This window comes from Amphiura filiformis, chromosome 11 (assembly GCF_039555335.1).
Source record: "Amphiura filiformis chromosome 11, Afil_fr2py, whole genome shotgun sequence".
Lineage (NCBI taxonomy): Eukaryota > Metazoa > Echinodermata > Ophiuroidea > Amphilepidida > Amphiuridae > Amphiura > Amphiura filiformis.
The window spans coordinates 33,838,795-33,905,096 of NC_092638.1; the positions used below are offsets into that span (position 1 = coordinate 33,838,795).

The following is a 66,302-nucleotide window of genomic DNA, read 5'->3' on the forward strand; positions in this document are numbered from 1 at the left end:
TCAAAGGTAATCTTTCCTCCCGTTTTTTTTTTTTTTTTTTTTTGCAAAATAAAGCTTGAATGTGACCAATTAAGAGGGTACTACACCTCTCGATAAATTTGTGTCTATTTTTGCATTTTTCTCAAAAACTAATAACATAGCGGTAAAAAAAGTTACGCATATTATAGGGGCAAGGAATCCAATTACTACACTGGTATTTCAGTGACCCATGATAAGCGGTTCGTTATTTATGATAAGAAAAGAGGTACCGCTAGGATGTACCTCATTTCAAATCATACTGAACCGCTTGCCTTGAGTCACTGAAATTTCAGTACAGTAATTGGATTCCTTGCCCCAATAATATACATAACTTTTGTTACCAGTGTGTTATTATTTTTTGAGAAAAATACAAAAATAGTCACAAATTTACCACAGGGGTGTAGTACCCCCTTAACTGACTGACAAAAATTACGAACTTTGCCACGAATTCCCTCACTCAAACCACTATATCAGCCCCATCTTTAGATATTTTCAAGAAAAACCTCTAGCTTGCCGGTCACCAATTAGTTAGCGATTTGCGGTTTTCGCCCTGCTGAAGGAACAATTCCTTTATGATCAGGTGCCATTTCGAAGAGTGTGTGGCCCGGTTTGTGGGTAGCCTAACCAGTTTGTCAAGGCTCCGGAGGCCGGGCGCGACATTAATAAAGCCGATGAAAAAAGTCCCATGGAATCAGCGGGCAAACTGGGTTAAAGTCCCCAGTGACGTAATCGGTGTAAACAAACCATGAAACAAATAAAACCGAGTCGAGCATGTTGCTGAATATTTAGGCCGGGATATTAGGAAGGCAAAAAAGTTTCACAAAAGTGAAATCCGGGAGTAAATTGAGCGAGAAATGGTAAGATTTCTTGGGATTTCGACATTTTCATGATTCACAAAAATATACCCTATTTTTTAATTTCGAGTACACCGTCGTCAAAAACAACCCTATTTTTTAAACATAAAATGTTCGCGAACATAGTTTAAAAATAACCCCTTTTTTCGCGAAATTGGGAACGATCATGCGTACACATAGTCAATGTTAAGTGACGACACCGGGTACTTCCCCCATTTTGACCTCCATTTCATTGTAATACTAGACTACTCCGTAGTCCACTTGACCATTGTCATGATTGTGCATACTCTGGATATTGCATTTAAGCTTTAAAACTCCGATTTAATTAATATGTGCACAAATGATAGATTTCCACAACTGATCATCTTTTCAGTCACCGTACTCACTCTGTTTGTTAGCTTCCCAAGTCCATAGTCCATTTTTAACTCGTAATAAACGGGCAGATTCTAAAATTAGAATTGCTCAGTATTGATGTACCATTTACAGTTATGCCATTATGATATGTTGCATTCAATAATATAAGCAGCTATGTATACTTTACTTTTTCTGTCACAAATATAATTATATAAACTTTTTCATAACCATTTTATACTAGTATTTTGATGTAATAAATATCAGTATAATTTCGAGTTCAACTGAATGCGTTCATCATGATTAATAACGTATTTTTATTTATCAAAAATGGACTATGGTATAGTCTATTGTAATACATGAATAAGCATCCCCTGAAAGTACCCGACTTAAATCACCCGGGGAACTAATCAGGTTGAATATTATATGCCTCAAGAGTTAAAGTTCAAAACTTACAGTTACACTTGTGTTCAAGAGTTGATTTTTAAAATATATTTTAAATATTTGTATTAAAAGATCAATTATCATATTTTACACATCACATCTTGTACACAATACGTACTGAAACGGAATGGGTGTCAGAATGAATATGCTACGCGCTCACCTACTGTTTAAAGCCATAATGTGTGATTTGCATAAAGAATAGATTCCTATTTAAATGTTAGTTTTCACTGATCACATTGTCCCCTTTTACTTTTGAGCTAAACAAATGAGGTATATTAAAACGAAGAAAATTGCTATTTCATTCCAGCGCTTTACAATGCGTGTAGGCCTATTAGCTCCTATTAGATCGCCGATCGCATTATTATCATAAATATTGGCGTAACTTGACACATCTAGGACGAACAAACAAGACGTAAGACGTACTGCAAAAAAACTGCGATATGCACACAGTTTATACGCCAAGACGTAAGACGAATATCGATTAGCGATCATACACACAGTTAATAGGTCTGTCACACTACGACGGACTGGATCAACGTACATCACCGAATACAAAAATATTTTATTCGGTGGAAAAATCACCAGTCCGGCAGAAGATTCGGTGGGATTTTGGGTCCGATTCCCGTTCGTCTCTCTATGCGTTGTGGCCGCTAATAATCCTGCAGGCGTCTTATATCCGATCGTTCAACGTCCGACAAATGACCGGATTTGGGGGTCCGATTCCCGTTCGTTTCTCTATGCGTTGTGGCCGCTAATAATCCTGCAGGCGTCTTATATTCGATCGTTCAATGTCCGACAAATGACCGGATTTGGGGGTCAACGTCTGACAAACGACCGGATTTAGGGGTCCGATTCCCGTTCGTCTCTCTATGCGTTGTGGCCGCTAATAATCCTGCAGGCGTCTTATATTCAATCGTTCAACGTCCGACAAATGACCGGCGAATCCGTCGCATGTGCACCAACAGGGACGTCCACCCTATCAGAAAGTGGGGGAGGAGAGGGTGTTTGAGAGGGTTTTTGACCCCTTAGAGGCAGTGACGTAGCAAGCACTTTTTCAGAGGGTGAACAAAGTGGGGAAAGACAACTTTTAAGGGGGAAAACTTTGACGAAAATGGTCAAATATTGGTACAAAAGTACAAAAGGGCTACAGATCTTATATATCAGGGCAACCAGCGTCCGGGGGCAATAGAGGCTAGAAACCTTTGGACAATGAAGGCCCAATTGAAGCCATTTGTCATTTTTTTGGATAAATTTTAGCACTATTATTGTGTACTATTTTAGTTTGAAACAGCCGCAAATTGGTGAAACGAAAGCCTGATTGAAGCCATTGAAATGTTTTCACCATTATTGTATAATATAAACAATTGCTTTAAAAATAACACGTGGATGTCCATAGCAGAAGCAAAAATGAAGGTCCAATTGAAGCCATTTGCACGGGGACTGTAGGGCCTATTTACATTATTAGGCCTAGGCCTATTGTGTAAAAATTTAGTTTTAAAAATGGAAAATTTGGAAAATTGTTTTTGGTGCATCATTTTTACACTATTATTGCCTTAAACAAAACAAAAAAGAAGGCCCGAACTGAATTTGCAAAATTTAAAATGTTACACTGGTCCACTGATGACACTTAGATATAAGACTTCAGACTCGTAATTTCAGGTAAAGCATGCATGGATTGATATGTTAAAGTCAGTAATAGACCTAAGTCCGTCTTAAATACTGACTTTGGTGACAAAATGTCACGGGCCCTACATATCGACGGGCCGGCAGTAATTTTCACAGGCTTTTGGGCCAAAGACCCAGGCACTGCCTATAATAATCACAGGCCTATACTTAGGCTTACTATATACTATCCTGGGCCTACTCAATAACGTACAATTTAACCTTTTCCATGTTTTCTCTTCTTTTCTCTTCTTGTCAATCACTAAAACTGGTAGGAATTTGATATTGCGTCCTCTACCCTTCCGAAAGTGCCCTCCTCAATACTACTTACATGCATAGGCCTACTAAATTACGTGCAATTTAACTTTTTCTCTTCTCTTCTCTCTTCAATTTTTCTCACTTTCTTTTCTTTTTTCTCTCTTTCCCACTTTGTTCTACTTGTCAGTCACTAAAGCACTGGGGGAAATATGATATTGCGTCACACACCCTTCAGAAAGTCCCCCCCATGATCGATACACACGTTCGCCATAGGCCTACATCCGGCACAAGCGCCTGCGAAACCTTGCAAACACCTGCGGTATATAAACGAAAGAATAACGAACAAACCCAGGGTATATATACAGAACAGTACGAACACACATCGGACAACTTCCGAACATGTGTATTCGGCACACTCCGTTTCAAGTTTTGTGCATGCACAAAACTTGAAACGTATTGTCGACAGACTAAACAAACATCCCCTAACACGGAACGCATTTGGCGGATAATAGCAGGACATATGAAGAACATAAAACGAACATTGACGAACACTAACGGATTTGCTAAAATACCATCCGTTTCTTATACGGAAGACCGATCCGGTGTAGTGTGACACTAACACGGTCTGGGTCAACGTACGTCACCGAATGCAAAAATATGCTATCCGGTGGTGAAGGCCTCACAGGAACGTATTTGCAACGAACACGGGCCGAGTGCAACGAACAAAGAACGAACATGAATGAAAGGAGAGCGAACAAACTCCGGCAATATGCAGCACCATACGAACACACATCGGATTAATACCGAACATGTGTATTCGGTACACTCCGTTTCAAGTTTTGTGCATGCCGACGGACTTCACAAACATCACCTAACACGAAACGCATTTGGCGGATGATAGCAGGACATAAAAAGAACATAACACGATCATTGACGAACAACAACGGATTTACTAAAATACCATCCGTTTCTTGTACGGAAGACCTATTCGGTGTAGTGTGACAGGCGCATAATAATATACGTTACTGATTGAATGATCTGATGATTCAATACACATACACATACACGCGATGTGTTTAGCAGCTTTTAGCCACCACTCGATCGTTGAACTCTTAATAAAACCGGTTTTAATATAAATACTTAATTCAAGCATTTCAGGTTTAGGCTTTCACATGGTATTTTAATTCAAGATTGGGCCGGCATTACAATCATGCAAAACGTACAAATTCAACAAAAATTGAGGGTGTCGCTGTGGAGCAAATCATTCCATTTTATAGGTGCATGTTGGGACATGTGTATAGGGGCCTACATTACAAATATGCCAAAAAATCAGGTTTGAAAAAAATTAACCAATTTCATATTATAAAATCGTACATTATGGCTTTAACGCGAATCGCCTATTATGCTCATCTCCCGGGGCTCATCTCCATCTTAGAACATATCTACATACCAAAAATATGCCCGTGTGTTTTTTTTTTTTTTTTTTTTTTTTTTTTTTTTTTAAATTTGTACAATTAGAATATGTGTGGGAGTAGGAGACGAACTCACTCTGATTGGCCCAAAGTTATAGTATGTGAGTTATAGTATGTGAGTTGTGCAAATGAAAAGCGTCCTCTTTGACGATTAGACATGATGCTTACACCAACGTCAAGGGCACAGTCTTAGCTCTCAAATACCGTTTGTTCTGTTCAATTTGCTCTTTTTAATCTTGAGATATGTTTAGTTAAGAACGAAAAGGTAAAATCACAATTGTGCCACTTTTACTAGGGAATAGGGCTGTACATGTAAATCAATGATAACTGATGTTGATGCGCATAATGCACTCCCCCCTTTGTTGCTCGTGCATTAGACGCATCAACACCAGCGCGCGTACATTAGTTTGTTTAATTTCATTAATTTGTCCAATTTCATGAATTTGTCAAATTTCATTAACCCATAAGTGTGTAATATTTGTTTGTCTTTTAACATGTCTTGAATGACAAAAAGAACAGTATTTACCATGGTAAAATCATTGACATGCACATGTATTTAATTTTACAGGAGAATGTGAAATATTTATTTATCGTTTAATTTGTCGTAAGAGGAAAAAGAGAATCATTATACCTTTATCATGATAAAACATTAAAAACAATTTTGTATTGTTGTGTAATTGATGCATTCTTTTGATTTCACGAAGGAACTCTTGATAAACTTGATGCTATCATTGATTTACATGTACAGCCCTCTTCCTAGTAAAAGTGGCACAATTGTGATTTTAGCCTTTCGTTGTTAAGTAAGCATATCTCGAGATTAAAACAAGCAAGTTGAACAGATTAAACGGCATTTGAGAGCTAAGACTATGCCATTGACGTCGATGTAAGTATTATGTCACAACGGTATTTTCTAATTGCCACAGAGGGCACTTTTCACTTGCACAATTTTTTTTGAGACAGGCTGTATGTATGACAATGGACACCAAACATGGCCTAAGAATGTGTGATGTTAATGATACAAGAATATGCATTATTTTGATGTTTCAGGGAAAACACTCATGTGCTGGAATCCTAATAAGGATGTGGAGGACAACATTAATAAAAGCTTTAACAATATTATAATAAATCATTGTCGTCATCAGAGTAAGTCATACACCTATTAATTTAGTAAAATGACCCTCGCACAGTAAGGTCAAGGGGTCATCAATAATGCAGTTTTTGGTATCAGAATAATTCTAAAAGATCAATCTATGTGAATATGTTCTCGATTTTGGTATGAAGTAGGAAATATTTGAGATATGGCAAATTCACAATGTTAAGTTACTTTTGGGACACGCTGTACAAATGTGTCTCAAGAGCCTTCTTAAAAATAGCAAGTGATGTAGATTCAATGATATTGACTGGTAAACGATTCCACATTCTGGGAGCATTATAGTAGAAGGCCCTGCGCTCAGCAGACTTCAGCAGTTTAGATGTATTGTGCTCTGTCAGTCGTGTGGTGTCAGATGCTGAGCGCAGTCCAGCTCTACCAGGTTGATTGAGAGTGATACAAGAGGAGATGTAATTAGGAGCCATATGATTCAGGCATTTGTAAACAAATAAAAGTACTTTAAACAAAATTCTTTTTTCCACAGGCAACCAATGCAGTTCTTCCAAACATTGATAAGTGTTTGTCTTTGACATGACACGTCATGCCCTTAATTGTGCAAATTAAAAGATTATATATATTTTCATTATTTCCACAGTGGAAGTTCCCGTGGTTCATTTGGGTAATCTACCACCTACTATTTGTCCTCTACTACCTGGGCTACTTGGGATACTTCTTCTCCACGTGGGCAGACAATTCCTTTTTCTTTACGCATCTGAGCACTTGGATGTTCCTAATCGTCGTTTCATACTTGGTAGTCGCGTTTATTAAAAACTTCGGTCGAAGTTTTGCCACAAGTTTAAAAAAATAACGGTTAGTTCATGAAAAGAAGAAGTGAAATTTAGCAAAACGCGACGAGGTTTATTTGCCCGTAAGAGAGCTCTATTGTTCCGCTATTGTATCCGCTATTGTATCCACTATTGTATTCTATTCATAAAAGCTACTGCAAGAATCGCGGCAATCCCTGATATTGCTGATGTCTACCGCCGGCGTTTCGCATTTATTAACAATCAAAATTATCCCATACTCTTACATTTATAGTCTTATTCTCACCTTTTATATAATATTCAGAAATTGCAATTCGGAAAACTACTAACTTTTCAAGTGAAAATATATATTCCATCGAAAATATATATATCAGACTTAATTGTATACATAGAAATCTATTATACCCAACCCATAAGTGCCCAATGCACCCAAATATCCCCGCAAATATCTCATACACGATTTTATTCATTCATTTTGGGCTTTAAACACTCAGAAGTCGTCCAAAATGGCAACATCATCAGCATGATCAAACCCTCTATGACTTGTTAACAAGTTGATGCTTTACAAATTACCCTCACTTGACCAAACACGCACAATACATGATCGAAACACCCAGCAGAGTTTTGCATAAGATTATGTGGCTTGTCTTAACGATTCAAAAGATGCCACTTTCTTACCCACTGACACTAGCTAATTTGCATGGCAAAAATCTATAGTGCGGACACTCTTCAGTCGCAAACCAACAAAATTCGTGCTATTTTGGCGTTCTTGCAAAGAAATCTCGTGAATCGAGTGCCCTCTCAACAATATCCCTAGATGTTTGCCAATAATGACACACTCTAGAAACGCCAACATAAATCACCCAACAGCTTCATTTTAAGAATTATTTCAGTATCCAAATCAATAGGAACAGAAAGAGTATGGTCTACACATTCCAGGAAAATGTTTTATTTGTTTCTTCCGCCATTCTATATTTCCCTAAAATTATCACATTTTTTCTCCAAAATCCTATGTAAATGATTCCCACGCTACGCAGAAATTATGTGCGATAAATCATACAAATTTGCCACAACTTTACATCACTTTAGACAGTATTGCAATATCTTGATGATTTTAGGCATTTTGAACGGCAACTTGAGTATTTTCATAAATCAAATATCGCGCCAAGGGGATGACACTCTTATTCACGCATTCATTTACAACGCAAACTTGTATCGAATCCCGGTGGTTTGCGACCAATGAAATGTCCGCACCCCTGGATTTATTAATCCCTGGTATGAATTATGTATTAGATTTGTCAAGGCAATAACCACGATCCGTTTTGTAATAATACAGGGTGTCCCAGAATGATCTGTACCGGGAAAGATGGAATTTTTTAGGTATGAAGGGCATGTTAAATGTTCATATTGTTTTACATTTTAAGTTTTACATATATTTAGCTTTCTCAGATTTTTTAGATTTTAAAATTGGACGTTTCTAGTAGAAGTTATAGAAGATTGCGTAAAATGGTGAATTCTAAGTTTTGACAACGCAACCTATTTTGAAAATCTGTAACATTACTAACCGTTCAGCACAAAGTTATTTGGAAAAAGTTATGCAGGTATTTTAGTTGTGCCCTGTTCATATTTCCACTAAATAGGCGATATCTATCTATTATTTATGACGTTACGAAGCAATCATTACATGGAATTAAGGATTTGCGGCCTAATCCCATTCTCTCTTTGGCGGTAGTTTTAGTTATTGTGGTGTGAGGTCCATGTAATTTGAAATGCTTGCAGAGGTCGAACTGGTTGTGGTACAGAAAAGATGGCTCCTCAATTTATTGTGCAGCAGCGTAGATTCCTTTCAAAAACTTACTGGCAAACCGGCAGCTATGTTGAGACGCAAAGAAGATTCATTAGACGATTTCCGCGAGCACGCGTTCCAGTCAAAGGAGCGATAGTGTATAACGTAAAGAAGTTTGACGAGCACAGAACTGTCAGGAATCGGCAGAGTGAAGCTTCAGGTGCTCGTAAGACTGTAAGAACTAGAGCGAAGATTGCAGCTGTCTGGCAAGCTTTAAGGCCCAACCCCAACAGTAGTTGTCGTCGAAATGCTGTGCCAAACATCCCACGTTCTTTATTTAATCGTATCGTGCCATTTTCAAGGGTATGCGAGTCGTTTGCGCTGAAAATGAAAAGCAGTTTTTCATTGATTTTACATTATTGCATGCCACGCCAAAACAAATAAAGGTAGCGTGCTGAAATTCACAGAATAAGTAGGAGACATGTCCAGCATTATAATGCATGTATCAAAAATAGATACACTGCCCGTCTTCTATTTTTAGTTATTTTTGCAAACACGGTACAAATCATTCTGGGACACCCTGTATAAAAGCACTTGCAATAGAATCCCGCTGAGTTCAATGAACTGCGCCCTGAAACCGATGGAGAAGTGCCCCATAAAGAAGCTATCCCATTCACCTCTATTAACAGGTCAGTGAGCTCTCCATACACAAATGAACAAGTACAATAGGACAAGGCCAGCACCTATTACCTGCTTAGTAACATGTTATTTTGAAGTCTTGAAGATTAGTAATCGTCTGTGCATATGAACTGCGCATTTATGATGCAAAATATTAGTTCTATATAATATAAAATTACAAATACTGGTATTATGATATACAAAACGACTAATAAAATCATGTCATCATGGCGTCATGTCAAAGGTTCATTATATCCCGTATGTTTGTCTAAATTCATATATATATTTGAAAACAATTTCTACACCAATTTAATATGTACTCAGGTGGAACCTTGCTTTTTTAATTTTCATTTCTTTTTATGTAACAAATTCAGGTTTTTCCATTACGCGGGGCCGCCGGGCAATACAAATTTAATGCTAACATTGAATGAACGCAGAATCAAGAATGGGCGTTTCTAGTACATACAGCGTCTGACTCTACCTGAGGACCTAGCCTAAGTCCCATGGGCTCCAAGAGTGGCTCTCCATACACACATGAACAAATACAATGACGGGTCGCCATTGCTCTCCATACACAAATGATCAAATACAATGGCGAGTCCGACTGCCATGCAAATGAGCCAAATGAGCAGACCCTCTCAAGGGTCTGCTCTGTGATACCACACTGATCATACTGATCTTTATCAGGAATAATAGACAAAGGGATAGGCATCCTAGTCTGCTGCCCTCTTTCGAAATATGTATCCTAGGTCTCACAATAGGCGGATTAGCGGCCATTTTGTCTTCGACATCACGTGTCCTTATATTTTAGTACACAAATATATAAGTTAACAGGTTTACTATTTTTAAATTATATTTTGAGTATACAATATATTCTGTGAGTAAATAGATCAAATGACGATGATTGTTTAGGTATTATATGCTTGATAGAATTAAACTGTTTGACCAGCTAGTATTCTCCTCCGCCGTCAGTGTGATTCCAGTCACTCCACGTACCGTGTTGCGAAGGTGGAGGAGTCTAAAGCTGTATTGACGAACACGCATGCGTTAAAAATATGTAGCCTAGGTCGAACAATAGCGTGACGTAGTTTCCGGCATTGTTCCTATGCACTTTCACCCTCCTGTCTTTATGTTATTACAGCGAGGCCCACATACAATGTTCAACACAAAGTGAACGATGTTATAACTTGGAGGGCTAACAAACCAACACCGCCAAATTCGACTGACGTGTGTACAACGTGGGATGCTATGAGGAAATTGAATACTCGTTGTCTGATCATGCATGTGTGTTTATGGTTCGGATAGCGGTTACTTAGCAACTCTCGTTCCGCCTTGGGTTTATTGAATACACTCTATATAAAGTCATCAATATGTCGTTTCCAGTCCTTGGCTGAACTATTGGGTTCAGCTATTAATTTTTTTGATAATTCTGTTACCCCAAAGCATTAAAAAACTACTATTTTGATAATTAAAATAGCTGGATGCGGTATGCAGCTGACTGGGGTGGTTACGGGTCGTTAAAACCACTAGAACCACAAACCGCGAAATATGGATATCCAACTAGTTTGCCCTGCAGGGTTACAAAGAACCGCTAACCGCGAAATATGGATATCCAACTAGTTTGCCCTCGGAGCTTCAAAAACCACTCACCCCGAAATATGGATATCCAACTAGTTTGCCCCGCAGGGCTACAAAGCACACCATTAACCTCGAAATATGGATATCCAACTAGTTCACCTCGCATGGCTACAAAGAACAACTTAGCGCGCAATATTTTTTTACCTCAAAAAAAGAATTAATATCTACCAAAAAACGTTTCAAAACGTAAAAAGCGGCCAAAGTTTAAAAATCTTTCCTGTGTGGCTTTTCACCCTTTTTAAACTTGGTCCCATTTATGAAAGTTTTAAAGACCCATACGAAGTCATCTATAGGCTACTTGTTGGTTTTCTTAGTTGTCAATGTTTATTTTGTAGAGCAAATGAATTAATGTTCGTGCGTAATTGAAGTTTTTTTCCGTATAGACGTTATAATGTATTTTGTAGCAAATACTCACTTAGTTAAATTCTTCATCGTCATGTGCGATTCTGCGCCTTATGTACAGATGTGGGGCCTATATGTAGCAGGTTGACAGACAGTCAATTTGCTAAGTATATATAATACTCTACTACTCTTTATGATCACGCAATATAATAAAACATAAACCTTGAAATGTTTTTGATAATACATACGGTAGCCTACGTCATATTGCACCGCTTTCGAACAGTCTTAAACCTATAAGAGTACATTGTTGCATGTAAAAATTAGGACTCATTCTTCATGTTAATACTACTTTACTAAATGGGACCAAGTTTAAAAAAGGGTGAAAAGCCACACAGGAAAGATTTTTTAAACTTTGGCCGCTTTTTACGTTTTGAAACGTTTTTGGTAGATAAACTTGTTGTTAGATAGAAAGCATGCCATGTACTTCCACAGGAACGACAACAGTATTAATATTCAAATAGGTATGTATTAAGGTGGTAAATTTGTGAGTATTTTTGCATTTTTCTCCAAAAAATAACACACTGGTAATAAAATTTATATATATTGTTAGGCAAGGAATCCAGCTACTACACTGGAATTTCAGTGACTCAAGATTAGCGGTACGTTATTTATGATAAGAAAAGAGGTACCGCTAGAATGTACCTCATTTCTTAACATACATACTGAATCACTTGTCTTGAATCACTGCAATTCAGTGAAGTAATTGGATTCATTGCCCCTATAATATACATAACTTTTGTCACCAATGTGTAGTTATTTTTTGAGAAAATGCAAAATTAGTCACAAAATTGATCAGGGGTGTAGTACCACCTTAAAAGTGAAACGATATCTGGTAAAAACTACAATGCAATGAAGCTTTTGGAGTTGTTCATTGCTGTAATTAATTAGGGGGGCTATGCAATTGTCAATAAAACCCCTCAAAAAGGCTTAATCGTCTGGTGCTGAAATAGGAATATTTGGCTCGACTCAAAAGTAGCGTCCGTACAATGTTTTGGGGGTTTGTCTATATCTCTGAGACCTACTGGCTCAGAATCTGGTGGGTGCCACTCTGGTACATGGTACCCTTCAGCATTTTGAAATAAATGACCCCATAGGGTTATAGAGGGGTCAAAAATTGAAAGTGTTCAAATATCACTAATCAAAGCATGATGCAGTCATGTCTACAGTAGAATTCATCTCGACCTTTGCAGGACTTAACCCCATTAAAAGCTATTAAACCAAGATAACACTCATTGAAACAGCTCAACTGATTAAATCGGATCTTCTCTGGTTGTGCACAAGTGACTGTTTTCATGTGCGATATCGCAATAAATCTGGTATTCATAGCTTCAGTTGGGTAACCGATTATAAAGGAAACGAAAGGAAACAATGTTATGTGTGGCTTTGTTCACGAAATCAGACAATGCCGTGCTTTTTGTAAACCAGCATTCTTGAAAATGAGCAACATAATGATTTTTGACTTAACACGGTTTGGAAATAATTTCTTCATATTTTTGGTGTTATCTGTCGTTTACATGTCCTTCCTAAAACACAAAAGTACGACCCTCTCCAAACACCTAAATTAGCTAAAAATTTAGGACATGTTACAAAACTATATTGTCTAGAATTTTAGAAGAGTACTTTTAATATTGGCCGGTTATTTTTCACACAGCGACGTTAACTAGGCAATGTACTATTACCTATAACATTAACTAAAACACCAAAGTACGAATATTTCCAAACATCTAAATTAGCTAAAAATTTAGGACATGTTAAAAACTATATTTTCTAGAACTTTAGAAGAGTACTTTTAATATTGGCCGGTTATTTTTCACACAGCGACGTTAACTAGTCATATCCCCATACTGTTAACATAGGGCTATTTGTAAAGGTCACGCGTCAATGGGAAAGAGCACTGTGTATTGTGTATAGGAAAACGGACAGTAACTGCAGTATGGTATACCGTCTAGGCCCAAGGATCACAAATATGTATTTCATTTTCTCTATGCGACCTATTAAAGCGACCTATATAAGCAGTCAAGTTAGCTCAATCGATAAGGCGTTCGACTATGGTGCGATAGGTTGCGGGTTCGAACCCTGGCGGTGCCTAGTACGATCTCGTGGAAAAAATGAGTTTGCTTGAAATTCCCCTGGACAAGGGAGTTATTTAATATATGGTTAACATACTAAAATAGACACAAAAAAGCATCCATAGTACCGAAATAGCCAGAATATAAGCCGCATCACATCACGTCGTCGTCTTTATTTTTGCTTAATTCGCGTGCTCTGTAATCGTTTTGTGAATTTCTAAAATCAATTTTATCTTTTCTTCAGATTTATACTTCAGACACAAACTGCAATGGATGCTCCTTAACATCTGTACGAATGCTTCTATTATGGTAATGATAATCTACTGGTCTTTCCTTGGACGTGGGGGGGTCAATTGAGTACTGAATTTAACGTTGCATGTGTTCCCCAGCATCATCGGTATAATTGATGTGATTATTACACCGGTTGCAACACGTAATCTATCCCGCTAGTTTTAGTATCATCTATGTGTTATTTACAGCGATCTACTATGCTGCTGGCGGCACGGGAAATAATGGAAACACAGCAATTTACCCGGGAGTCTTGGGTTGGGCAGCTCCCGGTTCGTCGTTCATAACAATCGCGGGTTGTGTGGTAGCAGTTCTTATAATTCAAGTTCTTCTTTGGGGAATTTATAAAATCAAGATGGCGATAACACGACGATTTTGCTCTACGCCAATACATGTATAGATTCTCAAAATAAAATTGATCTTGATTGCAATGAGAAAGATGGACATAATGTAAGCTTCAGTGGTGGTGAAAATATGGAGACGGAATTAGTCGACCCCAGAGTATAAACAAAGATAAAAGACAATAGTTCGCGTCTGACGATCCTGTCAATTAAACTCCCCACAGCCCGTGATTGGTTAGTAGCGCATAAAGGGGAGGTTGATTCATCTGGTGCTTTCATCGGAGAAAAGGAAAACTGTGAAAAATAACAGGTATTTTTACAGGCAAAAACTTTTCTAGTCATTGTTGACATGGTCCTTTCATGAAAAAAGTTCCCTCCTAGCTTTTGAGACAATTTGCATGTTTAAGGGGGTACTACACCCTTGGCCAATTTTGTGCTTATTTTTACATTTTTCTCAAAAATTATAGCACATTGGTGGCAAGTAAGATATGTATATTATAGGGGCAAGGACTACAACTACTGCACTGAGAATCCAGCAACTCAAAGCAAGTAGTTATTGATTTATTGATCAAATATTGGTTTTCCCTCATTTTTGACTGTAACTCCACAACTGTTGTCTGTGCTGAAATATGCTATAATTTTTAAGAAAAATGCAAAAATAGGCACAAAATTGGGCAGGGGTGTTATACCCCCTTAAAGGTGCAAAACAAATCAAAGGGCACACTGTGTTATCGCTGCTTTCAAAATTTTCAATTACCACAAGTTATATAAACATGAGTTTGAATGACAGGTGACATCAGACGCAAATTAGTTTCTCATATTTGAAGAGCTTACATCCACATCTGGGTGTAATTGAGATATTTGCATGACATTATAGTGTGGGTAAAAATACACATTTTGGGAGTTGTTTGACCTTCATATCACCTTCCCTTCCGGAGATATCGTATATTTCTCGTTGGGGGAATGTTAGGGAATTTCCGAAAATCTGAATTTAAAATGATTAAAAATTGTTATGTTTTATTTTTTTAATATTAAAACCATACGGGACTGTTTTTTCTGGGGGTCACTATGTTTGAAGTTTGAAGAGAAAATCATTTTAAAGCCATATGGTAACATTTGCTGAGGAGGACGCCATCAAAAAAATGTTAAATTCTGCTTTTTACATGATTTTAATGTACTTTAATAAACAAAGATACCCTGCAAAAAAGGAAGACTTCAGGTGCTGTAGTTTTGTAAAAATCTGAGATTTTGATTAAACCGTTGTCTATTATTACGGTGGAAATATTACTAGAACAAGTATGCGATGTTCATAACACAGTACGTACACACACACATCAAAGGGTTACTTTCATTCTTTCTGACGTTCGGCACCTCTATTGGACTTTTTGCAACTAAACGTATATAATGCTGTTGGAATGGACCTTGCGGACCACTCAAAGAACAATGAAGTAGAGCGATGATTATGATTAGGTTTTTTATTCCATCCCTAGAAAATTATATTGAATATGACAAAAAATATTGCTAAATTAGTTGATGAATTTTACTCGTTATTTAAATAGGTTTAAAAAAACTATTTTAGTGCATCCCGAGCCCTAACTGAGCTTTTCCGCGTACGTTTTGTAAACGACTGGAAACGTAACACCATCTTATGTTTGTCTGTTTTTGTTTACTCAAGTAATTATTTATGTCAGGTTACAGGAGGTGAGGTACAGGCAGTGACAATCAAATAGATTAAGTTGGTAATAATTATTTCAATAAACTGATTTAGCGCTACCTCTTCTTTTTTCGCCCAGTTAAGGTTAGCAACTATTTTAAACTGTTCCGATTTGGTAATTCACTGCATCTTGCGAATCGTAGTGAGCTTTGGCAAAAATTGCATCAATCATTTCATCACGAGCGTGTAGAAGAATTCAAATATCACAGATATACTGCAGTAGGTCCTGTGGTTCTTGAGTTATGTTGTAAATATGGCTGAAACAATAACGCTTTTGTAAAACGTACATAACTCTTTAACAACAATAAATCAAAACAATTGTACAAGGAACGTTTGCAAAAGATCCAAGTGTTATTTTTCAATAATATATTGATTTAGATAATGAAAATCGATTTTTGTTTTTGGCTGCTTCGACCAACAATACATAGTCTACCCTTAATTAGTTTTTGCTCTCCAGCCATTCAACCACCACCGGATATAGTATAAACCTGTGTCATCATTCCTGTTACGTAATCACCTTCAGGTCGTAGTTGCTTCCAGACATTGGCGGTCATCTGGATATCCAGGGTATCGCTTGAGTTAAGGGTCTGGTATTCAGGACCAGTTGTTATCGTGCATGTAGAGCTGTATCCTCCCCATCGTGACTGCTTCTTGATCTTCTCGTTGTGGAGCAAAATATCAACTGTAGAGTTTTCCATCTGTCATGGTAACAATTATAATGAAACAGAGTGGACGACGTTGTATGGACTTTTAGTTCAACAGTTACTGTCGCTAGATCATCATGAAGATTGTACCATATTTAGGGGGTGTAATACAAGTGGGTCAGGGATTTTGTAAATAAAATATATATTAATAGCGTGAGGTCACAAGATACTATTAAAAAATGTGTGCATGGAAAATTGTGCCCAACATTATCCCAATAAAAATAAATAGATTTTGAAACCTTCAGTTTGTCTTATTCCATAATTGTAGAAAACAAATCAGGATCTCGTTGGCACATCACGTTATGGCGTAATCACGATGCGCCAACGAAATCCTTTTTTTTTTCTCTCAATTTTGTTATAAGACCAATTGAAGGTTACAAAAACTGTTTTACTTTCATTGGGGATAATGTTGGCGCACAATTTCTCATTTACTGTGAATGTGGTAATCGTTTCATGATGTTTTTGGGTCCAAAATTTCAAGAATTTCTGTCTCACAAACCGAGCTAAAAATGTGGCTATAGAATCATGGGGTAACGTGCTGATATGCTACGCGTAACCAATCGTAATACTATGCGTAGAATATTAAGAGCCTTTTCATGGAAGTTTACCACGTGAAATAATTCCAAGCTTGCCCTGCATTAGTAAGACGCAAACTTGGAGGTGTACGGACTCTGTAAGTAGACTATAATCTCTTTCTAATAATTACTAGTCAAAAGGCACATACCTTCAACTTAAAAACTTGTCGGCGGAAGTTGAGCTCAATGGTCCAGTCTATTAATGTCACATCCACGTCTATGGAGACGTTGAACGTCATGCCTCCTGCATACGCGTCCACAATTACTGGGTAGACTTGGATTGCTACAATTACCAACATTTGTAAGGAAAAAGTCATGTGAATTTAAAAAAACCCGTAAAACCTCGTTTACAAGCATATAGAGTGTTCTTGAGGAAAGCCAAGTCAATCCAGGCGCCATCCATCGACAAAATTAGAACATTATGGAGCTTTAGCAAATTGCCGATACAAGTTTATGCAATCTAGAACTATTGTAAAACCAATCTATTGCATTGGGATATATATGGCTGATTCGTTTTAATATAGCCCTCATCAAAATCACTCTATATGCTTGTAGACAAGGTTTTACGGTATTGAGTTGGGCCCTAATATTGCTTATTGGGCCACAGTGGTCAGTGAATATCGGTAAAGCACGCAGAGGCCTGTAGGTAGGCATTCATTAATGTATTTATTATTATTATTATTATTATTATTATTATTATTATTATTATTATTTACCCTTAATGAAGTAGCTTTCTCCTTCAACAGCGCTCTGTCCATCAGCAGAAGTATTACGTGGAGTCACTTCTATACTAATAAAGAAAAGGACAAACAGCAATTTGAAGCCAATATTTTTCCCAAGTTTAAAAAAGGCAAAGCACGGTATAAAACCAACAAACCAATAAGTATCAGCTGTAAGAAGTGTGATATTAATCCTAAATGGAATAAATCAATACTATCGATGTGTCCAATGCACGATGCCATTCAAAGAAAACTACACTCATAGAAATGACTTGTTCGCCTTGTTGGCGCAATTCAAAAGGACTAAGTTTGGACAACTCAAAAGTAGTGTAAAAGTTGCCAAAACAAAATTCATTTTAGTTATCCGAACTTAAAAAATGCTGAAAAAGCTCAAAAAGTTCCGTCAACAAATCAACTTTGTTGGCATTACTTAAAAAGTTGATGTAAGTCGTTGCGTCAACTTTTTAAGTAATGCCAACTTCTGAATTCAAGTTCAGGGAACTTAGAAAAATAAACAAGGTTCAAAGAACCAATTAGTTGAGTTATTGTAACTCAACATGTAAGTTGATGTAACTCGTTCATATTAAGTTACTGGTACTTATTGTTTTGAGTTATTCCAATTTGGTACTTTGTTACTTAATTCACATAATTGGATCATTTTCTGCACAATTAGCAGTATTCAAATATTTATTTTTGTAATCAGTGCAAAATTTTGTATACTATAGCACACCTCTAGAAAATTATGCTAGGCTAGTTTCATTTTCTGAGTTGTAACAACTCAATAAAGTAAGTGCAAATGAGTGCGACCAACATAATGATATCGAGTCAGCGTTACTCAAAATTGTACGCGTTGGCATTACTCGTGTGACGGGATTCGAAATATTATTAAGTAGTATCCTTTAATTTTACTATCCAAATCACGTAGTGCGCCTTTTTAAAGGCGAATTTAAACGAATTGCATTACGTCATTATCAATCAATCAATTAAGTGGTAATGGGCCGCCCTGATTGGCGCGCTCCCTAATTGCATGAGGAATGACGCAATCCGGGAGAGCAGGGATTGACGATTTTATGAATTTGGTGTAAACAACCCGAAACGAGTGATATTTATCCCTAAAACAGTGCTGGGGATTCAGGTATTTATAAAAATGTATAAGATTTGAGTAAACAAACATTTATAGCACATAATGAGCCCGCTGGCGTGTGTTTTAAATGCTCTCAAATGATAGAAATTAATGTTTTCTGGTGCGTATTTTGCATTCAGATCTGCATTCAAATTGCACGTAAACAAAGCATGGTCGCCAAGATTTGCGTATTTTTGACATGACAATCTTGAGTTTGAGCTCAGAATCCTCTTTGTTGACATAATATCAGGTGCTAAATTGCGTGTAAGGGTCATCACTAATGTGTATTTAGCATGATGTTAACTTCGTTAGAGTAAGACATGAGTGATTGGCCGTAAACTTCGTCATTTTCTAGATTGTCTTCATTTTGTAAATTGATATTTTATTTTGTCAAATAGGCAATAGGTCATAGGGCAAGGTACATGCCGCCGCGGTACATGTACAAGTACGCTTTGCCATACAAAGCATTGGGTCATTGTGTATGATGTATAAAATAGATTGAATGTTTGTACTTTGTTTATATTATGTCAGATGCCCCTAATTAAGTGAATGCTCGCCCATTGTGATTTTAACTCATGTACCAAAATTATTTCAAAATGTGAGTTTTTGAAGTCGAGGTATCAGTCGAGTTCATGTGAGTTACCATTTATTCTTTTTATTTCAACCAAATATGTAGGTCCTCTATTTGGAAGTTATTAAAGCATTATTTATTTTGTGAGCCCAGTAGGCCTTCACTAATTAGTAGTACATTCCAAAAGAAGGGTAACTCATTAACCATGTTTTGATATATTATACAGGTAGCACAGAATACTTTTACATGCTTTATTAAAATTGTGTGTTATAAAATGAATCCTTGCTATAAAATAATGTGCACTTATGTCAATTGTTGCAAATTGCTCTGTTTCAAAAGTGACCACGTGCCAAAGGAGTCGTGTTTTGGCGAGTTTTGATTTTCTTTGTAGAGTTGTTGTGCGAGTTGGTTTTAGACTATCATGTTGTGGGGAAACACACACATGAACCCAAATTAACTCCTTTTATTATTTCTTTGTGAAGTGACTAATGATAGCCAAGGTTTAAATATCATAGTACTTCTCACATGGTGCACAATTAGCAGGTACTCAAAGTAATTAATTATCTATGTTTCTTAGTAATAAAAATATTTGTAATATTGCAACATAATGTATAATGCTCAATAGTGACCATGGGTGCGCTTGTGCTGGACAGTCATTACTAAGGAGAGTTATACATGGAGAGTTACCAAAAAGCAGAGTTATATATGGAGAGTTACCAAAAAGGAGAGTTATGCATGGGGAGTTTCACGATATGGAGTTCGGAGAGAATGCACGCTTCAGAGAGGTGAAGCCGGTTGCACTCTGTGTAGGATTCAATGAGTTTTCGATGGGGAGTTAACAAAAAGTTCAGCAAGGAGTTTCACACTAGATTGTTCAGCAAGTCATTCAGTCACTCGTGTTGCAATGTTATATCATAATGTGTGTAGATATTAAGTAGTTTATTATATTAAATAGTCTTTATTTTTCTCTTTATATCAACAGCATGTTAATGTTTGCTCGTAGATGTAAGTTGGAACATGTCCTGTTCTGCTGTTGTTATTGCTCGCCTGCTGTTCTGGGGGTCTGTTAGCCTGTTTCACTCCCGTGTACTATTGCTGGCGCAGTAGCTCGTGTTTACTTGTACTGCTGCCTTCCTTGACAGATCTTGACAGCCTGTTTTGATTAGTACGTGTGATGACTATGGGTTTCGAAGATAGTGGTAGATTGAGAACCAGTAGAATGTTATAGATATAGTAGTGCTAAGAATAAATAAGTACCAGTTGAAAGTAAAACAAGGTATCACCGTAGATTTCTTTGTGGTCCATCACAGTCTCCTCCAGTGCTTAGCCGGATTCCAGCTCCGGCAAACCCACCAATTAAACCACTTGCTACGTACCTAGCCGCTCGGTCCCGTCACAAGTGGTGGCAGCGGTGGGATTTGTTTGGAGATTGGGAGGAGTTGTGAGTTAGATGGACCCGGAAACTACTGTGGTGTAAACGGAGAGTAACAAGTTGAGCAAGTAGTAAACCCGAAGTCTTGGAAGACAGTAGATTCAAAGAGAGGTGAAAGAGCAAGTTGAAGTAACAATAGAGGATCAGTGGGTGTATTGAGCAATGTCGGGAAGTGAAGTAGGAAAAGATGGAGGTAGCCCTGGATGGAAGGAAAAGTGGGAAGGAGCTCGGCCCGGTGATAGTAATGCATCAGAGTTAAAGTCAACGGAGGGCAAGGTTGAACTAGAGCAATTGGAGGAGGCAGGCAGTAATGAAAGTGATATTGAGAGTGAGTCTGGAAGTAGTTTAGGCGCTGTTAGTGACTCAGATATGTGGGACGAACCTGATGATAGAGGGCGAAAGGCTGCACGATCTAAGAACATGGCTCGGAAAAGAAGGGATAGTACTTCTGAGGAAGGGATACAGACTCAGAAGAGAGAAGTAGAACGGTTGCAAAAGAGAGGTAGAAGAAAGACTCGAAATGTGTCTGAGGAAGAAGCACCTGGTAGTGAGATTGAAGGTGATGGTGCTAGACAGGAGCGCAGAGGGAGACGGTACAACCTTAGATCTAGAGGATCTGAGAAGATGGTTTCAAGGTTGGAGGCAAGTGAGGATGTTGACTCTCGAGAGCAAGATGCCCTGATGAGAGCAGCGAGGAACAGGCTTGATGTGAGTAGTAGAGATTTGGAACAAGAGTTGATGGAGGAACATCAGCGTCACCAGTCGAAAATGACAGAGCTGGATAGGGTCAGGCGCGAACACGAGAAAGAACTTGCGGATAGGGAATGGGGGGTGAAGGTGAAAGAAAGAAGTATAGAGGATGCGAGAAGGGCTTTTGAGGAAGCAGCTCGGGATGCCCAAAACCTGGAGATGGCACGCAGGGAACGTGAAAGAGAACAAATGGAGGAAAATGCACGGGCAGAGCGTAAGATGCAGAAATTTGAGGCTGATGCCCAAGAGAAGAGACAGGAAATGCAAAAGAGGAGACAAGAAATGCAAAAGGAGGAACAGGAAATGAAAAGGGAGGAGCAGGAAATGCGAAGGGAGGAACAGGAAATGCGAAGGAGGAAAGAGGAAAGAAGACAGGAGTTACAGATGATGGATCAAGATATGCGATTGATGGAACGGGAAGAACGAGAGAAGCAGGAGAGAATAAACCAGTTGCGAGATAGTCGTAGAGAGCAGGAAGAGTGTGAGAGGGTGGAACGAGAAATGGCGAGAAAACGCGAAGAAACTGCAATAACACAGCATGAAGAATGGGAGAGGAAAGAATCCCAAGAATGGGGAAAGAACACTGAGAGTCAGGCACTTCAAATGGAACTTGAGAGTCTGGACCGAGAGAAAGAACTCCGAGTGGCAAAATTGCGAGCATTGCAAGACAGAGAGCGTGAGCAAAAGTATGGGCCTGTGGATATGGCATGGCCATCCAGAGAAGGAGTGGAAGTAGGCTGTCAGACCGATGATTCCAATTCAGGAGAAGAAGTGAGACAACAGTCTAAGAAACAAAGTCGGCAGAGTAGAAGAAAAGGACTGCGCCGAGGACACAAAGGTAGTGACACTGCAGAGCAAAGCAAGCCGCCCCCCTTAAGGCGTGATAAGAGGCTGAAGGGGAAAAGCCAATTTGAGGCCAAGTTTGGATCCCTTTCGGGAAAGACAAATGAAAAGGACACTTTGCATGGCCCAGAGGCTAAGTCAGATCAAGTTAGGGGTAAACAATCCAAGAAGAAGAATACGTTGAGGACAAGTTCGAAGAAGTCACAATTGGCTAGCGAGACTGAGACTAGCAGTGAAAGTGAATCAGAGTCTGACTTTAGGCCTAAATCGTCTTCCAGGAGAGCATCGGTGTCCAGGAAGAAGACAATAAAAGCAAAGAGTGAAACTGAGAGTAGCAGTAGCAGTGAGAGTGACTCTGACAAAGTGTCCGAGAGTGATGACAAGCGTAGGAAAGTCAGCAAAAAGGCCAAAAAGAGCACGTCAGCGGTAAAGCGTCTGAAGGAGTCCAAGGACTCCAGTGAGGATGAGACTAAAGCTTCCTCAGGAGTGAAGTCAAATAAAAAAGAAGCCTTCAAAGGGAAGAAGTCGCGGGAAGGAAGAAAAATAAACCTGCATTGACATCCACGGATGAGTCCAGTGCAGACGACACAGTTAAGAAACGAGGAAGTATGAAGCCCCCAAAGTTCAATGGGAAAGGCTCATTTAAGGACTTTGCCGCCCAGTTCGATGCGTGTAGAGACTACAATGGCTGGTCAGATAGGGAGGCAGCCTTCCAGATGTTTTCTTGTTGCCAAGATGAGGCACTGGCCACGCTGAATGTGAATGATATTAATCCACGTGAGGCTCGTTATGCCAAAGTAGTGAAGGTACTTAAACGAGAGTTCGGCCCACGTGAGTGTCCCGAGAATTACTTCCTGTCTCTTTCTCGGCGTGAGCAAAAGCAAGGAGAGAGCCTCCGTGAACTGGGGAAGCAGATCAAAAGGCTAGTGGAGTTGGCGCACCCGAAGTCTGAGAAAGCGGAGAAAGATTACATAGCTAGAGAACATTTCAAGAGGGCGATAACTGATACAGAGCTGCGCAAGGAACTCTTCCGGTCGACCCCTAAAACTCTGGTGGATGCTATAGGGCTTGCTGAGAATGTGGAGTCATTCTGCAAGACAGAACAGACCAGGGGTCGTGGGAAGCAGGTTGGCTATAGTAGAATAGCGACTGAAGAGAGAGACTACTCACCCAGAGATCCTGAAGTGAGTGAGTTGATTGCGCGTGTGAGCGAGATGGAGCGTGACTTGAGGTCAGTTAAGCAAGCCAGACCCGAAGTTGCCTCTGGTAGGATAGAGAGGAGTGATAGTCTTGGATACCAGAGTCAAGATGAAATGGTGAGGGTGTTGCATGTAGCCTGGTTATGGAAGGAATGGATTTCCAGAGATTTGAGACTTGAAGTAGATGTTAAAGTTGGACTATGGTCAGGAAGTGACTGTTATAGCAAGTGAGTGACGCTGAATATGCAGGACTTAAGCTGATTATGTGTTTCAGTGGTGCCCTGCAGAAGAAGAGAAATTAGAATTAAACCATTATTCCCAGAAGTCGAGAAGACATACAGTTGTACGAATGTTACTATGCCATCAGAGCATGGTGTTTACAGTGCCTGTGTAAGTGGTAGTAATGGTCTTGCAATGACATACGATGTCAGGTTGTGTCGTAGAACCAATCGATCGTAGCACATGTTGGACGAATGGGAGACACTGGTTGTAAGACATTAGTAGATGTTTGTCATGCAGAGTTGCCGAAAAGAATCAGTTGGCAATAGGGTGATTGGCAACTATAGAGAAGCTCAAGGCGAGCTTAAGAGTATTGTAACAAGGAGTATAAGAGATTCAGAGTGTGTTGACCCACTTAGGAGAGAGTGGAGGTGCAACAGATAGTGACAAGGTAGTGGAAATTGAGAAATTGAGCGTCAAGTAGAGCTGAGACGAATTAGGTATATTCGTCTCAGAGTAGAGGAAGAACAGATGAACAAGGAGGAAACAGAAAGAACAATTTTGGCTTCGGGCATGCCAGATGATCAAGCTGACTACCATTGCCAGAAGATTGTTGGCCTCGGGCATGCCAGATGTCAAGCAGATCTACCATTGCCATGACTGAGCCGGAAGGAGCATAGGACGCTATATATTTTAAATTGTTGTAGAGTAAAATGTGTATATATGTGTAGTGTAAGACAATTTCGAACCCCGTTAGTGTTTCAAAGATCACATTTTGACGGAGCGTCAATAATGTTGGGAGGGGGCTGTGTGACGGGATTCGAAATATTATTAAGTAGTATCCTTTAATTTTACTATCCAAATCACGTAGTGCGCCTTTTTAAAGGCGAATTTAAACGAATTGCATTACGTCATTATCAATCAATCAATTAAGTGGTAATGGGCCGCCCTGATTGGCGCGCTCCCTAATTGCATGAGGAATGACGCAATCCGGGAGAGCAGGGATTGACGATTTTATGAATTTGGTGTAAACAACCCGAAACGAGTGATATTTATCCCTAAAACAGTGCTGGGGATTCAGGTATTTATAAAAATGTATAAGATTTGAGTAAACAAACATTTATAGCACATAATGAGCCCGCTGGCGTGTGTTTTAAATGCTCTCAAATGATAGAAATTAATGTTTTCTGGTGCGTATTTTGCATTCAGATCTGCATTCAAATTGCACGTAAACAAAGCATGGTCGCCAAGATTTGCGTATTTTTGACATGACAATCTTGAGTTTGAGCTCAGAATCCTCTTTGTTGACATAATATCAGGTGCTAAATTGCGTGTAAGGGTCATCACTAATGTGTATTTAGCATGATGTTAACTTCGTTAGAGTAAGACATGAGTGATTGGCCGTAAACTTCGTCATTTTCTAGATTGTCTTCATTTTGTAAATTGATATTTTATTTTGTCAAATAGGCAATAGGTCATAGGGCAAGGTACATGCCGCCGCGGTACATGTACAAGTACGCTTTGCCATACAAAGCATTGGGTCATTGTGTATGATGTATAAAATAGATTGAATGTTTGTACTTTGTTTATATTATGTCAGATGCCCCTAATTAAGTGAATGCTCGCCCATTGTGATTTTAACTCATGTACCAAAATTATTCCAAAATGTGAGTTTTTGAAGTCGAGGTATCAGTCGAGTTCATGTGAGTTACCATTTATTCTTTTTATTTCAACCAAATATGTAGGTCCTCTATTTGGAAGTTATTAAAGCATTATTTATTTTGTGAGCCCAGTAGGCCTTCACTAATTAGTAGTACATTCCAAAAGAAGGGTAACTCATTAACCATGTTTTGATATATTATACAGGTAGCACAGAATACTTTTACATGCTTTATTAAAATTGTGTGTTATAAAAATGAATCCTTGCTATAAAATAATGTGCACTTATGTCAATTGTTGCAAATTGCTCTGTTTCAAAAGTGACCACGTGCCAAAGGAGTCGTGTTTTGGCGAGTTTTGATTTTCTTTGTAGAGTTGTTGTGCGAGTTGGTTTTAGACTATCATGTTGTGGGGAAACACACACATGAACCCAAATTAACTCCTTTTATTATTTCTTTGTGAAGTGACTAATGATAGCCAAGGTTTAAATATCATAGTACTTCTCACATGGTGCACAATTAGCAGGTACTCAAAGTAATTAATTATCTATGTTTCTTAGTAATAAAAATATTTGTAATATTGCAACATAATGTATAATGCTCAATAGTGACCATGGGTGCGCTTGTGCTGGACAGTCATTACTAAGGAGGGTTATACATGGAGAGTTACCAAAAAGCAGAGTTATATATGGAGAGTTACCAAAAAGGAGAGTTATGCATGGGGAGTTTCACGATATGGAGTTCGGAGAGAATGCACGCTTCAGAGAGGTGAAGCCGGTTGCACTCTGTGTAGGATTCAATGAGTTTTCGATGGGGAGTTAACAAAAAGTTCAGCAAGGAGTTTCACACTAGATTGTTCAGCAAGTCATTCAGTCACTCGTGTTGCAATGTTATATCATAATGTGTGTAGATATTAAGTAGTTTATTATATTAAATAGTCTTTATTTTTCTCTTTATATCAACAGCCTGTTAATGTTTGCTCGTAGATGTAAGTTGGAACATGTCCTGTTCTGCTGTTGTTATTGCTCGCCTGCTGTTCTGGGGGTCTGTTAGCCTGTTTCACTCCCGTGTACTATTGCTGGCGCAGTAGCTCGTGTTTACTTGTACTGCTGCCTTCCTTGACAGATCTTGACAGCCTGTTTTGATTAGTACGTGTGATGACTATGGGTTTCGAAGATAGTGGTAGATTGAGAACCAGTAGAATGTTATAGATATAGTAGTGCTAAGAATAAATAAGTACCAGTTGAAAGTAAAAACAAGGTATCACCGTAGATTTCTTTGTGGTCCATCACAGTCTCCTCCAGTGCTTAGCCGGATTCCAGCTCCGGCAAACCCACCAATTAAACCACTTGCTACGTACCTAGCCGCTCGGTCCCGTCACACTCGGAAAGTTGATGACGCAACGACTTACATCAACTTACTGAGTAATGCCAACGAACAATTTCTCTGAGTGTACCATAACTAAAGTAGCAATCGGACAATCACTAAACATACTGCAGTTACTGTCCGTTTTCCTATACACAATACACAGTGCTCTTACCATTGACGCGTGACCTCTACAAATAGCGTACGTTAGAAGTATGGGGATTTGCCTAGTTAACGTCGCTGTGTGAAAAATAACCGGCCAATATTAAAAGTAGTCTTCTAAAGTTCTAGAAAATATAGTTTTGTAACATGTCCTAAATTTTTAGCTAATTTAGATGTTTGGAAATATTCGTACTTTGGTGTTTTAGTGTATGTTATAGGTAATAGTACATTGCCTAGTTAACGTCGCTGTGTGAAAAATAACCGGCCAATATTAAAGGTACTCTTCTAAAATTCTAGAAAATATAGTTTTGTAACATGTCCTAAATTTTTAGCTAATCTAGATGTTTGGAAATATGCGTACTTTGGTGTTTTAGGAAGAACGCTGGTTAACAATAATTAGCACGTATTGTCTAATTTCCTAAACAAAAGCCCACACAAGAATTGTTCCCTAGCGCTCGCTTTATAATCGTTCACCCAACTGAAACTATAATCCCAGCTCATTGCTCCATTGTACGTGTAAAGCAGAAACATATGTTGTGTGTATTTAACCAGAGAAGATATGATTTAATCAGTTGAGCTGTTTTCAATGAGTGTTATCTTGGTTTAATAGCTTTTAATGGGGTTTAAGTCCTACAAAGGTCGTGGTGAATTCTACTGTAGACATGACTTCATCATGATTAAGAAATCAATATCAATAATAATAATAATTAATAAACATTATAATAATCCCGTCGATCATGACACTGACATAAAGCTCGTTGAGCGTATGTTGTTGTTACAGGTCAAAGATGGGTTAAACCTCTGAGGAATGTTCTTGATCACTGACCGGTTTACATGCACTTTGACAGGACTAATCATCTCTTTGACAATAAGGATGTCAAAATATTAGATCGAGAGAACAGATACTTTGAGAGAGGAGCTATTTATGGGAAGTGGGAGGAAGCCTTCACTTAACAAGGGAGGCGGGTTACGTCACAACTTGGCGGGGGACTACTTTAGTAATCAAGGAGATTCCTCAGAGATCCTGCCTTTACCTCTCCACGTACCAGTACTGTTAGTCTGTGCCTTACACATCCCTTAAAGGAGTGTTTCGTGATCCTAGCATCCTCTTTTTATGACATTTTTCAGTACATATCCACGAAAAAAGCCTATTCCCAAAATTTCAGTTGATTCCGATTTTGCGTTTGCGAGTTATGCATGATTATGTGTATTACACTGCTCCATAGACAATTTCACGATATCTTTGCAAAACGAATTAATCTGCAAGAAATATTTTGTACATAAACATTATGTAGCCAGAGGTTTCCAGTGATATAAAAATCTCAACTTTTTTGAGAAAAGTGGGGATGAGGCTGTGGATCACGAAATGCCCTTTAAGATCAACATACTTACGTGTAATTATCTACACCGTCAAGAAGGACAAGCTCTAGGCTATTTTCGGTTTGCCATGGACGTGTGTAGTTGTGTGAAGAGCCCATTACAGAGGATACATCGTGAACCTGAACCTCGTCCGATTCACACCATATATCTCCTCTTAGGAATCGCGGTTCGCTCCATGTGAGTAAGTATGAGTTGGTGTTAGTGCTGTATCGCTGCTTGAGCCGAATGCCACTAATACAAGGTAGCGCTAGGGAAGTGCAAGTGCATAATTATACATCAGTTATTTACAGTGGCGTAGCCACGATTTTTTCTAAGGGTAAGCAAAGAGTGGGGTTGGAAAGTTGACTTTCAAGGAAGAAACATTTTGACGAAATTTCAAAAACGAGGCGGAACGCCCAACAATCTTAAATATCACGGTGGTCCACATGTATGCCCCGTGCACCCACCTTGGCTACGTCACTTACATTAGATAGTTTCTGAAGAACATACAGGATTGCCTAACTGCACCATCAATCGATAACTATTATAGGTCACTTGAATCATGTCAATGTCACAGGTTCATTCATGAACAATGCAAATAAGTCACTCTGTACGGCGTAAAAAATGCTTGTTTGGCGTAAGCCGACCAACCAGTAAAAAAAACAAATTTAAAAAGGAAAGTCTTGTAGATCGAGCAATTGATTTGTAAACATGGTTCTTTTTAACAATTCCAGTGAAATATGATGTTGACTACTCACATTTGTAGTGACGTTTCATCACTACACTAGTGGTTTCATCAGACTGGCAACTCATTACATCCGACTGCTTCCTTTTATAGGCAACAGGAACCGTTGAGGGTGTAATGAGTTTGTCAAAGATGTTGTTGAGTGAATAGGCCCCCTCGTCCTTATACGGAGTGTCTTTACCTTTTTTGCGTATCCAGATGGCTTCTTTTAGCAATCTAGTGGTCTTGTCAGCTTCTCTGTCGATAACTTTTAATCCTCCCAATTGATGGAATGATTGGAAGAGGCAACGTGGTCGGTGATAGCTGACGTGTGAATGTCTGTGATAGATAGTTTTCGACTAGCACGAGTGTAAGGCTTAGTTTCAAGTTTCACCACCTCTTTTTGGTGTTCTTTCAATCGAACGCCGAACGGACGGCCGTGGTTTCTCCAAGCAAAAGAGAAGAATAATATTCGCGCCTTATCTTGTTATCTAAAGCTACCCCAAAGCCTACCTCAAAGCAAAAAAGATGAAGGTTAAAAGTCAAAAGGCATGGTTGTAATTCCCTATAGGCCTATAGAGGGCCTTACTGAGCTAGTTTCGTAAGTTTTCAAAACAACACGGCTTCGCTACTGCTATAAAACCACAACACACTATACACAGCATGCTCGTTCACCCCAAGGACAAACTTATCCCTCAACTGAAAGCGAAGGCGATTTATGAATTCCCCTGCAGGGACTGCTGGTACATATATTGAAGAAACCGGCCGTCCGTTCGGAGTTCGCTTGAAAGAACACCAAAAAGAGGTGGAGAAAATTGAAACTAAGGCATACACTCGTGCTAGCCGAAAATCATCTATCACAGACATTCACAAGTCAGCTGTCACCGACCACGTTGCCTCTTCTAATCATTCCATCAATTAGGAGGATTCCTAAAAAGACACTCTGAATAAGGAGGGGCCTATTCACTCAACAACATCTTTGACCCAGTCATCACGCCCTCAACGGTTCCTGTTAATATAAAAGGAAGCAGTCAGATGTGATAAGTTGCCAGTCTGATAAAACCACTAGTGTAGTGGTAAAACGTCACTAAAAATGTGAGTAGTCAACATCATTTTTCACTGAAATTGTTAAAAAGAACCATGTTTATAGTTGAATCCAACATTCCAAATGAACTTGTTAAAAAATGATTTATTTGTTCATATTATCATATGCTTATTCAGTGATCCCAGCGATAGTGTGAAAACATTGTGTATAAATATTGTTTCTTTGAAGCCCTGAAGAGCAACTTTGAACAATATTATTTTCAGCAATATTGTTTTATACACAAGTAAGAGGTTGTGCAAATGACGTATCATACCGTAAATATGGCGGACTACTCAAATGCATTCAACAAAAGCATGATTACAATCTACCGCGACAGTTCGTCTCACACACATAACAAATACATTACTATCAAATAGGTTGATGACAACATTTGATTGAATGACTGCACTGCGCCATGATTACGGTGAAGGACACCGGTTCAAATCCTTTGTTTGGAGCCAATCAATGATTTCACGCACAACCTCTATTTGACCACAGACTTACCTGCTACTGTTATAGTAAAGAAATCGGTCGCTTGATTGCCACTAGGGTCCGTTGCAGTAAATGTCACTGTGGTAGTGCCGTACGAAAACTTCGATCCGCTTGTGGCATCTGACGTAAGTGTTACAAAACCAGAATTATCAGATGTCGTTGGATCTGTCCAAGACACAACAGCGGTCGCAGAATTGGCATCCGTGGTAGTGTTTATTGAGGAGGGTGTGCCTGTAATAGTAGGCCTCTCAGAATCATCTGTAATTTAAAAAAAAAACATTTACGCTAATTTGTATTCACAGAGCATAACCCATAGCCATTAGCCAATAGCGTTTGGCAATTAGTCATCCATATGGATGACATTTGACTGCGTATTGGTCACGTGACACCAGCCAATAATCCTATACTAACCAACTTTGGTCAAATTTACAAATGGATATGCCCACAACGGCTAAAAAGTACGTTTCTGAAGGGGGAAATGACAACGGCACTTTTCAACAGACTTTAGTTGTAAATTACACATGAAGACCTGAGCGCAAGAAGACCGTAAGTCCACTTGGCCCCTCAACATGTATGCACTAAAGTCGCGTATAGTTTCATTAAGTTTGGTAATGTTTTATACATGTTCAGGGGCCACAACAAATCTTTCACAACCTTTCATGATGTTTTCACCCTGGAACATGTATTAAACATAAAACCCTAAGAAACTATACGTAACTTTAGTGTATACATGTTGAGGGGCCAAGTGGACTTACGGTCTTCTTGCGCTCATGTCTTCACATGTTTTAACATTGTGCTTAAATATGGCATTCTAGGCAGAGACCAATGTGAAATTAAGTTTTAGCACAGCCCCTTAAAGCACTGGCGTCATCAAGGGTACACAGCTAAATCCGCGTAATTCTACCCAATTCGACAAAATTGTGAACGTCTCAACTGGATTTCCTAGAATTAGTTTCATTTATGAATAAAACAAACTAATTAAAAACGTTGATTTTTTGACACAAATCTAGTCAAAAGTTTGAGATACCGGCACCCTAACCCCAAGAGTACTACCTGCCTATTGGTCAAAAAGAAGTTTTCATTATCAATTGGACCAATCAGTAACATTGTTAGAATAATTTCACCAAACAAAAAATGAGGCGAATTATTTGCGAAGCTCCATTCTGATTGGTGATTTAAATGAAGATATTATGTAATTGACCAATCAGAGGCAATGTTAGATCAGCAGGTAGTACCCATGGGGTTAACAGCACCTTCACAAAGTTTAGCGGACAATCGTGCCAAAATTCTCTAATCGTGTTTTAAAACCCACCAAAGTATTCCTCTGGTAATAAAAGTTCAGAAAAAAATATAGTTTGCCCTACTTGTTACGTATACTTGAGTGATGAGCAAAAAGGTCAAAGGCCAAATTTGACCACCACGCTCCGATTTTACTAAACCAATACTGTTATATGTCGTGGACGCAAACCGCGTTCGGTGAATCGTGTAGTAGGTTATATGATGACGGTTTATATAGTATGCGGAAATCACAATGATATTTGAAATACACGCGCACCCTAACTTCACGGACACACAAACTGCATTCTTACCCGAATTATACAAAACGAGGTCCCACACAGAATTTAGACTACTACTCCCGCCACCCTCTTGAAGAGCGTACGTAAGAAGCTCCGGCGTTGTATCAGAACCATCCAATGCAATCCGATAAGATGACCCGCCATCAAAAAAGTACAAATAACCCTTGAATTCTGCTATGCCTCTTGGGTCACCGCTGTTGCTTCCTGCAGGTAAATCAATCAAATAACCAATCAATCAATCAATCAATCAAATATTGTCTATGCGGTGAGAGTTCATGAAGTGATCCGTGTAATAAGGTCCGGGTGTAAGGCCAGGTTTTACTCGACGCCAATGTCTTGCGGCGATTTTCTCTTCGACAGATACAGCGGCTAATTTCCCACCCACGGTTGTTTGATGTGATCATTTATTAAATTTTCTAACAAAACATATAATGTTGAATTCTAGACCTGGGCAATACCAACAAGTATCACACTAATATGCACATATATTTACAGCTCTTTTTAACACCGATTGTCGTTTCTTTTTCAACTCTTTCTGCTTTTTGGGGGTATGTTTTATTCTATAAACTATTTGTGTTCAAATTGAGGGCGCTATTTACATATATTCTTAATTTAATTGAGCCAAATAAGTTATTCCTACGTAACATTCCATAATAAAAAGTTTTTGGAAAATGTGTTTACTATGTGTTGCTCTTTTTCTGATATTTACCCTCTTGTAGAGATAAAAACACGATTTAAAATAAATAGCGCCATCGGTGTTCACCTTTTCTTTAAAATTACGTAGTTTTACATGCTATCAAACAACCGGGCACCAGCGTCTTTCGCTGCAACGTCGAGAAAAAAAACCAAGCCTCTAATTCCAAAAGTCGCTGCGATGAACTAAAAACGCGACGTCTGTCGCAATAAGCCCAATCGGCATTGGAAGTTTGCAATGCATTGTGGGACAGTTTTTGCAGTTTTGGGACACTTTGCCCTCTGACCGATAGGGAAATTCAGACAAATTGTTTTTTTGTGCGTACAAAATATATCTAAAATGTTTTACAAGAATGAAGACAAACCCAAAAAACATTATTATTATAATGATAGCATTATGACAATAATAAATTATTTAATAATAATTACAACAATTTCCCCGATATGTCAGAGGTTAAAGTGTCCCAGAACTGGTCTCAAAAACCGGAAGTTACAACGGCGATTGGGCTTATTGAAAATCGCCCGCAATGAAAATATAGTTAGACTTTACTATTATCAATTCGGATTCATAGCAAAAAAAGTTCAACTGTTAACATGTTGGCTTTACATGGGTAAAAAACAATATGGAAACACATATTTATATAACACAAAAAGTTGTTATAATTTTGCAAACTTAGTCACTCGAAATGGCGTGATTAAATATTTTCTTCAGTTACCATGCAGATTGCATTAATTTCGAAAATGGCTCAGATATATTAGACCTTCTTATTCTACAACTTTAAGCATGTTTAATCCAAAGATTGTATGTAAGTTAACTCAACAATGTGTACGACATCTAAACGTCAAGTTGCAATTAAAATTGACTTATATATCATCTTGGGTGATCTATAGTCATCTGGTGATATATACTGCGCCAAATAAGTATCCATATACTTGGAAAAAAATCACACTTTCAAAACTGAACCGTATCGGGGGAAATTGTTTTTTCGATAGATGTACTGTCTAATCCTGCACATTATGAAACCACATTGAATCCAATGTGACCTCATAAAGTTGAATGGACGAAGGTCTAGCTTTAAAAGTGACAAACTGGCCTATACAAGGCGCAAAAAGATTCCAACAAGCGCACACACAAAGAGACAACACGGTTTCTTCGATGAAGCTTTATTCAAACCAGTTTTTATTTCAGTTTTTACTTCTCTGTACTTTTCATAACTTTCATTTTATTTGTCAGCTCTTTTGTTTCAGTTTTCTTTTGTTCCTTTTGTTTTATATTTAAGGCATGCACAAATTAGCCATTCACCACTCTCAAACCATGTATAGTCCGTGGAGTTTTGGATAGGCCAGTTTGTCACTTTTAAAACTGGACCTTCGTCTAATCAAATGCTTGTAACTTTGCTTCTTTAAGTTACATTAGATTCAATATGGTGTCATAATGTGCCGGATTAGATAGTGCATCTATTAAACAAATAAATGTACCCAAATTTTGTTTATTTGTAAAATGAGGATTTTTCTTCCAAGTGTAAGGATAATATTTTGGCGCAGTATATAAGCCTATATTAGCAATCTCACGACAGTGAATCTGCACAGCATTTGTATATGTTAATAACGCGTGCGACATAACACGTCAATACTTTCCTACTTACCTTGAAAAAGGACAGTTCTAGAGCTCGTCTGTAAATCGTAAATTTCAATCTTCATTAAAACCCTGTCGCTCCAATATAACTTATTTTCTATGTTAAAAAAGGATTTTGAGAGAGTGAGAGGAAAAAGAATAAAAATAGTCAATTCCAGTATTGAAAAATAATTTTGGATGCTAGTATGATAAATCTAAGGCTTGAACCTTAATGATTCGTTTTCCTTCTTTGCGACGTTATATAATCACACAATGTAAGACACAACGTATTAATAGTTGCGTAGCCAAGGGTGTCGAAAAATCGAAAGAAAAAATCGGGATGGCAGACAAAAACAAAATGGAAAAGAAGAAATAAATTGCTAATTATTCAACTTAATGGACATCGTCAACTGTTGTCTGAGACGAAACATCACACAAATTTGCGGACGTCAACTGACGAAAATATACATCGTATTGGCAGGCGATATAGGACACGCGACACGTGAAGAACGAGGCTGACGAAGATACAGGGCTAACAGGCCCATTCAAATTAGACGGTTAGCAATTACAAATGGAAAATTAACATACTTACAGTGGGATACTTTGTCGTACCCAACGGTTTAAGAGTAAGATTTTTGCTTTGACCCCACATAACACATTTAGAATTGTTTGTGACGATTTCATGATTACGTGTCAATCCAGTGGCGACGTCAAAAATGGCGATATCGCATCCGCCACCGCCTGGTGTTGGCTAGATAACAGCACAGCACTCTACATGTATAAGCCGCACACCATTTTATATCCAGGGGATACTGGGAGTTTTGTAAAGAAAAAAACCCTTCGCCCACTAGTGACAGGAACACAAATTTCACCTTAATCGTGAATAAGAAATATCCCCCTACCCCTCCCAAAACTGCATAAAGGTACACATTGAAATTGAAAATTAAACCATTTCGCCAAAAAAAATCTCCCATACCTCCCCTGAAAAACAAATGGTGCGTCCCTAAGCAATGATTATTTGGAACTAATAAAAGGATGTCTAATGCAAACCGCAAAGGATTGCGCGATCAGATAACATTCCATATTAACAAAATTAGCTCTAATTTGCTATGTTTTGCGTTCTTTTGGCCTGTTTCAGTTGGCCTGTTTCACTCCTCGCGAGTATTTATCCCAGTAAAGTGATTCTGACATTTATGATATCACGGCCGGTATGCCACGATATAACGATATAACGAGAACACTCGTCGCTCTTTGTTCGTACATTTACAAATTTGAGCCCCCCTAGATCTGCTCCAAAAACCTGGCTACGCCACACAGGCGGCGGATGACATGATCGAGCCGGCAACTTGTGAAACCGCCCGGCCGTATGGTATTTTCCAATATACCCGGTTTAGCTTTGTGGGGTTCATTATCGAACCCCAACGGTTTTAGCTTGTATTTATATTATTTATCAACATAGGCCTATTTGTTTGTGATATTTCAAGCGTTTTAAAATTTCAAAATAATCCCATTCAATTACACGGTTGACGATGAAAATTTACTGAATTTAGAGAATGCAATGCGGTCACCACCTGACGCCACTGACTCGCCCTATCCGAAATAGCGACGAAGAAATTTGTTTTCTATTTCTCCTTCAAAATGAGAAGTACCTGGGAATCCAACTCAGATCTCTTCTCGTGTGAGCCATGGTAGATATGTATCGAGTGCACGGCGTATGCATCCGTGCATCAATTGCACGCTGCGGGGAAAAGTCTTTCCCATCTTTAGAGATTTGAATCACTTCTTGTTGGCTCTCTGACGCAATCTTCATCTCATGATAGGTTTTACTAAAGCCGGTTCATGACGGCGAATGCTTGTCATGCTGAGCACGTGAATTATATCAAATTCAATCAGGCCCGTACGCAGGGGGGGGGGGGGTGGGTGCGAATTTAGACAAGTATACAAAAAGTCCCAAAATGTCAGAATTTGCGAGCTTAACGTGCAAAAAATCGGGTTTTTTACGCTTTTTTGCACAAAAAAGGTCCAAATTGTGTCCGCTTTTCACAAAAATCGCCCCCTTGGGGAAAATTCCACTTGTTCAAAATCAGCACCCCCCAAATGAAATCCTACGTACGGGCCTGAATTCAATTTTGCCACAACTCTGGTGAGGTTTAGTGATACAAACATTTATTATTTAGCTCCTTGTGTTCTGACGATGTAAAGTCACAATAAATTTCATAATCGTAATTCTCATCAAGTCCAGTCCATGTTACTTTCCCCTACAATTTATCTTCAAGTCTGCTGTAAGTCATCGTATTTAGCCATCTCGAACATCTCATTTGTTTTGGCAGCTATTCAATCAGCATGTCATCGAAGAAACTACCGGAATAAATATCTACGGTACGGTACCGAATAAATTGTGTTTTCTTAATGGGTAAATAGTACCAACCTGCTTCGTTGACCACCATCCCTGTTGGGTCAGAAATGCCATCACTGTCCGCTATAAGGACCTCGTTAGTCGTACCATCATGAGAGAATCTCCTAATTTGAGGACCGTTGAGTATCCATCCAATGTAAATAAACCTGAAGACCAGAAAATAATAGAATACAATGGAGACATGGATTTAAAATTATGGTTAAATATAAAAAAAATAAAATAAAAAAAAAGCGCAGTGATTTATAGTACGCTACGCACAGGCACAACGCCTAGACGTTGATCCACAAGCCTCAGCACACTTTACAGGTTGTCGCTGACCACTATGGCCCCACATCATTCCACAAACCAATTAAACAGCAATTCAGGGACTTTGCTGCTTCGAGAGCGCACACCTCTCGTACCAATTTCAATCCCATTTCTATAGAAGTGTCAATCCCTGTCCTATACAATGATGCAACAAAAGGCTGAAAGAAAATCATTGTACAAAGCCTGGGGGCACTCGACTTTGGAAATGACGGGTATGTGCGGACAGCAGTTCGAAACTAGGGTCTTTCGGTGAGAGCCGAGACACCAAAAAAGGGTAGTCTTTTAGCGAGAAGGTCCGACAAAAGGGGATCTTTCCGTGAGACTAGGGAAACTCTTACCAAAAAAGGGGGTCATTCAGTAAGACTGGGAAAATTTGGGGTCAAGATATAAAAGTTGATACAAAATTTTAAAAATTTTTGAAAAATAATATAGAAAAAATGGGGTCATTCGGTGAGAGATTATCAGAATATTTCCCACAATTCTTGAAAAAGGGTGCCTTTTGGTGACAGGAAACAAAAAAGGTGGCCTTGGGTGAGGGAGAGTTCAGTAAAACAAAAAAGGGGGTCATTGGGTGAGAGGGAGTTGAAAAATGGGGGTCAATGTGGCCGCACATCCCCGTCACCCACTTTTAGTGAGTGCCCCCCCCCCCCTCCCCGAGTACAGAGGTCATTCGAAAGCTCTCCTTCATCCCTCCAGCTTGACTATGGAGAATGCTCCCTTTTATACTTGCCCTGTCTCCGTTCCAAAATCAAGGACCCTTGCTTGTCGCGGACCGAATACGCTATTGGGTACCTCTCCTTGACCAGTACCGTCCATGTTAATGTAGCTTATGCCGGTCTTAACAGTGGATCCAAAGTCAGTCCAATATACTATGCGGTTTTCAAGGTCTAAGGCTAATCCATATGGACCTAAATAAAAAATAAACATCAGATTAGGAGAGTCAATTTAATTGTCTGGTTATACAGGGTGTCCCAGAATGAACTGTACCAGGAAAGTTGATTTTGTTAGGTATGAATAACATTACTATTGGTAGTATTGTTGTAAAAGTTCTACATATATTTAGCTTTCATAGAAAGTTTAGATTTTAAAAATTGCATGTTTCTAATAGAAGTTACATGATATTGCGTAAAAATTGTGAATTCCAAAAAAAAACTATTTTGAAAATCTGTAAAATTACTAACCGTTCAGCAAGTTACTTGGAAAAAGTTATGCGGTTATTTTTGCTGTGTCATATTCTGACTTCCACTGAAAGGTAATATCTATTGATTATTTATGATTCCCCTTCATCATATGTAGGGGAAAGTGCCAGAGCATTAAGAACACGCATTAGCGAACATGAACGCCCCACTTCCCCAGTTGGTGAGCACATCACCAAGGAGCACCATAGTATCGACTGGGATGGCGTACGCATTCTCGACCGTGAAGAAGACTGGTTCAGGAGAGGGGTCAGAGAAGCTATCCAAATAAGGAGAACTGGCAGCGACCTCAACAGAGACCGGGGGCGCCATGATCTTCCAGTTGTTTACAACAAGATTTTGTCACTTGACCAAAACCAATCAATACCTGGTAGTCAAGAGGCAAGTCAAGTGGAATAATCTCTTCAGTGGCTAAAGAAGACCTGTAGATGCAGGTCGCAAGCTACCACAGCTCTGCAAATAGTAAGTCTTGTGACTGTTGTTTTAAATCAACTACTGTACTATTATTTATGATGTTACGAAACAATCCTTGTATGGAATAAAGTATTTGTTACGCTAGAGTGACCTTATACCATTCTTTCTTTGGCGGCAGTTTTGAAGATAATTATTGCGGTTTGCATGTGAATTTCATCATTTGAAATGATGGGTTTGTCATAAAAGTATAGAGAAGGTTCGTCCTTTATAGTGCCACAGCATGTATTTATGTTCAAAGTATATTGGCAAACCTGCCGCTATATAAAGGTGACGATTAAATTTACTGCAAGTTTCCTTGAGGAAGTTTTATCCTCTGTAATTATTTGTAATTAACATTTTGGGTAAAGAATTGTGGTAAAAATCACATAATAAATGCGTTTTTCAACCTGAATATCTAAATTCATGTTTCACTTAAGGGAGGGGGAATTGGCAGACTCCAAGACCCCAATAATTTTTTCCAAAAATATTTTTGGTCATATATTGATGAAAGAAATTGTAAGCTATCGGGTCAACCAGATAACATTGGAAATTTCCGCCCCAAAATGCTAATTTCATCTCTTTCAATTGCACTAACGCTTTTTGGATCGAATGGCTTGCCATACTTGAAAGTTTGTGAATTTTTGACTGACAGCATAATATTTAAATATTTAGCTTCATGTGCGCATGACTTTACTGCTTTTCCCGGCTGCTTTTAAAACTTTCTTCATTCCATTGTGCAACATAGAAGCGTCTGATCGGCACATTGATCACGAATTTTGTAAACACAATCCAACAGCTGTTTCCCACTTCCGGGTCAATCAGCATAAAAATTCATTCATAAATTTGTCAGCTCCGCCCATCTCATTCCAGTATTTAAATTTTACAGGTCCACTCGTATGGACGTAAGCTATAGATAGTTGTCAATCACAGGACGGCTATAAACTAGCGTACACGAGACTAATTTTTATAACCAAATTGGGGGCGGTATATCGATATACAAAAAGATAGGAGAAGAAATATAATTGGTGGAATATTTCTCCCATTAACCAAATTGACCAATAGAGAAGCAAGTCTCATCGAGTCTGACCTTGCAAGAAAAATGGAAAAATGGCGTGTTGTTCAAATCATATGTGGTCGGTTTTCCGACAAGGATTCGCCTCCAGATAAGTCAGATCATAAAATAAAATAATCGCAAGATTCCTCGTTTCATGCAGTAACAGCAGGGTAAGTAAGAAAACGTGAATAATCAAATTGGCCCCACAAATCGATGTTTGAACCCAATAAGTACAAGTTCGGGCTTTTCGAAATATGATGTTATTGCTCGTACTCGTTGTTTTTATCACTTACAAACTTCGATAACGACCAAAGTGCACTCGGAGATAAACATAAATGCGGATGTAGTCTGCATAATGTTTTCAAGAATTTCCGACGGTCAAACCAACATTTTGAGCATGCCATTGTGAAAAATGATTCTTAATTCAAGTATATGTGTAAAACCGTCAGAAAACAGTGAAATGGGAAGACAAATCAAAGTGTAACAGTAAATTGGGAAACTCACAGCTGCTAAAACCATACTGAAATTTTGTGTATATGTATGTATAACAAATGTCCAAAAGCGATTGTTTCTGACATTTCTCACTAATTTTTCATTAATTTGCCCCAAACATCTTACCAGATACAAAAGTTAGTAAGAATGTACTGACCCATGGCACTTCTCACACTAAATAGTAGGTGTAGGTCATGTTTACTTTTCAACAGGGGCTACCCTAAGGAACGTCGCTACCCCAGCCCTTAAATCCATGAAGAATTATTCAGCGTTGCAAGCTCTACATCTGTGCCAAATTTGGTGTATTTAATATAAAAAGAATGTACGATTTCTCCACTATTCCACGGTACGGCTAGACGATGGTAATAAGGAACGCACCATTAGACTTCAAGGGGGGTTAGGAAGTTGGGGTCTGGGAAAAAATATTTCGCCAGCAAATGGTTTTTTTTTTAAATTTCATGCATTTATACACAGTTAGGTGGGGAAGGGTTTTTTTTAGTGTTGGTGGGGAAAGGTTTTCTTTCTCATATAGTGGGGAAAGTTATTTTTTTAAACATCCTAACCCCCCCCCCTTGAAGTCTAATGGTGCGTCCCTAACGCATCCATGTGTTATGAGGCCTTTGTGCTGTAAATTATACACATGCAGTTTTCGTCCATTTTTAATCATTTCAATGTCACGCCAAAACGAACATGCTATTTCAATAATAGTCACAGAATACTTGGGTGACATGTGTGTCATTTAATTGCACGTATTAAAACAGATACACTGATGATTAATACATTTTTTAAATATTTTTTCAAATACGGTATAGATCATTCTGTGACACCCTGTATAAGGTCGTAAAACATTTTGAAATCGTTTGTCAAATATTTTTGCGAAATATTTTGTCAGCACTTAATAACATTACGTTATAATGTTAATATTGTGATATGTTTTGCATCAAGTTTTCACCATTAGGAAGCAGGGCAACACCATGAACAGAGACGAGGGGCAGTACAACTTAAGTCACGTATTTGGCAATCTGATTTCCAATGGAAAATCAACTGGCAACTCCGTTGCCAAGCAGCAGAAAACATCAGCTGTACACAGATCGTCATTGCAACAGTAGCATCGAAAAAGAAAACTTGTAGTTTTCAAAACGTCTGCATGAAAGTGGATTTTTATTGGACTAGTTGTATGAATTTGCAAATAAAAATTTCAAAAATGTTTTCCGAATGTTATGAAACTGTTAATGCTAGCAAGGTACAGATATGCTGTTGATTTGTTGCTCATGTAAGTGATGTCAGGTTTGTTTTTGTTTTGTTTTAACTTCCTATCCCGGGCACAGTCATAGCCAATTAGCGACTAGAGTTAGCCACTTGACCAGTGGCGTTGCCAGCACTTTTCTTGCTGAGGCAAAGGGGATAAGACAAAAATTTAAGGGGGGGGGGGGGGGCAATCATTGATGAAAATAGTCAAAAATTGGCTACAAAGTACAAAAGAGGCCTAACAATTTTAAATATCAGGGCGATCACCACCCCACAGGGGACAAGACTTTTCACAGGGGCAGCTGCCCTTTGTCCCCTGCATTACAACAAGTTGCAATACAGAGTGACAAACTTTAATGAGCTATGACGTCATCACCCAATTTACATCTCGCCGTGATTTAAAATTGTATTTACTATGTAAATAACCACTTTCCTCGTTCCAGTGTATCGGGAACTAACCTTTTGTTATGCTAAATAGCTATCCCAATTTAACGTGCTGAAGGCTACACTCTTCATACTTCAGTAAACATCAAAAGAGAAGCTATCTGTTTCCCGTGTGTGGGAATTTCTAGCATGTCTAGCGCACTTGCGTTTAATATTTGTGTATTTGCAAAATGCCTAATATGGGCATTTATGACCAATATTTTATGAACATTGCATGGTACGTATAGGGAAAATAGCCGGATGATGTTCAAAGTTGGCTGGAATATACCTTATCGTCGTTACTATCGAGTGAGTTTGATATTTTTATGAATGAACAGTAGTATGAATGGCAGCACGCCGTCATCCACATCCACATTCACTACGAAATACGTGAAATGCTTGGTTGAAATTACTTATATGTATAGTTTTTAATTTTTTGCATGTAATATGAAGATAACAGATTCAAATCAATCTTAATTGTGATATTTCGGCCTAAATAGTTGTTTAGCAATATACGGCTTTCGAAAGGATTGGATACGTGTAATTGGCTTATACACCTGAATGTGTCATTATTACGTAGTCAATTCACCACACACGGGTGAATGGGAGATGTCCTCTAACTTTTTCTAATGGGCTACGCCACTGCACTTGACTACCATCTTTCTAACGTACCTTCCACTGAAGTAAGAAATTCTTCGAAATCAGTTCCGTCGGGCTTTAATCGAAATATCTTATCTTCTCCCCACGAAGCTACATAAATCTTTTTGTCATCTGGGTCATACTTTATACTCCGGCTATTTCCAATCCTATTCGGCAACCGTTCAATGCTGAAGTCCGTCCGCATGGTCAGATTATTTAACTTAGACGTATACAAACCCATAACATCACTGTTGAGAAATATTCCAAGGTCTGTGGAAAAGTATAATAATGGGTTAAAAATAAACCCTATAAAATTATAAAATATTTATTTGCATAACTTGACATACATTTTGTTGATTTCAAAAATATGTGAATAGAGCAATTTTAGAGTCTTTCTACCCTCTCAAAGTTGTCTATTTCCAAACGTTCTCAAAATCAATGTTAGGAGTTCCCTTTCTCTGATCCCTCAGTCACCCATTTCCACCTAACCAGTAGGCTCCAATCTGTTCACAAGAAACGAGGGCGCACTGTAAAATTATGGTCTTTCACTACAGTGCTTTAACGTAAAAGTCTCATGTCATTATATTTTAATTTTGATCATTTGGGATTCACCCTTCTACTCTTAATTGATACTAATGTCTTTGTTCTGTGAGATTTCCAGGTATGAGAAACTGTGCTTAAAGTTACCTATGTTTCCATTGACCTGTGTTAAAGAGAATTAGTGATATTCAACAAAGTATGTATCTCCTACATGGCTGACAATCTTCTTCATTAACAGATAGTAGTATACACAAGAGCACCGACTCGGAGAGTGAAGGGCAAAATGTTGACAGACCCTTTCCGACCAAGCTCTCAGATTTACCTGTTACTGTTATAGTAAAGAAAGCGGTCGCTTGGTTGCCTCTGGGGTCCGTTGCAGTGAACGTCACAGTAGTAGTGCCGATAGGAAAGTTAGATCCACTCGTGGCGTCTGACGTTAGTGTCACAGCACCAAAATTATCAGTTGCCGTGGGATCTGTCCAAGACACAACAGCACTCGCGGAATTCGCATCTGTGGTTGTGATTATAGCGGAGGGTATGCCAGTAATAGTAGGCATTTCAGTATCTGTAATTAAACAAGTCAACCTTGGCCATTAACATATTGCCTTTTAAACATTAGTCATATGTATGAATGACCTCTCTCTAACTCTCTCATCTCTCTTTTCCTTTCTACGTCTCCTTCTCTCTCCATTTCCCCTGCACTAATAGTAAGCGGGACCAAATACGTGCTTTTTCAGGGGATTATTTCCCCTAGCAGCTATGCCACTGTATGGTGACGGTTTATACTTTATACTAAATCACGATGATTATTTGTACCCCACGCTTACCCTTTAAAGGGGGGTAGCCCTATTGGTTTGGGATATGGATTGTCTTTAAAATTACATAATAATAATATCCCCTTTAATTACATAATAATAATATCCCCTTTATGCTGCTTTGTGAAAAAACGGAGCATTTTCAGCGTAAATGTGAATAAATAGCCAAATTTGCAATCCAATACCTTGGTATACGTGAATTGCATTCTGGGCAGGCAAGCAACATCAACAATTCCCGTTCGTATGACTGACATGCTGTACAATGCCCGGCCCGTATTGAACGGAAAATATTTGGGTTTTTTCGTAAAAAAAAAAAAAAAAGGAAACAAAATATATTTCCCCTTGCAATGTGTACATTTCAAATGAATGTAAAAAGTTTGGGTTAAAATGGAGAGGAAAAAAATCTTCCGATACCGGGTTTTGAACCGGTACCCTCGGGTAACGCATGATGCGCTTACCAATTGAGCTATTCGGCCCACTACGTCCGTCGTGGAAGTTTTATAAATAAATACGGCGCACTGTCTCCTCAGCAGTTAGTGTGGTTCGCTTTTTTCACAGAATGTGTATGACGCGAAACCAAAGTAGATGTTGAGGAGACATGATTCGCAATTAATTCCCTGCCGAGAAATCCGAAGTAATTTTTAGTATTTACAAACTGGTTAGCCCGAAACATCATGGCCCTGTTCCTTCCTCAGTAGGACCAGATATGCTCAGGAGTCTCAGACCTTCGTACGGAGAAGGACAGTGGAAATCGTAGTGACGGAGGTGTGAGTACCTCGGGCTACAAACTGGTAGCCTGTAAAAACCGCTGTGTTTCATGATTTCTCCGGAAATACATCGTCTTGGAGCGTCGAATTTTAGGATAGTAATGAGAAAAATAGTATCTATCATGTGATACCAAATTAAACCTCATCAACAATGAAAAAAATCGAGGGGATGATGCTGTCGATCGGGTTACGGACCTTTAACTTCACGGACATACAGATTGCATTCTTACCAGAATCATCATGCATAACGAGGTCCCACACAGAATCTAGACTACTACTCCCTCCACCGCCTTGTAGAGCGTACGTAAGAAGCTCCGGCGTTGTATCAGAACCATCCAAAGCAATTCGATACGGTGACCCTCCATCAAAAAAGTACAAATAACCTTTATATTCTGCTATGCCTCTTGGGTCACCGCTGTTGCTTCCTGCATGTAAATCAATCAAATAACCAATCAATCAATCAAAAGTCAAGCAATCAACCAATAAAACATGACATGTCTGATCGCTGAAATTCCCTGAAGTGAAGTGATCTGTTATAAGGCGTCCATTTCACTCAACTTATCAAAACTTCGTAAGTCTCAAAATCAATCGTACCTTGCATTTTACTCAACTTACTTACGATCAGTACCCTTCGTAACACGGTTGTTTGATGTGGTCAATGATTAATTTTTTTAAACAATGTTCAATTCTAGCCCTGAATAATACCAACAGCTATCACACTTATAAACTGTATATAAATATACATTTTCTATCAATTTATTAAGATATCAAATTATTCATCTTTTTCTGCTTTTTTGTAGTAATTTTTATTCTATAAACTTTACATTTGTGTGCAAATTGAGGGCGCTATTTACATTATTTTTAATTTAGATTAGCCAAATAATATGAGCTATACCTAAAATTTCATGATAAAAAGTTTTCGGAAAATTCCCTTGTCATTTGTTAGTTTCTTTGCTGATGTTTTAATACCATTATACGCTATCATTGTTCAGCATTTCTTTAAAATGACTCCGTTTTACATGCAATTAAACAACTGTGGTAAGTAATAGGGATTTACGTACTACAGGGAACCTTTGTAAACTTACGTCTGATAAAAGGGTATTCGAAACTTACCAACGGTTACTTGAGATACGAAGGGGTAAAAGTTTAGTGAAATAGATCCAGGTCATACTGCGACATCTTATAGGGGATTGTCGTTGCGACAGACATTGCGGCTTATTTTACGCCATCGTCTTCCGCAGCAGCTAACATTTGTCTCGGCGTTTGCCGCTGCAACGTCGAGAAAGAGAACCAAGCCCTAAACAATGCTAATCACTTCAGCGGGAAATCAAAGCCAAACACCTAAAGTCACCGCGGAGAACTTGAGAGCACCTAATTAAGAGAGGCACCACTCCGATCGCTACACTGGGGACAGTGTGAGCTCGGGATCTTGTGAAAGAGCTGGACAGTGCAGACAAGAAGCCGATCATAAATACGTATTAACAAATTAGTATTAACTAATGAACTGGACCCTGAACATGCGCAGATGCGCTGGCAAAAAGTAATACTCGTGTAAATAATGCAGACATAGTTTCTCATCTTTCCTAATGTTCTAAGTAAGTATCTCTTTCATAAATGGTTTAATTAGCTATTAAAAACAGAATGTGTTGTACAGATACCTATTTAGATTTATTTTTATTACCGAATTAAACCAGTAGTTATTCTGACTCGTTTTGCACGATGGTTGACAGCTACATGGCGATGGTACAAAAACATTACTTAAGATGGTATATAAAGCCAATTTAACAACGACATTTCAATAATATACGAGTACGTCGATATGTGCAAAACTTTCCTACCTTGAAACAGAACAGTTCTAGAGCTCGTCTGTAAGTCATAAATTTCAATCTTCTTTAAAGACCTGTCGCTCCAATATAACTTATTTTCTGTTTAAAAAAGTATTTGAGAGAGGAAGACGTATGATATGAATATTGTCAATTCCATTATTGAAATATAATTCCGAATACTAATACACTACTCAAACAATTTAAATGATCAGAATCTGACAGTTTCGATTTTACCTTCTTTCTTTTTAGTTCTCACGGAGCTAACCAAAGTGATTTCAATTACTTGGGAGTGTAAAGCCTCCAGCATACTTTCCAAGCGGCAGGGCGTTTCAACCAATGACAAGCCTTGATTGTGTCCGTTTGTCGGCAATACGCGTGCGCCACGCCGCTCAGCGGCAAGCGGCAGGGTAGTATGAAACCAGCGTAAGTGTTCCGTTGTCTAAACATTGCTGAATGAAATGACACTCATAAGCAAATCGTGCATCGTGTTAATAAATAATACTGGTCATAAACGGTATTTATGACCAGCAAAAAAGGTCTCAAATCCAATCAGAAACGTCGTTATATCGCGAGTATGTATGAACGGTAAATAATTAAGGATATTTTCATGATTCTTGGCAGCTAGTCAATCGGTATCGAAGTAACACCATGAATACCTACCACACGATACCGAATAAATTACGTTTTCTTATTGGGTAAATAGGTACAGACCTGCTTCGTTGACCGCCATCCCTACTGGGTCAGATATGCCATCACTTTGCGCTATAAGTATCTCGTTAGTCGTACCATCATGAGAGAATCTCCTAATTTGAGGATTATTTGTCCATCCAATGTAAATAAACCTAAAGACCAGAAATAGAAAACAATTTCGAGGCTATCTTAAAATATTGCAACATGTCATGTTTATTTCTATAGAAGTGTTAAGCAATGGGTACTTAACACAAATCATTTTCAGCTCTAAAAGACCCCTACAGTGCTCATTCCTCACATTTCTGTTTTTCAGGCAATTTTCAACCCCAAAGACAAGAAAGACCCTTGATTTTGACTGTTGCAGCTCCAAAATACCCACTATTACTTGTTCGCAGCCCAAAGACCCACCACCTCAAATTAGATCAAAAGTCAGAAAGAAAATCATGGCACAACGGTCATTCGAAAGCTTCCCCACACCATTCAGTTCGACTGGGGCAAATGCTTCTTTTATGCATACTTACCCAGTCTCAATTCCAAAATCAAGGACCCTAGATGATTTCGGACCGAATACGGTATTGGGAACCTCTCCTTGGCCAGTACCGTCCATGTTAATATAGTTAATGCCGGTCTTAACAGTGGATTGATATTCAGTCCAATATACTATGCGGTTTTCAATGTCTACGGCTAATCCATATGGACCTAAAAGAAAAAAAATGAATATCTATATACTGTAACTCAACTAATCAGCTACTGTTTTTGACGAACAACCACCTTAAATACCCACCCAACACTTACAAGTACCTATGTTATTCCTACTCTATCAGGTATCTGATGAAGGTAACCATCCCTTATAATGTAGCTGGCTTATCTGAGAGACTTTAATACAACATTTCAATTTACTTCGAATCTAATAACATTACATAATGATATATTAACGTTCTTATATGGGGGAACATCGTTCATGTCCGACGGATACACCTTAGGAAGCGCATAATGGGCAAACAACATAGTAAGCTTATTATACCCTTCATCAAAAAAGACAACCGATGGATGATTCTACAATAGGAGTCGGGGTCCATATTAAAACGCATTCCTTGGATGCGTTTAATTATGATCTCCACTTGTATACGCAGACGACATCGCGTCGTAAGCGCCCTACACGTACACTGTCTCGCCATGAACACCCTACACGTACACGCACCCCAACGCACTTACAAGAAACGCGCTCAAGACGTGGTCATTTCCTGGATTTGAGTGCGTGTAGACACTTATATTATGGATTCGCATCCTGGGAGATCACATTGATGCGTTTTTGAAGCTGACGTCTGCTTGAGCGTCACTCAAAGACCTTGCATTATTTTATAAGTTTATATATTAGTAGAAGACCGTAGTGTAGAGTTCGTGACCAACTCATAGAACAAAAATTTGAAAGTTATTTTGGGATCTTTGATTGCTTCTGAATCAATTTAGCTTGGGTTCACCTCCTGAAACTTCCGGGCATACCGGGGAGGGGTCAATCAAGGTTTCATGGGGGTCAAATTTTCAGAATGCTCCAATTATGTCAAGTAATATATCAAATTACTCGTGTGGTCATGAGGACTCCAAAAATGTATAGTTTGTTATGTGTCAGACCTTTCAAGAGGGCGCTATGAAGAAAAATGTTCATCAGTAGGTCAACGACCTTTCTAAATTCTGGCCATAGTTCACAACGTCCGATTTCGGTAATTTTGGTGTCTAATTATATGTTTTCATGCATGAGAAATACAACTACGCAACTTTAAAAACTGTACAAGGAACCGATGACCTCCTAATTACAATATGGATGCTTTTGACAGCCATGTTGCAAAAGAGGATCATCAGTTCCTTGTATAGTTTTTTAAGTTTTTAATATACCACAGAAATTTGAGCTTCTTGGTGTTTGGCTGGTGATGTTAAGTCAGGTATTCTTTGAGCTATAATGGGGTGTTTGGTTTCACTAAGATATGATTCGCTCCCCCCCCCCATTATTTTCAAATTCCTTTGACCCGAGATGGACCCCCCCCATTGGCCAATATAGACTAACATATTTGCTGTACAATTTGGGCGAGCGAATCGGGCCCTGTTCGTATGAATACCAAACGTACCTTCCAGTGAAGTAACCAATTCTTCCAAATCCGCTCCATTACGATTTAAACGTTGTATCTTATCTTCTCCCCACGAAGCTACATAAATCTTTTCCTCGCCTGGGTCATACTTTATACTGCGGCTCAATCCAATCGTATTCGACGACTGTTCGATGCGGAAGTCCGTCAGATCATTTAACTCGGACGTATACAAACCCTGAGCATCAGCGTTGAGAAAAATTCCAAGGTCTGTGGAAAAGGGGTGAGAGTTCAAAGGGCAATGTAGGGGTAATGCATGGGTTTAAAAGGGCGAAATGTTTGAACCGCATTTCGCAAACTCTTCTTTGATTACAAAATATACGCCAGTCACGCATTATTCGAAAGCGCAACTAACCCAGGAGCAGCACCCTATACTGTGTACATGCCATACTGTATCAATACAGTGCGTGACTGAACCGGTTTTTACAAACATTCCAGCAATCAGTCTCAACGCAGGACAACCGATTCTTATTGTTCTGCAAGGCTCACTCAGTCATTCAATGAGGCAATACAAACGATCGAATTTGGTATTCAAATGAACAAAATTTTGAGTTACACCTTTTCAGTGTAAATTTTTTTCTCGGCCAAATGAAAAGCAATAATTTTCATTTTTTCAGTAAATGTCAGGAAAAACTGTAATGCTTGATACTGTATTTTTTTTTTTAATCTTAGTGTTAAACTTAGGCGTGAAATTCAGTCATTTAGTGTAAGATTTTCGATTTTGATATGCTTCAACTCTGCCCGCGAGCCTTTTTTGGATCAACCTTTTAGCTTTTCAAAGTAATATAGTTGGCTAACGAAGGATTTTTCCCAACTTTCTAACGCACATCAATCACCGTGAGCGATATATCATAGTTTTGTCACAATTTCCGTTTTGATTTCACCTTTTTTTACTACCAGCTGAAATTTTTTCATTGTAAATCGATATCCCCGGGTGCCATATTATGCAGTGATATGAAGACCGGCCTGGCTACAGTGTTGCCAGAACTTCAATATAGCAAAGAATTTCTCCAGGCCTAGCGCTCCTATGACACTGTGCGTGATTGATTTCATCATCAGCGTGATCATCGGACCAATGTGTTGAAATTTGCTTCTCCTCAAAACAACTTTCCCCAACATTTGGTAAAAAAATCAACAATCTTACATGCAATTGGGCAATATTTTAAACAAAACTTTCATTTACAAAACATAAATATTACGCTGTATGTTTTATAAACTGTTTGGAACACACTTCCAAATAACCTTTTAACATCCCCAGACTTTCGTTACCGTATTTAAACGCCAGCTCAAAACCAATTTTTGTAAATTGATGGTTTTTATATTTGTTTGTCAATTTCGTGCTTTACGAGCTTTGAGTTCCTCATCGGAAGAGATTGTGCCTTATAAGAACCATTCATTATCATTGTTAACTTAAACCTGTTCAAGCAATTAATAAAAAGTGCTTGAATAGAACAGAATAACTTGGATGTTAATACCTGACCTAGTGTTTCAATTGTCGTGAAGATGACTGGGTATGGTGCCTTTTGTTTGTGTTTGTTTGAAACTACTTTTGGAAAAGTTTATTAAAAAAAAAACCTATTAAATAACCTAAAGGAAAAAAAAAAACACATTTGTGGCAACAATGAGCCTTGCATTGAAAGTCATATTTAAAATGTGTTGAGTACCACCCCAAAGTTTCCCTATATACACCCCCTACTACCCACCTCACACACCTCTGCACCCACCCCACACCCGATAGGCCTATTATACATAATATTACATACCGGTATAATAATATTTATATAGCAGTAGCACGTTATAGCTATACATTTAAATAGTTTTTTCTTGCTTTTAATGCAGAAGACACCTGGATTAGATCAATGGAATTATCGACTATTTATGCTGCTTGCTTTCGAGATAAAGTACTGAGTTTGAGATTTTAGGAGCATGACGTGAAAAAAGGTGAAATCAAAACGGAAATTCTGACAAAACGATAATAGATAGACCCCACACGATGTGCTTTACAGAGGTGGGAAATATCTTTCCTTAGCGAATTATATTAGTTTGAAACGCTAAAAAATGAATTCCGCAAAAAGCTCGTGGACGGATGTAAGGCCTATAAAATTCATAAATCTTACACTAAACGACACAATTTCATACCTAATTTTAACACCAGGATTTTTTCAAAAAATTTATATCCATACACAATGTTTTTAACTGACATTACTGAAGAAAAAAAAATATTGCTTTATATTTGACCGAGAAAATTAATTTCGTAGCAACAAGGTGTATATCTGAATTGTGCTGATTTTAACATGTATCGATCGACTTTTAGCGCGACTATGCATTTCTAAAGAATCGGTTGTCCTGCGTTGAGACTGCAATCATAATCAGTCAAACTGTTGCAAAGGCCTTAATCCCCTGTTGTTCAGCACAATTGGATTACGTAACTGACCTGCTCTGGTGACTGCACGGACGCTGAGCAGTGCAGTAAGCAACACATTTTGGGGACTAAATTAAGATAAACAACAATCAAATTATGTTTAAGGTTCCTTAAAATTTTTTTGATTATCAACAACGTAAACATGAACCGTTTATACCCCAACTTTAAATCATCGCAATCGGCCACACAACAGCCGAGATGCATACGAATACGTTTTGCACGCAAACCTGTTCAATTCGGTAAAAAATCGCTTTTTCTTGAAAAGTGCGCTCCAGATTTAGGTTTAGACAAGTTTTCTAGAAACTCAGCGAAAATTGCAGGACGAGATGTTGTTGTGCACGAAACAGAAGCACGTTTTACTATCGCTATGAAAAATCTCAACCCAGTAAAATTATCGATCTCAATGGGCCACACAGCGCGAGGTGCATGCTATAGGCTTACGTTTTGTACACAAAACATGTTCAAATATAGAAATTCACAAAACAATTGCAGGATGACACGTATTTGTGAGCGAAAGAGAAGCACTTTTTACTATCGATATGGAAAATCTAAAATTCGATATCAATGGGCCAACGAGCGACTACGCATGCTAATACGTTTTTACACAAACTGTTCAATTCGGCACAGAAACAGTGGCGAAAACAAGGGGCAAAATACATTTCTTTTTTAAATTAGAAACCTCCAAATTTCAGATTTAGGTTCAAATGTGTTTTTAAGAAATTCACAGAAAATTGCAGGACGACAAGTATTTGTTAACAAAAGAGAAGCACTTTTTACCATCAATGATGGCATATCTAGACCCAGTTAAAATTCGAACGCACGAAGTAAATTTCTCGGGATTGTGCTACACTTCCTAACGTTCACAAAAAAAGTGTAAAAATATTGAAAATATTTTGAGTTATTACAAAGATTTCTTTGTATTATTTTTCCAAAATACACATATATTCTTGCAAGTGATCGATTGACACATAGCAATATTTTTATCTTCCGTTTTTTTCATGTGGCGTGATCCCCAAATAATTGCACAACACTGAAAGACTTTTGCCGTGTCATCTGCGTGCAAACGTAAAGGGAACATAACAAAAGCAAGGTCCGAAATCTCAGTGTTAAAAAGCTACCGACCGTAAAACGTCTCATTTGCATAACAAGAAACAACTACAATAAGTTGTGGCTTGGAGCAGAGAAATTTTAAACTTCCCATAATTTCTTCTATTTCAATTTTCTGTACTAATTTGCTATGTTGTGCCACATGAGTCTATAGTGACGAATATAGTACAGTACCTCTGTGAACAGAGCGCATCCAGATCTTGCAAAATATGTTTATTGCTTGACTTATTGACAGTCACCTGGCAGGAAAACCGTTAATATGCTTTCGAGTCAGTGACCAATTTAATGGCGGAACTTCTTTGTTCGAAACAATGGTACCACTTTTATCAATAGCATGTCGGCAAGTCAAATCGGCATCAAAGGAACAATGCGTTACGTAATCTATTGCTTCTCCTTGCGATCTAAGCTCCTTGGTAGTACATGATTAAAATCTGTGACTACGTAATTGCCAGTGTTATGAATCACTTCTTTGCCTCTTAACCCTTCTTACTCAAGAACTCTAGCTTTGAATTTACACACGATAGCAACCAGCGTTGACAGTTTTTGCAACGCCTGTTATGTATTCTGCTGATGTTTGAATTTGGATGAAAGCTCTTTTGATGAGTCAAGTGTATCTTATACTTTGGAGAAAAAGTTGCCGAGGCTATTTTGAACAGTCTATAATTCAGTTGAAGTGTAATTGTAACAATATTTTTGATGCGATCGCCCGTCGTGTTTGGCTTCATTGATTTCTTCAAGATTTCGAATTATGGTCTCTTTAATACTAGCCTCGAATATGATGCTATCTAGCTCGAGATACTCTAGCTAAAATACAGGTTTACATTTACTATCTTACATTATCTTGCTGTATTTCAGCTAGAGCTCCAAACGACAAGCTTCCGGGTTTTTTTGGTAGAACAATACTGTTACGTAAGATGAAGAAGAAACCCGCCTCGGAGCCCGCCTTACTCATTATTTCATTGTACTTATTGCAATTTGCCTCCACACATTACGTAATCAACACAAAGCTTTTGTGAGGATTAGTGAGTGGATAAGAAATTGACAGTGGAGGATACGAAGGACACGCCGATTGTTAGTTGTCAATCATGAATTGCCGCAACGTATTAATATTTTACTGCATGGCATTCCGCAAACACCAAGACAAATTATGCCGTATTTTTCCAAAGATCATCTCATATGAAGTAAGCTGAATGCGATCTGTACTTTTGTAACATTCCGATCGCTTTTGATCACCTATTATCGGCGAATTTGCTTGAAAACACGTGAGTTCATGTTGTGTAAACATAATTAGCATAGACACAAATGAAATTACGATGCAATACAATGCAATTTGAATGCGCAGCAGATCTATAGAAATAACGTTGCCCGGTTTTATGCAGAATTAGACCCTGTCTGATGCTATCGTGAAATAAATTCGTGGCTAGACTTCTCGAGTAAGCAGCTTTTCTTACCTTGGGCAGATACAAATTGTATAGGTAGCAGCGACAACATCGTTACAGTAAGAAGAAAACATGGTAAAGCCATTGCAGTACAATGTATACGTAGTAACCTATAGTCTATAATAATAAAGCATGGAAGAAAGAGATAAGAAGAAACCACAACGAAATCATTCACTTTGTCCACTCCCTTTACCGACATTTCATTGACATTGTAATTCACGAGGATTTACTTTGATCAATACCCCGCGTTGAATATGTGATTGGTATTGTACTCCATGTATTTGCATGTCTTCTGGAGCGTGTCTGGAGGATGATTTGAACCAGGAAAGTTGAAAAAGAAGGAGGGAGAACGGTATATCCTGGAGATAATCCCGTAGGTAATCCTGTTGCACCTATTCATAGTCCTTTATTCTCAAGTAGTTACACATCTACTTGAAAGTAGCCTTTGATGTGATGCCTGTTGCCGACTACGGTTGATTAATTTTCACTCCAGAATTGAAACCATATCCAATGTTTCTATAGAGAATCTATACTATAAAGTATGACACGTGTGTGTTAAGTACCTGATGTTGCTCTGAAGGGATGCCACACGTGGATACTATAAGAAAGAAATGTAGTTTTGTAAAGATTCCAAAAACATCCGCCCAATTTGGAACATTTATTAATTATTTAGGAGAGTGTTTTAGGATTTTGTTAGAAAAGGGATGATTTTTGATCATCTATATTTTATTGTTTTATGTATTTTCCTGTCATTTCCTGCAAACCTATAAAGATATTTTGATAATTGAAAATAGGCTGTATCATAAATCGTAGAGGTTGAAAGCGTAACCAAGCGTGCAAAATTATTATTTGCCATGGAACTTCGGTCATATTTTATTTGAAATAAACTGGATGTTAGGATCTGCATGCATGGTATGCATAGTATTGATGGTATACAGACACTGACCTTTCCCTAAAACTAGTAAGCAGCAACTTGTGTATCACACCGTCATGAGTTCGAACCCTTTTGTTGTATTTTATTGTTAAACCTAAATAGCGTGATTGCTTTTGAATGAGCGGCAACACACATATTTTGTTTGAGGATAGCTGGATCTATCTCCTTTCTTTACATCTTCTCTGATTTGAACTAATGACTTTTCGTGCAAGCACCCTATACACGAATCCAACGAGCTAAGTCATGGCAGGGATCGATATAATGGGATAGGCATCGTAGTATTACGTAACACACCGAAAGATGTAGTTTAACTCTAGACAATAGGCGCCATATTGCAGGAGGGTTAGAGTTCATAGAGGAAACGTTAAAGGTTAGTAGATTAGGTCACCCAGGCACATCACTAATGTGTTTCACGAGTTGTAATACCGACAGGTAAAAACATTGATTTTGTAAAATTCTCCCGACTTTTAAAAATTACTAAATAAGGTTAGTACTTCAAACCATTCTTTGATGAATCTATGCAATATGACGGTAATTTTTGAAACATCTAAGAATCAATCTTAAACATCTTCATGATATTCATTTTTTTGCGCATGGTCAAAGCATGCTCTTGCGCTATCCACAGACTATCCGGTGGAAACTTCAAAGCAACGATCATGCGTTAATATTTACAAAATGGCGAATGATGTAGTTTAAGTCGAACAATAGCGTGACCGGCGTGACGTAGTTTTTGGCATTGTTCCTATATGCACTTTCACCCTCCTGGTCATGGTCAGGATTTTGTCGGCCATCTTTGGGTAGCCGCTAGCACCAACCTGTGTTTTGCCGAAGGGAACTGTAGGGCTTATACGCCGTAGAAGTGACGTCATAATCGGATTAACTACCATAGCAATAGATGAATACAATTTTTGAATAGACCGCCCTGCACTACAAGCAGATTACACTAATCACCTGTGTATGTCAGCAAACATAGATTGAATACAATACCGCTCTTTTCAAAGATACGTATGTTACAGGTGCGAGTGATCAGCCTTTCTTTGACATCTATGGTTCAATGCATCGGTACCGCGTGAACGTTGTAGTGCAGGGCGGTAGAGTCAAAATTGTATTCATCTATTGCTATGGTAGTTAATCCGATTAACTACGTCACTTCTACGGCGTATTGTGTTGTAAACTTTAATCATTCTTTTGTCTGCCTGTGTTTTCGCGGAAGGTGTAAAACGGGTGATGGAATGCAGTTTAAAATTTCCGCCAAGGCCGAATCATTTCACATTTTGGATGCATTGTAGCCGACGGCTACCCAACTAAAGGCTGCTAGTCAGGTGTAGGAATGCGTAGATTTGGATTCGTCTATAAGATTTTCTCTGGTGACGTGATCATCGGTCATTGATGGCCTACATCTCTTTCTTCCATTTTGCCCAATTTTTCCGAACATTGATGACTTTTTTTCTCAGAGTTGGCAATCTTTGGTACTGAAACGAGTTAGCTAGTTACGATTATATACATATAAGCTATGAAATTAAACAGGTTTCATGTACCGGGCTCAACCGGAACATTGTGCATTATTTAAGAACATTTTACTTCTATTTTTCATCGAAAAAGTCACAAATTCTTACATTATTTGATTAAGATGAAACTCAGCAAAAAAAAAAAAACACGGCCGAATGTTTTAAAGGACATTTTCTACACAACACGATCAAGAAAACAGTTTGAATGTAGATCCCAAAACAAAGCTACTATAGAGGAATCCAAATCCACGCACTCCTACACCTGACTAGCAGCCTTTAGTTGGGTAGCCGTCGGCTACAATGCACCCAAAATGTGAAATGATTCGGCCTTGGCGGAAATTTTAAACTGCATTCCATCACCCGTTTTACACCTTCCGCGAAAACACAGGTAGACAAAAGAATGATTAAAGTTTACAAGCTTCTACATGGTCTATTTGCTGTTGAAGTGACATAATAATCGGATTAACTACACGCGGTATCTATGCATTGATGTACTTGCGAACAAAAGGACTATGTATGAATAGATGCGACGGGATTACCTGCGGAATTATCTCCATTATATATTATTAGCTATTATTCTATTAACCCTCCTCGTCCTTGCATCTTCCCTAGGTGTTATGCGGCTTTTATTTGCACAATTGGACAAAACACCAGGTTGGTGCTAGCGGCTACCCAAAGATGTCCGACCAAATCCTGACCATGACTTGGCTCGTTGGATTCGTCTAAAAAAGGTTCAGAGCATCAGTGAAATTCCAGAATCTTACTTCCGGGTAGCGTTTGTTTGTTCGTGGATGGGTTTGTTATAGTTTTTTCCAGTAATGATTTCGCCAAGCTTCGATCCAGGGAACTTTGATTATTATCGGGAATTGCCTGTCACACATGATCGCACACAAGGTCGTAGGCAATCGGTCGGACCTCATCTGCCCAGAACATATTGACCCAGGTCAGCATACCGCCATATCCTTCCCGACATGCTTAGTAGCCAAGTCCGTAGAAGAGTGGATCCACACACTATGTACACATATATACATTTGGCTACATTTTATTATACGATAAATACGAACTTATCAAACATGGTAACTAATATTCTCTAGCAAATCGGTTATACGATGGAAGTGGTAGGCCTATTATAAATTCGGGATATTAAATATCTTCCTGACCAGCCAGATCTGCGCATGGTCAAAGACGAGGATAGACGAGTATCAGACCGACGCAAACTGGCTTAGTCTCTACATCAGCCAGTTTGGTTCCGCCCCTCCACAGGAAGCGTAACCTGTGTATAGGAGACTCGGTCAGACCTCATCTCTCCACATCGATTGTGACCTATAATCCCCGACATTGCCCTTATGAACTCACATCCTCCTGATCGATCGCGGTAAATGGTTCTTTTCATGTGTCATTAGATAAGCGGATTAAAACTTGGCCGATCGAAGTCGTTGTGGTTCCTTCTTATCTCTTTCTTCCATGAATAAAGCAAGTAATGATGAAATTATTTTTTCTTTCTTTCACACGTGATGCCTATTCCAATTTTCCGTCATGTACGTAGCCTACGTGCCAAAATGTGTTCTTCTTTCTTTATTCAAACAATAGACGCGTAAGGGATTCATAATCACAATGAACACTCACCATGCTTACAATTGTACAACACCGCTTCAATATGAAAGGTCAAAATTTTCAATTGATCGTCGGATTTTCCTCCCAGCTACATACACTTTAAGAATATATCATTAGATTTATAAAATTACTTCGAGGACTGTTATATATCAAAAATGTGAAAAAAATCAAATTTTAATAATTTGTCATAAAATTTGTATTATATCGTGAATTTCAAAAAATGAAAATTATTTGATATCAGAAAGACATTCTTCGTATTCAGAATCCAATTCGATATGTTTGATGTGCTCTCATGTCCCACAAAAAATACTGCCGAAACGCTCAAAACGCTCATTCCAGATCCCTTAATCGTATAATGATTTACTTACATTAGTTTTGCATGGCAGTCCCTGTCAGCTAGGTCACAACATCCAGTGCTCTCGAAAACCAACCCGCATAGGCCTACAGCTTGATGCCAGTAACATTTATTTTTACTTATGCAAAGCCATGATACTATAAAATCTAACACAAAGAAAAAATCGAGAACAGATTGGTGTTTAGAAAGTTAAATATCTAGCATTTAAACACTTTAATGTTTTGATCCTAAACACATTTCATATGGTTATGTCTAAACATTTAAGTGTAAAAATGTTAGACACAATTCTAAAAAAACCCGATTTGTCCTCGAATAAGCTTCAAAACACTGTTTTTGCAGTGAATTAGATTCCCATTTTGAAGTTAGGCCTACTTGCACACAACAGAATCAATTTAATTCAAATCATATAGAAGTCGTATAGTTACGCTCGTATAGGCCTATTCAAATCAGGTCTAGACAATCTGCTTATTGACGTAATAAACGTACATAATAACCGATTATACCGTAAACTAAAGTTCCATATGAATAAACATGATGAAAGCATCTCACATCTCAAAAATGACCTTTTCAATTACTGACCAACCATCCGTTTGTAATTATTGCTTTATGTTGCCAAAATATTCAAGATTGTATTCAAGAACACAGTATTCAAGACCTCGAAAAAATTGAAATCTTGCAAGTCGCCGCAATAGGTCCCAAGAACAGACTGAACAAAATACTGAACTGTTCGCTGTTAACCTATTCATTCACATTATTGGGATTCGTAATTCACGCGGACGTCTCTGATTTCAAAGACGGTCAGTGATTTCACATACGGGGAGTCTGTGATATACGTCGAGTGTATTTAGCTTTCCGATGTTTAGCAAATATCTACCTGTGCAAAAATTATATCTATCTGTGCAAATTCTGACAAATGGTCCCAGAACACACTTAGATTGCAATGGCCAAAATCAAATGTTTTGTTTGAAGTAAAAAAATCACAAGAGTAGGGGAGACCGGGGACAATTTTTAACAAGGGGCACGTTGTAACAGTGACGCCCACGCCTAGAAGAATTAACTTACAAAGAGTATTGCCGATACCTGGAATTTGGAAAAATAAAATAATGGGTCTTTGATCACGAATGGGTAAAGGCTTTTGAATTTGCCCAGTTTTACCGAAATTGAATACTGCTCTCCTATTCTGTACATGCCATACTTCGAAAATGGTAATGAAAGTCAAATGGAATGAACACATTAGGTAGTTCCATTTGAAACTCACCATTCAGGTTGAATCTTTCTCAGAGGGTGTATGGAATTCAAACAGAGATACTTATGTGTTTATTTCATTTGAAATTCATATTCCCCCTATGGAAGATATTTCCAATATCTTCTACAGGTAGTGTGGCCTTGGAATAGCCCATTGTGTAGCTGTTGTGTAGCTGGAAGAAGAACTCAATGGAAGATAGCAAGTGTAACACTTTTAGACTCTTCTCTTCTCATGTATTCGGGTCTGTGGGATTACATTATTGTGTACACTTACACTATAATACAATGTAGCCAGGCCTTCAGCCCTGCATTTCAAGTGTATGATTTATAAAGTATGTACATGTATAATTTCAAGAGTATGTTTAATAATCACAGAAGATGAGAATAATAAATTGCAACAAATTAATGTTTGCCAAGTCACAAATATATAAATTTGTTTTTACTTTTTAGTATGTTCTAACCCGTACGAAACTCGGGGAGCTGATCCTGGCTGTGAAGATCAATTGTGGAATTCTAGGGCGTGGGTCAACTTCGAAAAAATACTCTGATCTCCTTAAAAATTGTTTCAACGTGTTTGTCCTTTAAAAACATTCCAAAATAAGAATAGTTTGTCATATATTGGATGCTTCGTTACCTAGGTAGCAGGGTAAAAGAGGTCATTGACCATTGAACTCTATTGACCCCGACCTTGTTTTCGATGTTACGCAGGTAATTAAACAACCTAAACAGTGCAAATATTCTTTAAATGAATTATGTTTGCAAGCCGAACAATTTGAGACCATTTTGGTTTAAATCAGACAATTTTTAGTTTTTTGACCTCTGTTGAACCCTTAGATTATTAATACACAGATTGGAATTTTCCATGCCTGTGCCCTCTAAGCGTACTCGAATTCAGCTGACGCCGGTACAGCGTACAGACCTGGCGACATCGCTTATCTTACTCGCGAAGTTTCTTTTGTGTACGTTTGCGCTGTTTGCGCTATTTTTGAGTTTGATCACGCGGTACCTGACTTAGCGTCAATCCCCTGAGGCAACATGCCATGTTTCCGCGGTATGGTTGAACCCAACATTTGACCTTTGACCTTTTCGGCTATAACTCAAGAACCGTAGCCTACAATACAGGTATGACAAACTATATTTTTTCTGAATCCTTATGACTAGAGGAATAATTTGGTATAGTTTTTAAAATGATTAGAGTAATTTTGACATTTGACCCCTGTATGACCTTTTCCCGCCAAAAATTACCTTTCCACCAAGTAGGCCTATATTCACAGAGGAGTAAGATAAGACAGAGCGCGTACCATCAGTCAAAGTCCCCGTGTATTGTATACGGTAAGTTCTCGCATATTCATGAGGGCCGATTGTTCGATCGTGCAGTGTCTAACAATCACGCCAGCGCTGCGTGCCTTCGCGTATACGCAATATAGCGTTGCGTGCTTTCGCGATTACGCGATAGACCATGAAAATACGCGGTAATTGCGTAGCAGTCTCGCCTGTCGCATTTCATGGAACAATCGGCCCTCATTAATCGGATGAGGCGGAGACTTTGACTGGTGGTACGCGCTCTGTCTTATCTTACTCCTCTGTGCCGTTATCATAATACTAATTATGGCGTGTCCGTCCGTCCGTCCGTCCGTCCGTCCGTCCGTCCGTCTCTCTGTCCGCGAGCTATCGCGTTCGCGTCCGCGCGATTCGCGTTCTCGCGGTGCACAATCGCGTGCTCGCGGGGCGCTATCGCGTAGTATCAACGCGGAGTGCCGGCGGGAGCAGTGCGTGCATCGACAAGCATTAGGCCTACTTTCAACACATATTTCAATACGGAACGCGTGCATTGGCCTATTTCAGCAGAACATGACTATTCCCGAGGTCCTCCAGAATGGTTTAAAACATTATGATAAAAATAATCTGTTAATAAAATAATCAGGTAAGGCCTATAACCCGTAATATTAGGACTTATTGGGTTGACATTTCTCCCGATTGATTTCATTACTTTAGTAACGGCCTACATCCTATCATAATACTAATTTCGGGGTATTTTCGGGGTCCTCCAACGTAGTAGCAGCGCACTCAGAGCTTGGAAGAGGCGAACGATGGGTTTCCAGATTATGGTACGGAAGTAAGCGTCACAGCTACAAAACAGAGTTTTGTCAAGTTGGATCTTGATCATTGAGAGACGGCGAGGCCTATAGTAGTTTAATAGGTCATGGCAGCTATATGGGTAACGGGTGTTGAGCAATTAGAGATAGGCCTATTACGAGAACCGCACAACCCGAGAACCGCGAAATCTAGTAATAAATATTTCTGAACACTCCCTTACAAGACAGATACAATATTCAGATTGGAGTTGTGATTGACACATCAGATTCATTTGTGGCAGCGATCGCACGTTATACTTATAGCTTGGCGTAAAGCTGACGTTATACTAGATCGCTAGCGATAGTGATTAATTTAAAGCCAATGAGATAGAGTACTTTTCGTTGTATTGGAAAAGCGCGCTATCTTATTGGTCAAATATCAATCCCTCGTTTTAGTATATATTTTTGGTATGATGTTCAGGGACATCTCTAAAATGTATAAAAGTGAAAAAAATTCTGTTGCAATTAGTGGTGAGTCAAAACCCACTTTGACTGGACTATAATGTTATTTAAGTATTGACACAATATTTGGCAAAAATGTTTGCAAAAATAGTTTACAATAACATTTTTTGAAAACATTTAAAAATATTGTTGTAGTGTAGTTTTCATACAAAACGTTTTAAAACGTTATCATGACCTTTATATAACCCGACATTTTAATGTTATTAAAACGTTTTTACCTAAACCAAAAGCCAAAATATAACTTATTTAAAACGTTTTAAAACGTTTTTGTGTTTGCTGGGTGTATGACCTACAATCAGTGGGACCTACAACAAAAGTGGCTGATTCCATTTAGGTATTACAAATATGCCAAAAAAATTTCATGTGATAAGATACATTTTGGCTATGATCAAACTTGGGAATCAGTGTGCTTGTTCAAATCAATGCAGGGCATTTGGAACCATTATTGAGACAAGTTTTTAGGTCTTTGTGTAAAAAGCAAAAGTGGTAAAACCTCCTGCGAAAGTGTAAAAAGCATAAGGCAAGTGTAAAAACTTAAAAAGCAACAGTCAGATTTTTTTAAATTTAAAATTCAAAATTGCATTCAGTGCAACGTTTATGGGTACCCAGCAAACACAAAAACGTTTTAAATAAGTTATATTTTGGCTTTTGGTTTAGGTAAAACGTTTTAATAACATTAAAATGTCGGGTTATATAAAGGTCATGATAACGTTTTAAAACGTTTTGTATGAAAACACACTACAAGAATATTTTTTAATGTTTTCAAAAAAATGTTATTTTAAACTATTTTTGCAAACATTTTTGCCTACTTAAATAACATTATGTTAAAATATTTGAACCCAGCAAACACAGAAATGTTCTTAAAATGTTTTTTTTTTTTCAAAACCTTTTAATAACATTTAAATGTCGGGTTATATAAAGGTCATGACAACGTTTTTAAAACATTGCAAATATTTTGGGCAAACATTTTTCGCCAAACATTTTTTCAACCCTAAAATAACATTCTGTTTAGAATGTTTTGTATCAAGTTTTCAAGAATGTTTTTGGAATGTTATTAAAACGTTTTTATACCCTTTATATAACCCGACATTTAAACGTTTTCTGTAAAACATTTTGTTTGCTGAGCAGTAGATTATCAAAAATGTTTTTAAGGTTATGAAAACGTTTTATACTCTTAATATACCCTTTATATAACCCGACATTTAAACGTTTTCTGACAACCTTTTATAACCTTTTGCGAATGATGTCGAAAACGTTTTGTGTTTGCTGGGTATGCACGCATATGCACAAGTGTTTATAGGTACACAGAATTGACTATGGGTGTACACAAGTGTTTATGGGTACGCACTTGCATTTCATGTTTATGGTACACATGCGCAAGTGTTTATGGTTACGCACATGTGTGCAGGGGTGTTTGTAGGTGCCGGGGTGCGTTTGCAAGTGTTTATGTGTACGTACTTGCAAGTGTTTGTGTGTTGTCCAAGTATTTGTCCCGGGTATTTGCTAAGATGCACTTACCTTCACAAGTGTCTGCGCCAGTGTATGCGAGTGCACAGTATTCAGGATAGGGCCAAGTTGCGTGTGGAGGGAAGTTTGGATGTGAGTGCATAGGCCTACCCAGGGTCTTAGGCAGGATTTGAAGGTTTGGGTGTGCAAATTTAAGATTTGTGTACAAAGTAAAGGCCATGTAGGCAAACACTGGGTATGTAATTGCAAATGTGGGTGTGTAAAACACTCCCTACATGGCTGGCTGTCTAAGCCCTTGGGCCTACCCATAACACTTGAGAGCATGTAGGCCCTACTCGCATCCATTAACATTTTGGCATGTGCGTACACTCGCATACACTGGCGCACAGTATTCTGAATAGGGCCAAGTTGTGTGTGGTGGGAAATTCGGGTATGAGTGCATATAGGCCTACCCATAACACTTGCGAACAGGGGTGTGCATGTAGCCTATCCATTAACATTTTGGCATGTGCGTACCCACACCCACTCGCAAATGTGTGTGCGTATCCATAAACATTTTCACACCTGCGTGCGAACCTGCAAACCAAAGTGCTTGCATGCCCATAATCTTTGCAACTTTGCAGGCCTTCAGGCTACTATTCCATGTGTTTAAATGCATACCGGTATGCCTGATCCTAGCTGTAGGCCTATACACACCCGGTATACACACCCCGATCTTTGACTCAACTGAGTGTAAGGACATCAGTGGCGTAGCCAGAACAGAGGACGGGGGCAAGGGAAATGCAACTTTTAAGAGGAGCAAAATCTTCAGTTACAAAAGGCCTGAGAATCTTGAATAGGCCTATCAGGGCGGCCAGAATCCTGGGGTGGGAGTAGACTTGCTTCTAACACTGACTGTAACCCTTATTCAGAGGCTGACAGTAAAACTGTTCACTTGATTGTTTGGAGTGGCCTGCCCTTCTTCTCTTTTATCTTCGAATATTTTTTTTCTAGGGGTAGGCCTACTAGGCCAGCATGCTAGGCTCAATTGGCATGGCTTGAGCACTTTGTTTATTTGAACCTGGCTGGTCCCATCAGGACCCAAGTGTGTATCCGTACGGAGTGACCATTTAAACACACAAACAAATCCCCCCTGCCTACGCCATACGACGGCATCAAGTTGTCATAACGGTACTCCAGCCGGCAGCCCGCGGGGGCAACTACCGGGCCGTTCCGTACGAAACCAATGTATCATGCTCGCTGGACTCTGGCGTAAAACTAGTGCTGTGCTCTGAAATGACCCTACTGTCCATTTTACTTCGTAACTTTACTTTCAGTTGCCCAGTCTTGCGTTTCAAGTTATGGTTGAAATAAAACCCTTGCTAAAGCTTATTTTTAATTTGCAGGTCTTAAAATGAAACATTGATGAGGCCAATAGCAGTTTGAGGGGCAATTTCGCACGACATTTAGAGCGAAATTTTGTGACATTTTTCGCGTGAATCTAGTGCAGAAAACTGTCGATTTTTTCTTTATTTGAGCAAATGAAGCCAAATCATTTGGCATAAATATAATTTTGTTTATACTTTTCATGAATATATTATTGGTTATATCCGATTGTACTTCTGATGAAAATAAAAAAGCTGTGTTTTATGAGTAGGCCCTATTGTCATTTCAATTTCGGCAATATTTACGTCCGAAGTTTTTTTGCTATCTACTGAAGATAGCTCGAACCAAAGTGATAAATCGGCGGAATACGTTTCTAATTTTATTCGTGACTTGCCATTGCAAAATGAAAATGACGCGCTTTGTTTGTTTGTTAATGTGTCAAGGGTGTTGGTTTTATTTGGTGCATTTTTGCTATCTACTGAAGATAGCC

At 38.5% G+C, this 66,302-nt stretch overlaps 2 protein-coding genes across 2 annotated transcripts; both read right to left on the reverse strand.

Annotated features, from left to right (window-relative positions):
* Positions 1 to 16,300: 16,300 nt before the first annotated feature.
* Positions 16,301 to 44,080, reverse strand: LOC140164760 (hyalin-like). Its single transcript, XM_072188129.1, has 11 exons — positions 43,843 to 44,080; positions 43,014 to 43,250; positions 38,206 to 38,383; positions 37,182 to 37,315; positions 34,785 to 34,871; positions 32,458 to 32,649; positions 30,881 to 31,126; positions 28,602 to 28,836; positions 17,885 to 17,958; positions 17,318 to 17,451; positions 16,301 to 16,587 (listed from the first exon to the last, which is right to left on the reverse strand). The coding sequence occupies exons 1-11, from the start codon at positions 44,075 to 44,077 to the stop codon at positions 16,351 to 16,353; spliced, it is 1,989 nt and encodes a 662-aa protein (XP_072044230.1). The 5' UTR covers positions 44,078 to 44,080; the 3' UTR covers positions 16,301 to 16,350.
* Positions 44,081 to 44,139: 59 nt separating this feature from the next.
* Positions 44,140 to 59,476, reverse strand: LOC140163646 (low-density lipoprotein receptor-related protein 6-like). The gene is made up of 8 exons (XM_072186961.1): positions 59,152 to 59,476; positions 54,740 to 54,844; positions 49,742 to 49,969; positions 48,140 to 48,317; positions 47,640 to 47,770; positions 46,941 to 47,027; positions 45,333 to 45,527; positions 44,140 to 44,216 (listed from the first exon to the last, which is right to left on the reverse strand). The coding sequence occupies exons 2-8, from the start codon at positions 54,810 to 54,812 to the stop codon at positions 44,140 to 44,142; spliced, it is 969 nt and encodes a 322-aa protein (XP_072043062.1). The 5' UTR covers positions 54,813 to 54,844; positions 59,152 to 59,476.
* Positions 59,477 to 66,302: the final 6,826 nt, after the last annotated feature.

Coding starts and splice junctions, on each gene's coding strand:
- LOC140164760 (XM_072188129.1), bottom strand. CDS start 44,077: ATGCCTACTATTACTGGCATACCCTCCGCTATAATCACAACCACAGAT. Junction 17,959..28,601: donor GACGGTGTAGATAATTACAC/GTAAGTATGTTG, acceptor TTTCTTTATTAG/TATAGAAGTGACTCCACGTA. Junction 17,452..17,884: donor AGAAAGCTACTTCATTAAGG/GTAAATAATAAT, acceptor TGGTAATTGTAG/CAATCCAAGTCTACCCAGTA.
- LOC140163646 (XM_072186961.1), bottom strand. CDS start 54,812: ATGGCTTTACCATGTTTTCTTCTTACTGTAACGATGTTGTCGCTGCTA. Junction 48,318..49,741: donor ATTGGTTACTTCACTGGAAG/GTACGTTTGGTA, acceptor TTTTTCTTTTAG/GTCCATATGGATTAGCCGTA. Junction 45,528..46,940: donor TAGAACTGTTCTGTTTCAAG/GTAGGAAAGTTT, acceptor ATTTACATGCAG/GAAGCAACAGCGGTGACCCA.